We start from the raw sequence: 72,089 nt of genomic DNA, 5'->3' as shown, positions 1-72,089 counted from the left end.
CACAAGAAGCATTTTGCTATTTTCCTGGTGGGTGAGATACTGTACACCAATCACCCAGTAACACAAGACCTTCCCCAGCTACAGTATGGCTTTTATATTCCCATGTAATAGGGCAATTTAGCTAATTTTGTCAGAAGGTATAAATGTAGAGTATTAAGTTCTGCAAGGGCAAGACCTATGTCCTTTTGTATTTTACATCTCCAATACTTGGCATCTAGTAAGTGATTAATAAATGATCTTAGTCCAGATCGTGCCTGCTAACAATGAACTGTCCTGGCCTCTCTTCTCTTTTCCCTTTACTATTTTGCTTCGTGATCCCGTTAATTTACATGGATTCTATGGTAATCATTCTCAGATGCCACTTCTTTCCTGACTTCCAGTCTTGCATCTCTGACTGCCTATTGGGTATCTCGTTGGAGTTTCCATAGACCATTTTAACTCAACATTTCCCAAACTAAACTTGTTATCTTTCCTTCTCTTCTTAGAGGAAGCCAGTAGCGTAAGTAGAGTGCTGGATCTGGAGTCAAGAGGACCTGAGTTCAAAATTGGTCTCAGATACTCGCTAGTTTTGTGACCTTGGACAAGTAACTTAGTTTCTGTTTACCTCAATTTCCTCATTTGTAAAATGGGGGTAATAGTAGCACCTACCTCCCTGAGCTGTTATAAGAGTCAAAGGAGATAATCTTGCAAAATGCTTAGCATAGGGCTTGATACAAAGTTGGTACTATGTAAATGCTAGCTATTATTATTATTTATTATTGTTAATAATATATCTTCACATAAAATCTTTTCCTTGTTCAAGATTCCTATAAATGTTACTTCAAATCATTGTGGGGTAGAAAGTCATGTTGGAGGGCATGGGGGATAGTGACAGTTTGGATATCTGTCTCTTAAAGCTGTCAATGTCTTGGATACTGATTAATGCTAAAGCCAATAGTATTGCTTCTGGCAGACTTGAGCCTAAATTGCAGAGTACCTTATTAGTATAAATTTTTTCCCAACAAGGGGCATAATGTGGATGATAAGCCAGAAAAGGAGACATTATCTTCCTTGAATATTTAAAAGACTTTCATCTGGAGGAGGGATTAGACATTCTGTGCAAGAAACAAGAGGAACTCTCATAGTCAAACAGAAGCCTATCCAGAAATCTATTTAGTCACCAAGGTGCCATGGCTGCTAAAAAAAGAAAAAAAGAAAAAGAAAAACACAGCAAGTAAGAGTTTATGAAGAAAGATTTGTAGGTTTGTGAACGTGGAAGCTGAGACAGAGGATCTGTTTCAAGGATACTTTCCTCAGAGTCAGCAAGTTTATCTTTCCAAAACTTTTCCAAGTTTTATCTAACCATTCATCACCTGTGAAGCAGTAAGTGATGGGATATGTGTGAGTATCTGTGTGTGAATTTATATTTCTTCTAAATGTGTGGATGGAGCCTTCCTATGGTGTTTTATAAATCCTTAAACCTCTCAGTAATCTAGTGCTGGTTTTCACCACTCTATTAAAATTCCATTCTTGAAGGTCACCAATTTCCAGATTCAAATACCTTTTCTTAGATCATTCCTCTTGATCTCTCTGTTATTAAAAGCAATATTCTCTATAAAACTCAATACTTTGCATGGAGGGAATGGAAGAGAAGGGGAGAGACAGGGAAGGGAGGGAAAGGAAAGGAAGCTAAGGGGAAGGAGAAGTGGAAAGAGGGAAGGGAGGAGGAGGGAAGAGTTAAAGGGAAGAGAGGGGAGAAGAGAAGGAAAGGGAAAGGAGAGGGGAAATGGAAAATTACAAAATTAACATAAAATATAATATATAAAATTATAAGGGGAAAATTATACAATTTGTTAAACTTTCAAATTTATAAAAGCCCTACACATTTGAGATTAGTAGACTTTCACCAGGAAAAACATCGGGACACCTCCATTGCTCTTGTTCAATGTTTTTCTCAACGTACTTCTCTACACTCCTTTTTGCTTCCTTCTTCGCCTTCTACTCCTTACTCTACTCCTTACATTTTTATTAGACTTAGTCCTTTGCATTCCTTTCCTTTCTCCACCCAATCTCTTCTTTAGAAGAATCATCCATTCTCCTAACTTCATAACTTGATAGATATTATATTTCTAACTTTAACTTCTCCAGGTATCTCCACTTGGAACCTGATATCTTATCTCAACTCCTCTTTTCTTGTCCTATTCTCTACCATTGACCTTGTGATCATGAGCAAGTCTTTGACTCTCTAGATTCGATGATTCCTTGAGTCCCTCACCAATATAACATTTTTGGGTGGTTCCCCTAATACCAAATATACTGTATTTTCCTTCTTATCAGCTCACTCTATTGACTTCCTTATTATTGTCAGGGTACTGTTATTATCCCCAATCTTTGAGGTACAAACTCAGAGTCATTGTTGATTCCTCTTTATTCCCTATACCCCATACTCAATTAGTCAACTCTTTCTTTCTAAAGAAGAGAGGTAATATGATGTATAGGTAGATGGCCTTGAAATCAGAAAGACCTGTTTTCAAGACTCACTCTGACACATCTGACTACGTGAATCTGGGCCAGTCACTTACTTTTTCAATGTTCTAGATCAGGGCTGTCCCAAACACGGGCCGTGTGCCCCCATGTGGTCCCTTGTGTCCACCACAAGCATAGCAATCGACACAAATGCTTTAGTTAAAGCATGTATGACAATTTCCACGCCATAGTAAACACAGGTAGGCTGCATAAAATGGACAGCCCTGTTCTAGACAATTTGCTAAGACTATAAGTTGCAGAGCAGATGCTGATCTGGAGGAGAAGAAGGGAAAAGAATAAGCATTTATTAAGCACTTATATGCCCGAAACTGTACTAAGCACTTTACAAATATTATCTCATTACTAAAGTGAATTTCTGACCCAGAAGTTTCCTACACCAATGAAATCACAGATTTGGCTTAGAAAAAAATGCTTCTACCCTTCCCTTTCCGTGTCCACTCTCATCACACTAATTGGTGCAAGGAGCATAAAGGACAATCAGTTATAAAGTCCAGAATTTAGGGGTTTTTTTTAATGTCATGGTACAGAACCCATTGGATCCCAGCAATTATATATGCCTAAAAATCCATTTGATACTCCTCCTACCAATGTGGCCAATTTTAAAACACTTAGATTTGCAGTAGTACCTCCATTCCCACTATTTTCTTTTTTAAATATTTTTAATATTATTTTTCTTTAATATTTATTACTTGCAGCTAAGTATTTTTATTGCATTTGACTATGTGCCATCATGGGACCTTTTTGTAGCCATAAGCCATCTCTTGCTGAGCCCACCCCCTCCTGTTTTCTTCAGTATCCTTCCTTGGTATTCTCATACTTCTCCAGATCAGCTGCTGTTTTTGCTAGGAACAGACCTCTTCTCCTAATTCTCCCGCTTCCACAGCAGCTAACAGGCAGGAGCTCTCTTCCTCTTACTACACAAAGATATGCTTGCTATAGTGTCAGCTGGGGGGGAAAAACCTGGCTAGTGACTGGATTTTTACATAATTTTTGGAATCCTGGAAGATAAGCCGAATTATTCAATGCTGATTCAATTGTGTGAAGTTTTAATATTTCATGTCCTTATTACTTCTGATATTCTGGGAATAGAAAAGCCCAAGTATATCAACTAGATTAGAGCTATCCAAGGTGTTTGCCAAAGTGCTTCTCTCTGTAAAGAAGGCAATGAACCTTAGGAAAACAATCTGGGAAGTTTAAGTCAAATGGGATACCTGCCTCCAACATAATAACAATTATTTATGTGGTGCTTAAGGTCTGCAGAGCCCTTTGGGCACACCATTTCTTTTGGGATTCATAACAATCCTATTACAAGCACATCCATTTTGCAGATGACAAAACTGAGTTTCTGAGAGCTTAAGTGACTTAATTCTCACTTTCACACCCAGTTAGTATCAGAAACTCTATTCCAACCCAGATCTCTGCAGACTCCACAGCCAGCATTTGATCTATTGCACCAAACTGCCTTTCACATGTGTTCATGTTGTTTTTCTGATGGAATATAAACTCCACGAGGTCAAGGACTGTTTCATTGTTTGTCTTTCTCTTCCCATGCCTAGCACAATGGCTGGCACAAAGAATGCATTTAATTAAGGGTCGTAGAGTGAGTGACTGTCCCCATCCTTCCATAAATCCTTCCCCAAACCTCCACTAACCATGCCTGGGGCCTTCTTCTGGTTTTCTTGACATTTCTTGGATATCAATGGAGAGCAAGCAGGCAGATCTCAGACTCTCGTCGCATCAATCAATGACGAGTTATCCATGGGCTTTTCTAGTAACGTGCATCCTGATGACATCCTTTTCTTCCATTTCTCTTGCAAAAGTCTTGACTGGAGTAAGTTGCAGCCTATTCACATCCCCATGTTTTTCTCTCCATTGCTTCTTGTGTGAGCCTTAACCAACTATTGGTCATCTTGAACTGGATGTCTCACAGACATCTTAAACTAAACATGTTCAAAGCTGAACTCATTATCTTTTCCCCAAGATTCTTTTACTAATTTCCTTATTATCGTTGAAGGTACTATCAACCGCCCAACAGGCTCATAACCTAGGTGTCATTCTACTCCTCACTCTCACCTCCATATCGAATCTGTTGCCAAGTCCTGTTGATTCTACCTTTATAACATCTCTTATCTGTGTCACTGCTCTCTGCTAATGCTGCCACCACCCCGGTATGAGCCCTTATCCCCTTACACTTAGTTCATTACAATAATCTTCTGGTTGGTCTCTGCCTCAAATCTTATCTCTCTCCCCTCCAGTCTATCCTTCTTCCTAAAGGGCAGATCTGACCCCTTGTCCCCTCCTCCCCACTCAATAAGTGACAGTGGCTCCCTATCACCTCTGGAATCAAATATAACTGTTCGTTTGTCTTTTAAAACCCTTTATAACCTGTTTGCTTCCCACCTTTCCACTCTACTTATAGGTTATTCTCTCCCTGTACTCTGGGGTCCAATGACACTAGTTTTCTTGCTATTCCTCTTGGCATTTTCACTGGCTGTCTACTATGCCTCAAACTCTCTCCCTTATCATCTCCAACTACTGCCTTCCTTGGCTTGCTTCAAGTTTCAGCTGAAGTCCTCCTGCAAAAAGCCTTTCACAGACCTAAATCTTAACGCCTTCCCTCTGAGAGCATCTATATTTTATCCTCTCTAAATCTTCTTTGTACATAGTCATTTGCATGTTGTTTCCTCCCTTTAGACTGTGAGTCCCTTGAGAACAGGACTTTTTTTGCCTTTCTTTGTATCCCGGGTTTTTGGCACGGCGCCTAACACAGAGTAGCTGCTTAGGAAAGTGAAAAATACAGGGAAGATGCGAAACTTCAGAGACTGACAAGAGACACAAGACATGAGTTAACCATTTTACTTCTGCTTCAACACTGTCATACCAGATCTTCTGACAGTGCTAGGAGAAAAGTGTAGTATCTGTTCTCCTTTGCCACTTAATCCGTGAAGATTATTTTGCTCATATTAACACTGGGAAATCTCCAGACCACTTGGTGTTTGTTGACTTGACTGTGGTATTCCATTACTGGCAGCCATATAGCATCACTAGAACAATACTGCTGTTTAAAAAAAAAAGAGGCATGCTTTTGCCTTAAGAAGTTTGAGTTCATTGAACAATTTTCTAAAGGAAAGTCTGATCTCCTCCTAATGATGGTAGTTGCTTGATGGACTAATTACAAGTCATGCATGGTAGAAAAACAATTCAAACATTCTCATCATCATTGTTATTTTTTGTTTAGGAAAAATGAATCTGAAATATAATGTACCATTTTTCAATATAGACTTAAAGGTATGTGTCATATATACATCAGACAAAAAAAAAGATAAAAAAAAAACCTCTAAATAGCTACAATGTAATGCAAAGCCCACAAAGCTTCTTGGTAAATAGACTATACATTTGAGAAACCCATCTTTATCATTTAAATGAAAGATACCCTTCTCAAGACCTATTCCTATTCATCCAAAAACTCTTTCTAACCATACTTTTTTTTAAAATAAGGATGCATTTCCAAGATAAGTTTAGTTACGCAGAAATGTTCCTTTTGATCTGGTTTGCAGCTGTTTTATAAAATCTATGAGGTCTTTCTAAAAAGAAGCATCATTCTGTAAAAATTAGCAATGGTAATACATTACTACACACCCAGGGCTAAGAATAATTTTCCAAATTCTAACTTTGCCTTTCCTGACTGAATTTCTTCTTGCCCTTCCTTTCCTTGTCTTCATACCTTCTTATCAGTAGCGACAGTGAAATATGGTATTATATCTTAATGGAGCGACTAGGGGGTAGAGTGGATAGAATGCCAGGCGTGGAGTCAGGAAGACCTGAGTTCAAATTTGGCCTCAGACTTGCACTACGTGTGTGACTCTGAGCAAGTCACTTAACCTGTTTTCTGTATCTATTTCTACATCTTTAAAATAGTGATAATAATAGTACCTACCTCCCAGAGATGTCGTGAGGATCAAGGGAGATTTTTGTAAAGTGCTTACTAAACTGCTTGGCACATAGTAAGAGCTATGTAAATGCTGGCTATTATTATTAGCTTTATTTTCTTCCTATAACTCCTTTACATTGCAATTCTGCTACAGATTTATGCAGACTCTTCAGTTGGGGGGTGGGGTGATAGCAAGGTAAGAGACAAGGAGAATAACAATAGCAACAAAGGCACAGTTGATGGAAATTTGGTGGGCCAAACAGTTTTTCCTCAGACTTCTGTAAGAGTAAGTTAATTCTCTGAAATATAGATTTTATTTATTATTCAGTCTTCAAAGAATTCAAATTTAGAACACCCAAAGGGCAAAGGAGTCAAGCACCTAGGGGAAGGAGAAAGGATTTAAAAGATATCAGCAGGGAAAGATGTAAATGAAAAAAGAAGATGGGCTGATTATGAGATTAGATCAAAGCCACCAGACAGTAACCAGTGGCAACCTAGTGTCCCATTAATATCCTTGCAAAGTCAAGGGAAAGAGAAGAAGACCCTTGGAAAGTTGGATTGGCTCCTTGGGGCAAACTGATGAGAGGCCATGGATAAGAGTCATGCAGGATGAGTTTTGATCTGTGTTGTTGAAAGGAGTACCTTCATTGATGAGATCCATTCGGGCATGTATTCTAGTGAGTAGTAAGTACATTTTGACCAGCCTCTTCTCATTCATTTTCTTTGTATCAACTGTACAAATGATCTGAAAAGCACTCATTTTATTACTTAAATGTAAGCTGTAATGTACATATGACCTAACACTATTTTGTGTTGAAATAATTAATGTTCATTGTTGAAAAAAACAAAGTTAAAATGGTAAAAAGAATCCTCTGCTTTGTTATCTGTGGGCAAAAAAACCTAAAGGGTGGATTTGATTTAAATTTTACAATACAACAGGAAACTGCATAATAACTTGGTTATTTTATTTACCAAAACTATCAACCTGTGAATCACTGGGTGATAAAACATTTACCATTCATTCAATCTTGTAGGTTCACTAATGGGAAATTTTTTTTGCTTCATTGTATTAAGAGAAAACAAAGATCAGCAGAGATGATGTATTCAATTTTTAAAACAATAATTTTGTTTTAATTATGAGCTTAAGAAACATGAACGAGTAAACCAATAGGGCATTCCTCTCACTTCAGAGGATTTTGAATCCTGGCTCTTTCACTTACTACTTGTGTGACCTTGAGCTAGTCATGACCTCCCTGGGCAAATAGATACTTCATCTATAAAAAGAGAGGGTTGGTCTCTATAGCTTCTAAGGTCTCTTTAAATATGTTATCCTTTTTATCTATGGCCCTATATATTTCAAACAGAATTTAAATATTTCAAACTCTTCAATTTACAGATGAAGAACTTTCATGACTCTTCCTAGGTTACATAGCTGATAGTAGCAAAACCAGATTATTTCAGCTCTGATTGAAGTCATCACCTTCAAAGCCACTTAGTTATACTCTGTCTATTCCACTTATCCTTGTCTTACCCAGCAATGAATGTTTGCTGTATATTCTCAAATAAAGTCTCTTTGTCTGCTGTCATGATTTTTCCTCAGTAGCTTGAAAATCAGTCATAACTTTATCCCTTAATTGTCAGAAAATAAACTTCCCAACAATTAGAGCTATTTAAAAGTAGGATGGGTTGCCCCAAAGATTGTGAATTCTTTATTACTTCATGTCATCATATGATCATTTGTAAGGGATTCCTATTCAGACATGAATTGTACTAGATAACCAATGAGGTTCCTTCCAACTCTGAGATTCTGTGATTCTCCTTTGGTATTTAATATTTGTAATTCATGGGGCCCCTTTCCTAATACCCTTGGGTGATATATCTCAAGTGCTGTTTTTCTGAATCTTAGAAAAAGGCTGCATGTCACTATATTAATTACCTATTGAAGGAGTATACTGTCTGAGTTGCCTGGGTGCTCTTTTGCCAATGGTGGTGATACTTCACTTGAGACACCAACCTCAAAGTCTGTGATCAAGGTATAGCCTTCCTGAAAGTCTGCATCATCTCAACTAGTCACCAGAGGTGCTCAGCCTGCAGACACCCAGACTGCTGCTTTCCACCTCTAACTATGAGACAGCAACTTCCTTCAGACCACGTCGAGAATTAATCTGGGGGTAAAATGGAATATTACTCAAAGTACTAAAATATATCTATCTTCTATACACAGCTCTAGAGCCAATAAGTCTGTGTTTTCTCTTGGGTTACAACTCTCTCCAACACACATAGGACTCAAATACTTATTCTCTAATCAGGTAGTTTATTGAACATAATGAAAAAAAAATGAAAAGGAAATAAAAGGGTCAGACATTTTTGTACAGAATCATCCACATCCAGCCATTTCAAAAGCCTCTTCCTAATTGTTCTTCCAGAACTTAAGGGGGATTGAGTAAGAATTTCCAAATCATTGGCACCCAAAGTTCATGGACAGAGTGTGTATGTCTCCAGAATTCTATCTCTAGATCAGGTAACATGAGAGATAACATGAGAAAGCAGGGGAAGAACAAAGAAAGAATCACCATAGTATCACAGATTTAAAGTTTGGAAGAGACCTCATTGACCATGTACTCCAACCTTTCATTTTACAGATGAGAAACTCAGGCCAAGAGAGATTGTTACTTGCCCCAAGTCACACGGGGAATAAAGGGCAGAGATTGGATTTGAACTCTGGTCCTCTTACTCCAAGTGCAGTACATTTTAAACTCCACCATCCTACCTCAAATCGGTTTCTCTTTCGTTGCTCACCAGCCCACTAGGATATACGGTAGCTGGTAGTCTTCACATTCAAGTTCCTCTTTTGTCATAGCTCTCATCTCTATTCCTGACCCAGATCAGAAACTCTCCCGTACAACTGGTCTCTGGCAGTCTCATTCACCAGACAACTGAGTCTCATTAGGTTCCCTCCTCAGAAGCAGCAGCCATCATGGGCACAATTTCTAGCAGAAATGCAGCAGAATCAGTCCAACAGCAGTTGTTCTCTAGGTGTGAAGGAAGCCTGGGTTGGGGAAGAAAGGGTTGGGGAAGAAAGCACCAGTTAACCCTGAATGTTGCAGCATTCTGAGTGTGACACTCTTCAGCAACAAAGTGAATGAGTTTAGGGTAAAACAGCTTCTCTTTCCTCTCACCATCCTGGAGGAAATGAGGGCAGTCTCATTTCCCTAGTGTCTCACAATTTATCTTTCATCGGCCTCCCTCTGTGGAAACTTCAAAGGGCTTTGGGTCCCCAAAGAGACGAAAAGGCGAGGTAGAAGCACCAGTTATAAGGATAAGGGTATTTTTCACAGTTGTTTCAAAGTTGTGATTCAATTTTTACATGTATAAAAAGGAAATTATAATCATAGAACTATGCCTCTTAAAGAAAATATCCAAGTGAACTGTTATCTTCTATAGCTGGTGGGAGGGAAGGAGAAGAGAAGATAGACAATGTATTGTTTCCCTCTTTGTAATAGTATTATTAATGTGCTATTTCTAGCCTGGAATTTTCCTCAGAATATTATGCATTGGACATTTATTCCATGATGTTTTATGACACATGCTTCTCCACTCAATGGCATAAGTTTAAATAATAGACTTCAAAGCAAAATTTGCAAAGGTCTCCTACTGTGCTTTCTTCCTGCCTGCTGCCCCTTTGAAATGAAGTATGGCATTGGGGGAATAGAAGTGTCCTGGGAAGACAGGAGACTTGGGTTCTGGTCAGCATTGTGCTGATAAATAACTAGTTCTCCAGGAAAAAAATGTGTATGCACAACACACTTTAAAGTTTATCCAGCATTATTAACATTCTCTCCACACTCTCTTAAGTCTATACAATTACCAAAACAATAAATTAAGATCTGATTTGTAGCCCTTGACAATTTCTGGTGTGTAAATATGCTGAAAATTTAACAATTGGCTCTAGCAAGCCCTTGCAACCTTACTCCAGCACACCACTAGTCCCAGTTCTGTTGTTGTGATTTGTCCTTTGTTCTCCAAAAGGAACATGACATCAGGAAGGTGATGCCATGAGTTGCAAGAGAATTGGACTTAAGTGAGGCAGGGCTGTGCAAAGTCACCAGCCTCACTTTCTCTTCCAGAGCCATCTGGGTTCAGGTGTTGTATCAGAAGTGAGCGAGACACACCACAGGGTATAAGTTTTAAGTGGAGAATTTATTAGCTGGCGGCCATTGGGGTACTGCACCACATATCAATGGCAATGTGTTGGGATGACAGCTTGGCTTATATAGGATATGTGGAGGTACAGGGTGGGGGGGAACAGGAACAAAGGTCCTGGCTGATCAAAAGATTCAGTCAGGTTATCTTACTAGTGGGATAATCTCATTTACATTCCTTGGTGGAGTCACGGAGCCCCAGGGATATCTGCTAGAAAGGGTCTGCCAGGTTATCCTTCAGTGGGATGGTCCTATCTATTGACATTCCTTGGTGGAGTCATGGAGTCCCAGGGGGTTTGCTAAATGCCAAAGATATCTGAGTCCATTCTTTCTGGGGGTGCTTGTCAGTAGCTGGGGTTTCTCAGGGGTTCCTAATTTTCCCTGTATTACACAGAGGCGAGATATAGATCAGGACTGAAAATGCCACCCCACCCCCAGCTCTATTGGTGTCCATCATACAAGGTTCTTCTTCCAACCCTAGCATAGTATTCACACTTCCCCCTGCAGCCCAGTGTCCTCCCCACCTAGTCACCTTGGAACTGCTTTTACCTTCCCCCTTGTACGATGAGTTTCCGACTTGGACTGGTTTCAACTCCGCCTTGGAAATCCCCCTGTTGCCTAGTGATTCGAATAAAAGTAATCTAATGTGGGCTTAGATATGGCTTCTGGGTACTCCACAGGCACTATTTATTCTACAGCTGCTGTTATGCCTGCCCTTCTTCCCAGGAAGGGCAACTACAATGCCACAAACCAGACCTGCCTCTCCCTTTTTAGACTCTTTCTTACTGACGACTCTAATCTTCCAATCTGTGCATGGTGGCGTGACCTGAGTGACTAAACTTTCTATGTAGTTCCTACTCACTTCTCTTTAACTATTCATTCACTTCTCCTCCTGGCTAGTATCTAACTTACATGATACATAACTTCTTATAAGATTGTTTATCTTATTTTTATTGATACCTCTTTTTATATGACCTTAAATTCCAAATGCATATCCGTCTCCTCCCTTGCCACTGAGTCATTCCTTTCAGTAAAGTGCATTTATCTTCTTTTTTTCCATACTTTTTTTTAACTAGACCAGTGATTTCACTGGCTTAAGAAACTGCCAATAAAACAACTCCCTCTCTCAATTCAGATCAGCAACTCTTTACAATCTTAGAGAGTTGCTTGAGGAAACTAAGAGAATAACTTGCCTAGGATCACTTAGCTTGTAGTTGTTAGAGGCAGGATTTGAACTCAGCTTTTTCCTCACCCTGAGGCTACCGCCCTCTATCCACTACTCCATGCTTCCTTTCCATAAAACTTCTTAATGAAGCCAGAAACTTTCAGCTTTAAACCTATGCTTAAAGGAATTTTCCTTTTCTCCCCTTTTTCTTTGCAAATTATTTTAAGCAGACAGAAGAAAATGACTTTACAACACAGTTATACTGTAGTTTTCTTTAAAGTTTCTCTTTAAAGATGTAGCTGGAAGCAGCTAGGTAATACAGTGGATAAAACACCAGCCCTGGAGTCAGGAGGACCTGAATTCATCCAATCTCAGAAAAACAGCTGGTGACCTCAAGCAAGCCTCCCCAGAAAAGCAAAAAAATAAAAAATAAAATAAAAAAAGAGGTAGGTGGTCTCACATAAAGGGAGTAGACACACAAAACTGCTAGACAAGCAGGTTGACATGGATTATATGAAAAATGGCGGGGGGGGAGGGAGGCGGGCAGGAAGCACACAGGTATTATCTTAAAATCCATGCCTTATAGACATGAAATACATATAGTAGGTAATGAGATGTTTGTTTTTGAAATTTTATTGTTATTCAGTCATTTTAGTCACATCTGACTCTGTGACTCCATTTGAGGTTTTCTTGGCAAAGCTACTAGAATAGTTTGGGATTTACTTCTCTAAGTCATTTTACAGATGAGGAAACAGAGTTAAACAGGGTCAATCAACTTGTGTAGGGTCTCACAGCTAGGAAGTATCAGGCCAGATTTGAACTCATGAAGATAAGTCCTTTTTTTTTTTGAAATGTTCTTTTGTGAAACCGTACAGGATCTCCAAAGCAGGAGTCAATAACTGTAATTCTAGGTAAACTTGATGACTGAGAACTCCCTAGCAGACTAGACCAATTCTACCAGTGAAGAAATAGTTTAAAAGGATAGCCAGTCGTATGTTCCCTGACAAACGACTGTGTTCCTTACCCATCACTACATCTAAAACACAATTGATACTATGCTGACAGATGGGACTTGTATTTGGCTCTATGATCATATGCATATTAAATCACTGTGCAGAGTGGAGAGAGAGGAGGGAACAAATAATATGTAAACCGGCGGAAATTTCCTTTCACACTCTACTGACCTGTTCTACATTGATTAAAGCAAATTATACAAAATGAACATGGAATTAAAATGGAAGTGATTAGATGAGCATACATTATGTATGGGAAATTATAGTAAAATGTAATAGCTTGAAAAAATTTTATAATTATCTAATGCATTGATATCACTACATAAAGCATAATTAATATGCTAGTAACCCCAGGAGTATCTTTTTTTTTTTACTAGGGAGACAGAGCAGTATGGTTTAAAGGGCACTGAACTGGCAGTCTGGAGGCCTCAATTCTAATCCAAGCTTTGTCACTGCCCAGCTATGTGACCTTGAATGCTGTGTGACCTTGAACAAGTATTTAACTTCTCTGTAAAGTGAGGGGGAGGAGTTGAACCATGTGATTTCTAAGGTCTCGTTTAGCATTAATAGTCTATGATTACAATTTTGAGTGCCTGAATGTTGTTGTTCATCCTTCTTTCTCAAAGACCAGCGGCATCAGAGGATAATGGCGTGACTTGTGTGTGAACTGGATTTAAGGGAGGCAGAGCTGGACCAAGTCATCAGCCTCACTCTCCCCTCCAGAATCATTGGGGTCCAGTGGCAAGACAAGAGTCAAGACAACTGGCAATGACCCAGGTGGCAGTGGGAGATCTTTGCGTTTCTAAAATAACATCTTTCCCAGGTCTCAGTTTGTCTGAGGCAGCACCCATTCAATGCCTAAGGGCTAGGTAAAAATTGGGACAAAAGATGTCTTCAATTTGACATCACTAAGATATCAATCTGGGAGAAGAAGACCCTTAGAGCTTCAGACCAGAACAGAAAACAATTGCTATTTATACTCATTCTAAGCCAAATTGACCTAAACAATGAGCCACAAGGCTCTGGGGCCTATTATTGGGCATTCTGTGAAAGCAGAGTGATTTGAGTTTAAAGCTAGTCAAGTATCTCCATTTGAAAAACAAAGGGTTTTTAAAAATTTTTTCAGAGCTATATTTCAATAAATCATAAATCAAAACTACACAGCACAAAAATAAATTGTCCCAGGTTTTTAAAAATAATAATAATAAAGTGGTGGGAAAGGAGGAGGAAGAGGAGGAGAAATAGCAGCATTTTCTAACTTCTGCTCAAATTGTCAAGGTGGGTCCTCTGAGAGCAGCTACTCCTATTCTCAAATAACATGTTAAAGACAGTCATAAAAACCTCATTCACTCCTTCCCACAAATACAAACAGCATCCTTGGGAGGAGTAATCTCAAACTTGGACCCCAATAGTAGTGAGTCACACATGTAAGAAATATGTGTGACAAAGGTTTAACCTACAACACCCACACTGGAAGTCCTTCTCCCTGTGTCAGTTGCCATTATAGGCATTGAAGAAGACATGATTGTTTCCCAAAGAGTTTTACCACTTAGATCAACATGTAGAATATATGTATATACATACATATATATAACACATGTATATATACACATACATACATACATGCACACAGAGCACAGTTCTAAGCATATTCTAAATCAAATCATATAAAAAAATTTACCAAGTGCTTGCCATATTCCAGGCTCTGTGTTAAGCACAAGGAATACAAATTTAAGCAAAAAAAAACCAAACCCTGCCCTAAATCAGCTTCAATTTAATGGGAGAAAACAACACATAAAAAGAAGTTGAAAAGCTCTGGGAGGGAATCAGAGGGTGGGGAGGAGGCAAGTTGATCTGGGCACTTTCTTTAAAATGGACATTGGGGAGAAACTGACCAATCAAAGGAAAGAGTCGCAGGTGAAGAGTGATCCTCCCAGGTGAGAAAGCTAATGTGTTATGTGGGAGAAAGAAGTCTGAAGAGTTAGGAGCGGGGCTCCTGCAGGAATATTGATTGAGTTTTAATTCTATTTGACTATTAAATATGAAACATATAGCATATCATGTATGCACTTCCTGTCTTATAAGAGTCAGAACTGGAAGAGACCTCAGACATCAACTGGTACAATGCCCTCATTTTATAGAGGAGATTGAGGCCTGAGAAGTCAGGTCTGACATCTCCCTCAACATACCATGATGGGAGAGAGTTATGGCTGCAGGATATAACCAGAATGTGATGCTCAAGGAGTCTGTGGCAGAGGATTCAAAAGACAGATAGGAATAAATATGAAGAAAACTTAGGGAATGGCACCCTGGGCACTCTTCCTCTCTAGCTGTCTGGTTCTGACTGTGACAGCTTGGTCTCTCTTCCTTATTGGGGTCAAGATTCAGACTGGATGAGGGAAGAGAATAAGTACTTATATAGCACCTTCTATGTGCCAGGCACTGTGCTAAGTGCTTTTTATACAAAAATTATCTTAAATGGTACTCCAAACAACCCTGTGACATAGGTACTATTACTATTCTCATTTAAAGGAAACTGAGGCAAACAGAGGTCAAGTGACTTGCCCAGGATCATACAACTAGGGTTTGAGGCCACATTTGAACTTGGGTCTTCCTGACCGCAGGTAGCATGCTCTGTCCACTCCAATGAGTAAATGTGAAAAGTGCTAGACATGAATTAAGGCTGCCTGAATGGAAAATAAATTGACACATGCAGACTGCCTATTATAACTATACCATTCTTCCAAACATTCACAGGGCCGTAGGATTATAGCCTGAAAGTTGGAAAGGACCTTGGTAGTTGGCTTGTCCAACCATTCATTTTATAGATGAAGAATGGAGGGCAAGAGTCCCATTACTAGTGTCAGAGGTAGGATTTGGATCTAAGTCTTCCTGATTCCAAGCTCAGACCTTTATTCAATATGCCATTCTTTCTGAGTCGCTGTAAAAGGCTGGACACTGGCCTCCTGGGAGTTTCTGCCTTGTATGGAAGAGCCCTGGGTGATGGCCCTGGCCAGTTTCCATGTTGGGGAGAACTAATTGTCCATTGATTTTATCCAGTCTGCCAATAGGGGATTATAAGGAAGATTATACTGATTGGATGCATTGATGTTAAATTATTTAACTTCTACTACTTTGAGTAAAGTTTTACTAATTGTAACAGCTAATGATAATAGCTAACATTTATACAGAGCTTACCATGTTTCAGGCATCGTGCTAAGTGCTTTACAAATATCTCATTTGATCCTCACATAATAATAATATCAAATAATAATAATAAATAATAAGCTGGCCCCGAAATCAAATAATTAAATAATGGTGTGGTAAATAAATAATACAAATAACAATTCTATTATTATCCCTACTTTACAGATGACAAAAATGAAACAGACAGAGGTTAAGTGACTTGCCCAGGGTCACACAGCTAGTAAGTGTCTGAGGGCAAATTCGAACTCAGGTTTTTTGACTTCAGGTCCAGCTCTCTATCCAGTACACCACCTAACTGCCTATTTTCTAAGTGACTTAACAACACTCATCGGGAAAAGGGCTGAGGGGAGGTTTTCCTAGTAGGATGGGGGTTGACAATAATAATCTGATTAGATAATCTATGCCTGTCTCTAAGATCAACATGAAGATGTGCACTGACCACAAAAGGTCAGAGCTAAAGGGAGAATGGCAGTTAATTCTCAGAAAGATTGAGAGAGGCAAAAAGATTAGGGATGGTAACCCATGGCAGCCTCATGTGTTGGAAGATGTATGTCAATGTTTGCTTGATAACATGTGCCTTGGCTTTCACTTCTGAAGAGGATTACATACAGTGCCCCGTGGCAGCACAGGAATGAGTTGCCCAAAGTCACACAGTAAATAGTAGAGTCTAACGTCTTCTGATAGTAAATTCAGTGTTCTTACAATGAGAGTACATTTCATAAAATGTGTGTATGTCACTGAGTTCTCACATGGACGATTAGGAATCAGACAGACAGAGAGAATCACAGATGTTATAGCTTGAGGGATATATACATATACGTATACATATATGTATACATATATTTAATGTGTATATATATAATGTATATATATCACATATATGTTATAGCTTAGAGAACATTTAGTCTGCCCTCCCTTCCCATTTTACAGATGTAGAAACTGAGGCAAGAGAGATGAAGTGACCTGGCCAAACCTACACAAATAGTAAATAGCCATGATTGAATCCTAAGTCCTCTGGCTTTAAATCCAACATCATTCCATTAGATATTCTGGGATATTTTAAAGATCGATGACTTCATCAGTGTGGGTACTTACTTCACTAACAGAGATTCAACTCCTCTATGACTTGGTTAATCGTCTTTGAAAGACCATCTAGCTGAAAAATTCGTCATTATACAGGCTGACCTGGTGATAAGCTTCTGAACTCAGCCAGGTTCTTGAAAAACAGATAATTATCCAACACCTGGCCTATACTCAAAGCCTTTCTGGCTTGGTTGGCTCTCTCAGAGTTTGTACTCTTTCGGCAAAATCTTTGAGAATCAAAGGTCATCTCCTCACCCTGATGAGGCATCAGAATTGGACTTTAGATGAGGTGCCCTATTGCACAAAAGTGAAATTCCATTTTAACAGAAAAATGCTGATTCTACAGGAAAAGTCATGTGATTGGGAACTGTGACAGTTCTGGCCTGAGTTGAACAGAAAACAGTGAAAACTGATAAAGGATGTGTATGGAACTCTGAACTTCAGAAATCCAGGACTAGATATTGGGTACTTTCTGTGGTTTCTTGGGGGTTAACGTGCATTTTCCACACTTTTTTGGAAGGAGGAAGAAAGATAGGGAGCAGTCACCTTTAGAAATTCAGCCAAAGGTTTGGTATCATGGGGATTTTCCAGTTAATATATAGTCCCGCTCTCTTAGAGATCAACTAGGTATATGTCTTAGACTCTCTGACAATCAGAGTAAAGAGTAAAATAGCCAGAATGAAAGAATCATAAAGTAAGGGAATAAACTGTATCTTAAGCAGCATATTAGAACTAAAGGAAATGTTACATTTACATAGTACCTTTCCTCTATAAGCACTCCTGTCTTTTTATGTAATGGGAGGTGGTGGTGAAAGCTTTTATATTATATGGCCAATTGATCTACAGAAAAAAGTTAACAAAGGTCACATAAATAAAAAGCAATAGATTAAATTAGTTTTTTGTGCAGGAGGGAGGGAGTGGGGAAAGAAAAACCAAATGTTTAACTTGTCTACTTTTTAAAAAATTCAATTTCATTTTATTTTTGGCTCTGAATTCTCTCCCTCTCACCTCCTCTTCTTGACCCATTGAGAAAGAAAGAAAAACAAAACCCATTACAGAATGTATAGTCAAGAAAAACAAATTCCCACATTAGTCATGACCAAAAAAAAAATGCCTCTATCTACACTCTAAGTCACATCACTTCTCCATCTAGCCTTGGGTAGAGTATCTCATCATGAGTCCTTTACAATTGTCCATTTAGATTGGACATTATGCTGATCAGAATTTCTATATTTTTCGAAATTGTCTTTATAATAGTGTTGCTATTTTATATAAACTGTTCTTCTGGTTCTGTTCATTTCTTTTTGCATCAGTTCATGCAAGTCTTTCCAGGTTTCTCTGAAACTATCCTTCATCATTTCTTTCAGCACAACAGAATTTCACCACATTTACATACACAACTTGTTTAACCATTCTCCAATTGAAGGGAACCCCTTCAGTTTCCAATTCTTTGCCACTAAGAAAACAATGCTCTAAATATTTTTTTTGAACATATAGGTCCTTTTCCTCTTTCTCTGATCTCTTTGGGGTATAGACCCAACAAAGGTATTGATGGATCAAACAGTATACACAAACAGTTCAATAATTCTTTTTTTGGCATAGTTTCAAATTGCTTTCCAGAATAGAAATAGTTCATTAGTGAGCCTGTTTTCCCACAGCCTTGACATTTTCCTTCTTGTCAACTTTGTCAATCTGATGAGAATGAGGTAGAAATTCAGAATTATTTTAATCTCAATCTCTCCAATTATTAGTAATTTAGATCATTTTTTTCATATGGCTATTGATAGCTTAGATTTCTTCCTTGAAACTGTCTATTCATATCTTTGATCATTAATCAGTTGGGGGATGCCTCTTATTCTTATAAATTTGAATCAATTCCATATACATCTTGGAAATAAGACTTATCAGAGAAATTTTCTGCAAAGATTTTTTTTTCCAGTTCCCTGATTCTCTTCTAATTCTAGCCGTATTAGCTTTGTTTGTGTAAAAACTTTTTAATTTTAAAATGGATAGTCAACCTCCAGTGAACCTCTCTTTATCTTATTTAGTCATGAACTCTTCCCTAATCCATAGATTTGACAGGTAATTTCTTCAATATTCCCCTGATTTGTTTAGGTTGTCTCATCCTTTATGCCTAAATACTTTTAACATTAAGAAGAGGAAGAGATGGTATGGTAGAATGGATGCAGAGCTGATCTCAGAGTCAGGAGAGGCAATTCTTTCTCTGATACAGACACAGGCTGAGTGACCTTCTTAGTTAGGAAATTCTGAGATTTGTAAGTTTCAGAGCAAGGGCTGTTTTGCATAATTGGAGGGAGTTTTCTAATCAGGATTTTTTTTATACCAGTAAAATCAGATGTCTGTTACCCTCCCTACTCCTCACAAATAGCACTGAAATATTCTTATGTATAAATATAGCAAATAAAATAGGTACTTTAATTCTACAGGGACCTAAGGAACTAAAAGGGAAGAGGTATGAGGAGGGTGATTGAGAAATTGAAGCATAAGAGATCAAAATGGAAACTCAATGTTCCATTATAGTTGAAGATCTTCCCTGGACTGGATTCTTTAAAGGATAAGCTTTTTCAGAACTTGTTACAAAGGGGTTTAATTGCTACCAAAAGTTCAGGGAAACAAGTATCATCAACATCTTTCTTTTACTCATTTTCAATGGGAAAAAACTCTAGTATGAAAGTGAGGAATGTCACATCTCATTTTATCAAGAAAAAAAAGTTTGCTTTTATAGTCAGACGACAAATATTTATCAAGAGCCTATTATGTGCCAGGCATTATGCTAAGCACTGGAGATAAAAAAAAAACCCAACAACAATCAAAAACAAAACAAAATGTCCCTGCACTCAAAGAGCTCTGGATGTAATGTTGCTCGTTGCTATTATTTGTCCTTCATTCTCAAAAAGAACCATGACATCAGGGAGGTGATGCCATGACTTGCAAGTGAACTAGATTTAAGTGAGGGAGGTCTGTGCAAGGTCACCAGTCTCACTTTCTCCTCCAGAGCCATCTTGGCCCAGTGGCAAGATATAGATCAGGATTCTTGGAGATAACCCCCATAAACAAGATATAGGCAGGATAAAGTAGAGAAAATCAACAGAAGGAAGAAACTAGTATTAAGGAAAATATGATAAGTTACAGAGGGTTTATGTAAGTAGTCAGCATGTCAGACCACCATCTACAGAATAAAGAGTCAATACTCTGGGTATTGAGATATTTAAGTTTATTGCTACTAAAGGTTTTTAAGGTGTATTTTTACAATTATAGATATAAACAAAACACAATAATTTATCACTATATTGACCAAGCTTGGCCCCAAAGAAAAGAAGAGAAAATTCATCTCCTCCCTTTCATTGCAGAAGTAGGGGACTATGAATATAGAGAATTGTCACACATACACACACACACATATCATCCGATAATCAGATATATTTGATTTATTTTTTGCTTTTTCCTCATTCTTTTAAAATACATGTTACATGAGATGGTTCATGGAAGGGAAATATATTCAGAAATGAATTAATATAATAGCAAAATACATTAATAATAATTTTAAAATATTTTTGAAATACTTAGAGCAGACACACAGAAACAAATCAACAAACCCTAACTACAGATATAAATGGAACAATTTCTTTAAAACAAGAAGTTCCTCAACTTTGTTATAGGTAAGTGGAGAGAGGTAGAGCATCATTGTATCAGTTGTGAAAATAATAAAACTGAATGACCATTAAACAATAAACATTTATTGAGCATCGGCATCTACTATGTACCAGGCACTGTGCTAAGTGCTACAGAATGAGTGATCTCCAAATATATGTAGCTAGGAAATAGACCAGAACAGAAATTCACATGCACTGACCTCATCAAACTCATGCTGCCCTTCATGAGCTATTGATCAGTTGAAGCAGGCATTCAAAAGGCCACCTATCCCAATGTAATAGGCCACCTATGATGGATGCCATATTAGTAATAAGTAATATTGGTTTTATTTGGCTCTCTATGGTGGTTGGCACATGGAATCCTCACCATCACATGCAACATAATTTGTGTAGAAATAGAAGTTAATTAAAAACAGATGTGCTTACATGTAAACCACACCATAATACACTATTATTGTTGTTCAGTTATATCTGACTCTTTGTAACCCCATTTTTCGGGTTTTCTTGGAAAAGATACTGGAGTGGTTTGCCATGTCCTTTTCCAACTCATTTTACAGATGAGGAATTGAGGCACATGGTTAAGTGACTTGCCCAGGGTCACACTGCTAGAAGGGAGGCCACATTTGAACTCATAAAGATAAGTCTTCCTGATTCCAAGCTCAGTGCTCTATCCATAGCCGCCCAGCTGTGCCTAATACATGCTTAGCCTCAGCTCTATAGATTTGACATATGTAAAAGACATAAGCATTTCATCAGCTAGTTGGAATGAGGAAGACCTGAGTTCAACCTCTACTTCAGACGCTAATTTCCTAGCTGGGTGACTCTGGGCAAATCATTAAATTCTCTCTGCCTCAGTTTCCTCATCTGCAAAGTGGAGGTAATAGCACCTACTTCGCAAGGTTATTGTGAAGATCTAATGAGATAATACATATATATATAGCACTTTGCAAACCTCAAATCACTATGAAAATATCAGTTATTGTTATTATTATGGACTAATTTTTAGGCTTTGAACCTAAATGTAAAATGAATTCAAATTACTTAAAAATGTATTTTGGCTACTTTATGTTAGGAAGGCATCTCACTGAGAACATTCTTATTCTATTCCTGTTCTGTGAAAACTCAGTCATAGAGGAAAGCAATGGGAAAAATAGCTTGAAATGGAATGTCCAGAGACCCATAATTATAGCGTTGCACCAGACACAGATGAACTGAAAAATAAACATTCATTTAAAATATGTTGTAGCCCTTTTTTAATGTCTGAGAAGTATTATTTAGTCTTTGGCTAGTGACCACACCCTCTTTTCTCATCTTCCCTCATGAGATTGTTGATGGGGAAATCTCTTCTTGAAATTTTAATGGAAATGGACACATCTTAGCCTTTTCTGCTGGAACACTCATCTGATTTTTCTCCTAATCCTCTTACCAAATTCTCTCCTTATGAAAACATGTTCTATTTAAGATAGTTGATGACATAGGATAGAATGGGATAAGCTCCTTAAAAATTATTATAATACAAACACCTTTGAGATATAGTTTGTTGGAAAGATGCAATTTGCATTTATTGCATTACCTCTCATTCAGGAGGGCTTTTGCTAAGAATACCTTGATCTCCATTACAGGTTAAGGCAAGAAGGGACGCTTTACTTCAACAATAATCAACCCAATTTAGACTTATCTTTTTGCCTGAACATGTAGCTTTCACCCTGTCTGTCTTGTCAATGATCATTTAACTTGAATGTAAAAAAAGGATGTATATCAAGTGGGGTGGGGAAAAGGAGGAAGGGAGAAGGGGAAAAATTGTTGAATAATCAGAATCTCCACTCTGGGACTGTATATGAAGGATAGGGAGATAGGGATTCAACTTGAGATTTATTGCTATAGAAAATTTCTGGTGGAGAAGATAACTCTATCAATGCAGATCAATACCTTCCCTGCAACTTAAGGCTATCAGAGATTTTTCTAGGTTATTTAAGAACATAGGTGACTGCTCAAGGTACCACAATTCATATGTATCAAGGGTAGGATTTCAATCCAGTTCTTTGACTCTGAGGCCAGCTCTCGATCCGTTGTATCACACAGCCTCATGACATATGAAGGAAAGTCAATAAATAAGGCCAATTTTCATTCTCCCAGGCATTAGTTAACCATGATTACTTTTTATATATTTTATTTTTCCCAACTGCATGTACAAGCAATTTTTGACATGAATTTTTTTTTAAATTTTGAGTTCCAGATTCTCTCTTCTTCCTCCTCTCCTCCCACATGGTAAAAATGTATGGTATACATGTGCAACATGATGTATACTTATTCATTGATTTTATCATTATTATATTGTCAGAAGATATGATATGCATTATTTCTGGAAACAATTGGCATCATTTTGGGTCATGTTTCTGAAATAAAGCATATAGAAGATATACTTATATCTATCTTGATTATTAGTTACTCTGCATCTCTTAAGTGGGGGGCAGTTAGGTGACACAGTGGATAGAGTGCAGGGCCTAGAGTCAGGAAGACTTATCTTCATGGGTTCAAATCTAGCTTCAGATACTTACTTGCTGTGTGACCCTGGGCAAGTCACTTAACCTCGTTTGTCTTAGTTCCTCATCTGCAACATGAGTTAGAGAAAGAAATGGCAAACCACTCCAGTATCTCTGCCAAGAAAACCCCAAATGAGGTTACAGACAGTCAGACATGACTGAAAAACAATTTAGCAACTAATCTCTTAAGTGCTCTTCAATCCAACAAACATTTATTAAGTAGCTACTGGACTCACAACTTTGTTCTGTGGACTGGTAAAACAAAAATAAAAACACAAATGTCTCTGCCTTGAAGGAACATAAACTCCTCTAGGTAGGATATGACATGTACAGAAATTATGATACGAGGTAGAATGTGAAAGGTACAAAGAATAAATCTAGCCAACATGCTCTAGGAACGTGTAAGGCAGGAAGGAATCTAGTTAGAAGGATCAGAGAAGCCGCAGAGAGAAGGCAATACCTGAGCTGAGCCTTGAAGGAAAGAAGGATTTCAACATCTGGAAATGGGGAATGAATGTATTCTAGAACTGGGGGAAAGCCTGTAGGAGTACACAGAGATGAGAAGAGATAGAGAAAAAGCTAGTAGGCCAATTAGGCCAAAAGGTAGAGTGTGTGATGGGAGGTAATATAAACTAGGGCTTTCAGAAAGGTAGGCTGGAGTCAAATTGGAGAAGACCTTCAAGGCTAAGCTGAGTTTTCATTTGTCTGTGGGTTTTTAGTTTATGGGCATTAAGGAACCTGGGAAGGTTTTGAGTAGGGGAGTGATGTGGACAGACCTATGTCTTAGGTATTTTGGTAGTCAGTCCCTCAATAAGCATTTATTAAGCACCTACTATGTGCATCCTAGGCCATCTCTAGTCATCCTGATTCATGTCTGCCCACTGGACCCAGATGGCTCTGGAGGAGAAAGTGAGTCTGGTGACTTTGCATAGCCCTCCCCCACTCAAATCAAAGTCACTTGCAAGACATGTCGTCATCTCCCTGATGTCATGGTCGTCTTAGAGAACAGACAAACCACAACACAACCACAACCACAAATATGTGCCAGGAACTGTGTTAAGTCACTGGTAGCTGTATTAAAAATAGACTGACAAGAACAGAGACTGGAGACAGGGTCATCTATTGGGAGGAAATTATCACAGTCAAGGGAGATAGGGAATGGATTTGAGATTTTATTGGTATGGTGAGGAAACTCCATCTTCCAATACAGAGTAGCACCTTCTATGCAACTTATAGAGTTAGTTGCCTAGAAAACTGAGAGGTCAAATAACTTGCCCAAATTGACCTAGCTGGTGAATGTCTGAGGTGAGAGGGGTTCCTGGCTTTGAGACCACATCAGTTTTTTTTTTTCTACTATACTATGGTATCTCTCATAGTGAAGGCAAAAAATAATGTGGGCCTGGACTAAGAGATGGTGGGGCTTGAAGAGAAGAGGGTAACCACAGAAGGTGGTATTCTGGGAGAAACTACACACATTCAGTATTATCTTTAGAAAAACAAAATCATACAGACTCATACACAAAAATATACACATACACAAAATCATACAAACATACTCATATGGATAAATAAATACTGTTCTCTTCAAAGTTGTTACTTGAGGAAATTCTATGTTTATTTAAAAAATTATTGCATTCATTAAAATGAGTTGGTTCATCTGCCATAATAGAAAAATCACTCCTGTTCATACTTCTATGATTTAACCAACCAACACAACATTATCAAATTTGATAACCTGCCTCTAGCAACAGACTTGACCCTGAATGGCTTTTGGCTGTTTAAAAAAACAGAACAAAAAAACTCAAATCTTATTTTCAAGGATGAAGTTAGTCCTTTTCCTGCCACTGAGGCATTCAAAATAATCTACTATAGGTTTTAAAAGCAGTTTCAGAAGAGGAGTCCTCAAAACGGTCTCCTCCATGGCAGGATCTTTGAACTCAATGGACAGAGGGCAGTCCTCCTGGAAAACCTGAAGAAGGCCTGAGGGAACAGAAGTTGTTCTAGATGCTACCTTGTTAGAGAGTTCTCGACTACTTGGAAGACACAGGTATGTTGGTTTTAGCGATACATAGTCCTAGGGTATTTAAATCTCATACTGAGTAAATTTTTGTTTTTAAATCTCTTTAAGGACATAGAATCCTAGTTCTGACAGCTTTATACAGTGCATGATTTTAGCATTAGACATGAGCATTCCTGAGGGCAGGGGGATGGAGTTGACCACAGCTATCATGTATTGGTAAAAGGTCTGGATTGAGCTCACAGTTTTCTTATTTACTATATGTGACTAAGGCCGGTTAACCCTTTTGACCCTCAATCCTTATAAAAAAAAATCAACCATTTCCTTTCCTTAAGATCCCCCCAGGCATTTTCTGCTTATATTCCAGGAGCTCTTTGCTCCAAGTAAGGTCCTAGGGGCAGGTAGGTGGCACAGTGGATAGAGCACCAGGCCCGGAGTCAAGAAGACCTCAGTTCAAATCCAAGCTGTGTGATCCAGGCAAGTCACTTTGCCCTGTTTGCTTCAGTTTTCTCATCTGTAAAATGATCTGGAGAAGGAAAAGACAAACCACTCCAGTATCTTTGCCAAGAAAACCTCAGATGGGGTCATGAAGAGTGGAACATGACAGAAAGAACAACTTAACAACTGAACAACAAGGCTTTGTTAAAACTAGTGATCTCAGTCTCCTCTGTCCTTTGTCCTCCCTCTTAAAACAGCTGCTAGGATCAGTTTATCAGAGGTTGCACTGGCCTACTGGGGCTATCTTAGCTGGCTTGTGCCCAGAGCTCCCCAGGAAATTTCTGGAGACTCCAGGAACATGGTCACTCAGAGATGATAAACTCTCCAGCTGCTTTCTAGGCATGTGGAGGCTCAGTGGGTAAAGGACTTGGAGGTTTGATACCACGAAGTCATCCCTTGCTTGGATGCTGAGCTGGAGTGGCTGATGATTCAATGGTCCTTTTAAAAAGAGAGATAAGTTTGTGCTTTCCTGAGGCCTTACAGGCAGCATCATGTATTCACTTAGAGTGAGGTAGCACCCATTCAGTGAATAGGCCTCTAAAGAAGTGAGTCAAGGGATGGCCCCTTTAATGAGGAAAAAAAGATTTTAAAAAAAATCTAGCTGGGAGAAGACCCTCAGGGTTGCTGTTCCAAAGAGAAACAATTACCATTGACTTTCGCTCTCAGGCAGGAGGGTCCAAAATACTGTCATCAGCTTGGACAGGGCTTTTTTTTTTAGTGGTCCAATCTGTGAATCTGAAAGCCCCAGAGTCCCCCATTGCATCCTGGGTCATCTCCAGTCATCCTGATGCATATCTGGTCACTGGATCCAGATGGCTCTGGAGGAGAAAGTAAGGTAGGTGACCTTGCACAGCCTTCTCTCACTCAAATCAAAGTCAACTGCAAGTCCTGGCATCACCTCCCTGATGTCATGGTCCTCTTAGGAAATGAAGGACAAACACAACTACAACAACATAACTCAGAGATTTCTTCCAGTAAGGGAAGGTTACAGATAGGCAGGCTGGCCCTTCTCTACTCCAGAACCATGGCTACCTTTCCTTGTAACAATTCCCTTAAGAAGGCTCCATTAAGGGGGCTTGCATCTAGGCCTTTGGCTGCCTCTGTGCACTGTGTGATTAATAAATAAATGTTAGTTGACTGATAATGTTTCCTTTCACTCAAGTAGTTGACTGAGCATCAAGATGGACATATCTAGGCTGGGAGGCAGAGAGAGAGGTCCCAGGTCCAGTAAAAGAAGCTGACTGGACGGCAGGGAATTTCTGTGCTGAAGAGAATGATCATGATAAGGGGAGACCAAGGGCCTGACTTGGCTTGCCAGAGGACTTGAACTTTGGAAGCAGGGTAGAGCTGAGAGGAAATGGAAAATGCTTAATGAGCAGTTCGGCAAACTTTTAAGTTCAGATGAGGTTATGATCCGCTTCCCAGCGGATCATAACAATAGTTAGAAGCTGTTGCTGAATTCTGTTTTTAAGTTGTTCAGCACAGGTTTTCTATGACCGCATCTGTGCTTAGCATTTCTTTTGCCAGGAGGAATAAAATGCCTGTCTCATACACAAATCATCTTGTAAACTAAGTGCTTTTATACTCCACCCTTTGGGGATTACCTAAACTTCAGTTCCAAACCCAATCTAAATTTCTCCCTGGGCTGTCCTGGAGGGGGACTACGGAGCTGGCGAGTACCAGAGACAACCCAACTCTTCTCTCATTAGATACGAGGCTCCTCCCGGGGCCTGAACCCCACCCGCACCAAATATCTGAGACCAGGGTTGAAAGGTGATGAGGTCAGTCCTAGAATCTGAAACCAGCATCGGTTCCTTAATGTTGGATTAGGAGCAGAGAGTGTTACTTAATTTCTCTGTGGGCAGAGAGGCAGGGACCCTTTCCTCTACATGTTGCTCCCCGTGGTGGCTCTAAGCAACCCTAGGGACCAAATGCAACTCCCCTACGGCTTGGAGCTCGGTCTGCTCGTGGCCGGGATCAGTCTAGCCCTAGTCAGCCTGAGTGCGCAACAAGTAGGAAGTGAGCTTGCCTACAGCGAGAACCAGCTGGCCTGTTTTGCCGATTCACTCCTAATTTCTGCCCAGCCCAGGAGAGGGGGTGGGGTGCGGGGCGTTTGCGGGGTAGGGCGCAGTGTCAATGTCTCCAAATGAGCTCAGTGCTTTACTTAGCACCAAAGGGAAGAGAGACGGGAGCAGAGGAAAGAAACCGCAGCAGACCGAGTCTGTCCTTGCGCGGACCCGGGCCGGGACAGGGAGGGAGTGGCCAGGGGGCCGTCTCCTCCCCCGACCAGCCCCTTCCCCGCCCCGTAGGAGGGGGCTTTTATAAGGCGGAAGGTTCCGGGTCCTGTGACTCGAGTCAGGTGATGTGTAGACAGCTGGGGAGGGAGTGGAAAGTTGCCCCAACAAAGTTGAGAGCCGCTTAGGAGAAAGTTCTGCGCTCTCCGAGAGCTGTGCGCCCGGAGGAGGAGCCGGGTGCGCTCTCGTCTGGGTCGGGAAACGGGAGGCTCCCGGCGGGCACCCTGGGCTAGGGACTCCGAGCGGCGGCGGGGATGGCTGGCGGGGCGTCTGGGGAGCCCGGCCCGGGGGCGGCCGCGGGCACCGCGGTGCCCGAGACCCAGGAGCACCTCTTCAAAGTGCTGGTCATCGGCGAGCTTGGGGTGGGCAAGACGAGCATCATCAAGAGATACGTGCATCAGCTCTTTTCTCAGCACTATCGGGCCACCATCGGCGTGGACTTCGCCCTCAAAGTCCTCAACTGGGATAGCAAGACCCTGGTCCGTCTGCAGCTCTGGGATATTGCAGGTAAGGGATGGGGGACTCTACCAGGGTCCTCCCTCCCCTACCCCCCACCTACTGACCTCCCCGGCTTCCTTTAAGACCCAGCTAAAATCCCACCTCCTACAGGAAGCCTTCCCCAGCCCCTCTTAATTCCAGTGCCTCCCCTCTGTTAATCATTTCTTATTTATCCTGTATATAGCTTTCTTTGTATATATTTATTTGCGTGTCGTCTTCTTCATTGGATCGTGAGCTTCATGAGGGCAAGCACTGTCTTTTACCTGTATTTGTATTCCTAGCGTTTAGCGATGTGCCCGGCACATGGCAGGTGCCTAATAAATGTTTATTGATTGATTATGGATTGATTGGTCGCCCTCAGCGCTTCCCCATCTGGCTTGGAGGCAGCTTCGGGGCGTCAGCTGTTTATTGACTGATGGTTGTCAGTGCTACCCCACCGGAGGAAGGCAGCTTGGTTGGGGGCATCCACTGCGCACTTACCCAGAAGGGAGTTGTCAGCAGACAACTTTCTAACAACTTTCTAAGTTTTGAAATTAAAAGACCTTAGTGAATACCTGCCAGAATGTATAGAGATCGGTCCTGGGGTCAGGAAGACCTGGGTTCAAATTCGAAACTGGGCGCATACCGGCTGTGTGATCCTGGGCACTTAAAATCACTTAAGATACTTAAACTTAGTGCCTAAGTCAGTTCTCTTTAAGACAAAAGTTGCAGCGCTGGTGCTGAAATGCCTTGATAAGAGTTTTCTCGCTGGGCGTTCCCAGTGCCAAGGAAATCATAGGGACAGTACAACTTCCCTCCTCCCTTCCTTCCAGTAAATAAATAAAAATTCGGTGCTGAGTTTTGGCCCTCCTGGGAGCCTTCCTTCCGTTCGGAAAGCTCATGGGGAAACACAACAACGAAAACCACAATAATACAACAATAATAGCAAGATTGATAGGGAAGCATAACCCTTTTGGGATGGTACTAAAACTTCTTTTTTTTAAAATCTGAATCCTCAAATCGCCATGCAGAGTGTACCCATCCCCCTGCCGGGTGTGGGATAGGAGAGGGAAACTGTTAGAGTAAGGTATCTACTGGCAGGAAAGTGACCAATGTAGGACCAGCAGCAAATGGGTAGTCGTCTGGCTCTTTTAAATAGCAATTCTTCACTGACTTAGGAAAAAAAAATGAGGTGATGACAAACAAGCATTTAATGAGATTTTAAAATGTGCCAGACAGGAACCATTGCTGGAGAGAGGGGAATGCAGGCTTCCTTGGGGTGACTGTCTTTGGTTTTCTGCCAGCACATTGCCCATAGTAGGACAGTAGGCCCTTACACTTTCTTTAAGTGTCTACTTTGTGCCAGGCTTGGTACCAAGCACTGGGGATATAAAAGAAGGCAAAAGACAGGCCCTGCCCTCTAGGATCTCGCTTGTTTGAATTTGTTCAGAGACCCTTAGTAGGATAGGTTGGTTGGAATTTTTTTTTTAAGGAGCAGGAGGCAAGAACAAATAACTTTAAGCTAGCTGTAAGTCACACAATTTGAATTTAATAGAGTGCTCTAAAGTTTACAGTGAGCCTTTGGGGATTGAAGTGGTCCAGGAATTCTTTCCAGAAGTTATCTTTTTTTTTTTTTTTGGTAAACATTTTATATGTGTTCTAACACTTAATAAAAACAAAAGAAGGGAACAGGAGATTTCTACAGCTGAGTGGGTCCTTAATCAGTCAATTGATCCTCCATCTTACTTATAGAACTAAGGAAACTGAGACCCTTAGAGGTAATTTCGTCAAAGTTACACAGCTAACTACTGTTAGAACCCCAGGCTCCTGCCCTATATGGTTTAGGAATCCACGACTAAAGATACTTTTGTTGAGAAAATATTTTCCCCTTTTTTAATCTCAGTTATGGAAATGTTCATATAAATTGTGCTTTGCTTAGAGTCAGTCAGTGATTAATGTGAAATGAGGTTTCCAGACCTTGGCTTAACCTTTCTGCCAGTGGCTTTCCTGAAGCCATCCGTTGAAAAGTCTTCTTTGTAAGCCCATATTTCTCTTTTGAAACACTTCCTGTGATTGCACAGAACACTGATGCACAGAACTCAATAAACTGCCTCGCTTCCTAACAAAATCTGTCCTTTTAAATGGTGCTTCAGCATGTGATGATCATCATTCTTTTTGAGGTCTATTTTCAGTTGTGGTCTTCTCTCTAAATGGAATTTAAACATGGTGATTGACTCTTTTTTATTTTTTTGAGGCAATTGGGGTTAAGTAACTTGGCCAGGGTCACACAGCTAGTGTCAAATGTCTTGAGATCCTATTTGAACTCAGATCCTCCTGACCCCAGAACCAGTACTCTATCTACTAAGCCACCTAACAGCCCGTTGACTCTTTTTTAGAAGTAAAATCGGGAAGCCTTCATTACCACTATTGGGTGGTAACTTTAGCATACATAACTAGATTTAAAAAAAAAAAAAGTGATATAGTGCTGGACTCAGATTGCAGAACGCTTGAGTTTGATTGCTGAGTTTGAGCCTGGGCAAGGCACTTAGTATCTCAGTTTCCCCAAATGTAAAATTCGGATAATAATAGCACCTACCTCCCAGGATTGTTGTGGGAATCAAGTGAAATCAAGTGAAAAATACTATACAAATGTTAGCTGTTATTAATTTTCAGAGTATATTGCTCATCTTTGAAAAGAGATGCATAGTAGGCCTTCAGTAAGCTAAATTTTAATCAGACTCGAAAGAGAATCTTCCCTACTGTTCTTAAAAATCAATAAGCCCGAACCTTGTTGGGAAGGAAAGCAGTTTTCAACTGTACTGATGTGTAAGTGGGAAAACAGAAATAGCAGATGATAACAGCTGTGACATATTGGCTACCGTTAGCGTGGGGCATTCTTGCTTCAACTTAGCTTTGTTCTTACACAAATTAATGAAAAAGCAATTATTAAAGGCTTTCTATGGGCCAGACACTGGGGTAGAGATACAAATGAGAAAGTGAAACAGCCCCTGCCCTTGAAGTACTTGGATCCGTTGAGACTGATGGTGGGTGTGGGTTTGTGTGTGTGTATGTGTATGTGCATGTACACACGTGTACTTTAAAATGAAGGAGACATGCAGTTGTTTGCAAGGTGATGGAGTAACTAGTGTTAATGGGACCTAACACTTTTTATTTTAAATGACTTAACTACAGCACACTTGAATGGAGTAGTAATAATGGCTCCCATTTATGTAGTTCTTTAGAATCCCAAAGCTGTTGTTGTTTGTCCTTGGTTCTCAAAGAGGACCATGACATGCATGTGAATTGGATTTAAGTGAGGGAGCGCTGTGCAGAGTTACCAGCCTCACTTTCTCCTCCAGAGCCATCTGAGTCCAGTGGCAAGATATAGATCAGGATAACTGGAAATACTTTTTACACAAAGGACCATCCAGTAGCTTGTGAAAGTACTTTTTCCATTGTGCAGATGGGCAGTGACTTACAAAGTTAAGTGACTTCCCTACTCATTGAGTATCAGAGGAAGGGTTTGCACCCAGTCTTCAAATAACCAAGTCCAGAACTCTTTCTACTAAACCAGATTGTACCTATAGAGATCTAGAGACTCTTGTTTTGAATTTATAGGCCCTGTGGCACATAAAGCTGAGGCCTGATTAATTCCCCCCAAAATAGAAGGTAGGTGGAGTCTGCCACTAAGACAATGACTAAGCTACAGCATGGGGCTGTGGTACTAGTTGCAGAGTTTTCTACAATTTGTGTTTGGGGAAAAGGGAAGAAGGGGATTCTTTAACGAAGTCAAGCGGCAAGAAATGGTTTTTGCCTCTGAAAGCTTTAATGCTGAGTGGCAGGGCTTCAATATTTAATATTTTCTGTAAACTATCAGAGATGATTAATCTGAAATTCCTGTGAAATAAGGCAGGAAAGAATTTGGGTAAATGGAGTTATGAGTCATTCTGATATGAGACCTGTAAATGGCTTCTCACTGAATACAAAAGAGCCCAGATTTATAATGTAAATTTAAAATCCCGTTTCAGTGTTAGGCTGTTGCTGGACCTTCAGTTGTACTTGAGTTCTTCATTCCCCAGATCTTCATAAAGGTAAGGGCTTCCCACTCCATAGCATATAGAGAGGTTCTTAGGCCTGAAGTACTTTATCTTGAAGGGGGTTGAGCTTATAGAGATGCCTGCTAAATCAAGATGGAGTCGTCTATATGGGCTTTATAGACCAAAATGCCTGATTAATCTTTTCTTGCTGCTTCCTCATTTATAAGAAATAGTTTTTAGCTTACTGTTCAATCAACCAACAAGTATTTATTAAACACTTGCTTATGTATGAGGTGCTGACTGTGCAGAGACACTCAATGAAACTGTATTGGGAGAGAACACATGTATATCTAAATATATGCAGAATAAATAGAAAACTTTGTACAAGGGAGAGAGGGCAGGCACTGGCAGTTGGGCAGAGGGCAGATCAGGAAGGGCTTGGTGTAGATGCATGCCTGGGCTGAGTCTTGAAGGAAGTAAGGGATTCTTGATAGAAGGGTGAGGAGGGAAGTACATTCTAGGCAAGGGCAACACCAGTATGGCATGGATATGACAGAGGGAAGGTCTCCTGGGAGGAGAGGAGAAGAGGCCACTTTGGCTGGACAATGGGAGTAATCAATAGTGAGACTGGAAAGAGAAGTTGGGACCAAATTGTGGTGAACTTCCATAGCAAAACAGAACATTTTGTAGTTGAACCTGGCATTAATAGCATTTGTTGAATAGGGGTGTAACCTGGTCAGATCTGTGCATAAGGAAGATCACTTTGATAGCTGAATGGAGAGTGGATTGAAGGGAGGACTTGAGAGAGACTGCTTAGGAAATCATTGCAGTGTTGTTGTTTGTCCTTCATCCTGAAAGAGGGCCATGACGTCAGGAAGGTGACATGCTGTGACATGCAAGTGAATTGGATTTAAGTGAGGAAGGGCTGTGCAAAGTCACCAGCTTCACTCTCTGCTCCAGAGCTGTCTGGGTCCAGTGGCCAGATATCGACTGGGATGACTGGAGAGATGGCCCTCCTTTGTAGTAGTCCAGGCAGGAAGTGTCATTACCCAAGTAGAGAGAAGGGCTTAGATGGGAAAAATATTTTAAAAGGTCAAAATGGCAAGATTTAGTAAGTGATTTGAGTTACAGGATGAGGAAGAATGAGGAGTTGAGAACACAAAAGTTAGAAACTTGGGAGACTGGAAGGATGGTGGTCCCCTCTACAGAAATAATAAAGTAGGGGTTAGGGCTCCCTCACTCAAATCAAAGTCAACTGCAAGTCATGTCATCCTTTCCCTGATGCCATGGTCCTCTTCAAGAACGAAGGACAAACACAACAACTTTTGTGAGATAAACTTTGGATATGTTAATGGTATGGAAAAATTACATATATCTCAATTACTTTGGGGTGACTAACAGGACCTTTTTTCCTAGCAATTTCCTCACTATTTATCTAACAACATATCTTATTCTTTGCCAAGTTTCTTTACCAGGTCTTCTTTGTCATTGAGTCTTAACACTAGGGATTTTTCAGTATGGATTAGATATATTCAATAATTAAGGCAGTGTCATCTAATAGAAAGAGTAATAGACTTATTTTAAATGGCTTGCAAAAATTTACGCACTTAACTACATGTTTGAACGTGGGCAAATTACTTAATCTGTGACCCTCAGTTTGTGCATTTGTAAAATGGGGATGTTTATGTTTTTTTTTACCTTGCAGGGTTGTTATGAGGAAAACTCAGATGTAAATTAATATTGAACAGCCGATACATATATATATATATATACACACACATATATATATGTATATGTGTGTATGTGTGTATATATCTATGTGTATATGTGGATATACACATATTTGGCTACCTCAGTCTGATAAGTTTAATAACATTTAATATTGATCCCTTTTCTCATCCCCCATATGCTTTCTCTTCACCTAGGGCCAAATTTGTGGTAGACAATCACTTTTTGGAGAAATTTCCTCGATTTTTGCAATAGACAGGATGCAAAAGTGAGGTAATGTGTCCAAGTGCCCATGTATGATTGGGCTCATCTTTGAAAAGTACTGACTTGTGACACCAGTCCTAAATAACCATCAAAACTCAAGGGCATTAATGGGAGAATATTAATATGGCTGCCCTAGAGGGAGTTTATCAATTTCAAGCCCTCTTGTAGTAGGTGGCAGTTTAGTTTGAAGAAATTGGCAGGGATCAGAAGTCACAAAATTCACCTTCCTAGCCAACTAGCCACATAAATGAATTTTCTACCCAGCTTCAATGTTAGACTTGAAAAATGAATATAAAATATCACCTCCTAACTTTTGAATTGTTGTCTTAGTGGTTAGATTGGGACATAGTCTTATGTGTTTGTTTCTGGATAGTTGTTATACCTATGAATCTTCTAAGAAAGAAGCCTTTGTGGCATAAAGCAAATAGAAGGTTATGGTGTCCAGCATATCACCTTTCATCTCTTTATGGTATAATGCAACTAACTGAACTCTGGCCATCATTCCAGTATATTGAGCCAACACCTATTGGCCAAATACTGGAATGTTTTCATAGAAACTGGTTTTTGTATTTGTAAAGAAAAAGGGACTTGGAGTCAGATGACCTGGTTTAAAGTTCTCACTCTGCCATTGGTTAGATGTATATGCTTGGGCAAGTCACTTAACCTCTGTGAGTTCCAGTCTTCTCATGTATAAAACAGAAATGATAATACCTGCACCCATAGTTTAACTCACAGGAAGTGAAGAAAGGATTATGTAGATGAGTCATTATATTTTTCTCTAACCCTTCCATGCTCCCTGATCTCAGCCACTACCACATTATCAGAATATCTTAGAGCTGGAAGGGGCCTTCGAGTTCCAATTCCCACATTTTACAGATGTGAAAACTGAGGACAAACGATTCGCCCAGTCATACAGCTAAATCTAGATCCCACATCTTCTGACTTCCAGCCCTACAAAGGGCAAGAATAAGAGTTTTAATGCACACAAATTGGCCAATGCATGTCTTAGTGGCTGCATTTATAGGCTCTCCAAGCTGTTGATTCTGCTTTACACTCCATCCATCTAACTGGTTTCATGTTTGTCTTTCCATTAACAAACATTTATTACCTTCCAGCTGTTTATCTAGTATGATATAATTAAGAGATTATAAACCAATCACGGGGAGAATTACCTGCTTACCTAAAGTTAACTGAGATAGTAATTTGCTAGTCAATTGTTGTTAGAGACCGTCTTAAGATTATACCTTATGGACTAATCTGTAGACTGGGGTTGTTCCTAATAAGAACCAGATTCTACCTTCATAGCTCACATTTATATATTATATATTAAGGAGAGACCCCATGAGCAAGGTATGAGAATACTTTATATCTTCAAACAATTTTGGGTTTAAATTTTAACATTCCTTGGTGCCTAGCATTCTTTTAAAGAAGGGGTTCTTGAACTGGGGTCTATGATCTTTCTTTTTTAATATTTTGATGACTGTTTCAATATGAACATTTTTTAAACCTATTACGTATTTTATGCCTTTAAAAACATTCCTAGAAAGATCCCATAGGCTTCAGCTGACTCCTGGAAGGGTCTGTGACTCAGAAAAGGTTAACAACCCCTCCTCCAAAGGCAGAATATTCAGGAGCACTTAGAGGAAGTTGTGGTCTTTGGAGCTATGTTTGCAGAACTCTTCTGATGTGGAGGAGAATTTGAAAGCTTTACATTGTGTGATTCCTAGCCCTCCTCCCGAAAGTGGCAAAGAATACGCCTTCACATCCAATCAATAAACTTAGGGAAGGTGGGAGAGAGTGGGTTGAAGCTGACAACTGAGTTGAAGTGTTACAATGCTACTAATATAGAAATTCTATGTTGAGTTATGAAAAGCTAAGGTACAGACAGGGATGATCCCGGGGAAAGGGTTTTTTTGTTTGTTTTTAAGTAGAAGGTTATACAGGCAGTTTTAAGATGGTTGTTTTGGCCTTTGATTAAATAATTAATTTTGCAGAAAGGAACCCACATTATATTGCCTAGAAGGCTACGCAACTATATCCTCTTTATGTGACTTTTCTGGAAAACAAGTAAATGATCATCAAGAAATTTATTGAATATTCATTTAAAAGAGGAGAAACCTTCTTTTCTGCTCCCTGTATCAATAGTCTAAGACTATGTTGAATGATGAGGCTGTGAAACTTTTTTCCCCCTCAGGACTATAAAATGCTGAAACTCCTGCTGTGGTATTACCCAGGTTCAAATCATAGCACTGATACGCAATAGCTGTGGGAGCTTGGGCAAGTCACTTAACCTCTAGCATCAGTTTCTTTATCTGTAAAATAGATAATATTTTCGCCATCTACTGACAGGGTTACTGTGAGGATAAAATGAGCAGAAAGGTCAAGTGTCTGTCAAAACTCTTAAAGTAATATGAGAATCTGGTCTACATGAGTAAAGATAACTTCCTGCAGTGATTCAGATTCTGCCTGTTGGGATGGGGGCAGTGGGATCTTCCTTAGTAAATGCCTCTGTTGGTCATTGTTTGGGTTTTGATGGCTCAGAATGAGTGTAAATAGCAATTGTTTCTGTTCTGGCCAGAAATCCTGAAGGTCTTCCTTTCCTAGATTGATTTTGTTTTTTTGAGTAGGTAAAAGAGGCTGTCTTTTGCTTCATTTCTTACCTAGCTTTAATCACTGAGGTGTTGGTTGCCTCAGACAAACTGAGACCTGGGAAAGACTTTAGCTTAAAAAACCCAAGGTCTCCCATGAATCCAGGGCCATCTCTAGTCCTCCTGATCTTTCTCTTGCCACTGGACCCAGGCGGCTTCGGAGGAGAGAGGAAGGCTGGTGACTTTGCACAGCCCTGCCTCACTTAAATCCAGTTCACCTGCAAGTTATGACGTCACCTTCCTCATGTCACTGGTCTTCTTCAAGAATGAAGGACAGAAACAACAAAGTAATATATAAATGTGAGCTATGAAGATAGAATTTGGTAATTTGCCAGAAGGGTATTTGATATGTTTTTATGATCACATATCACTTTAGGGAGCCCCAAAAGAGGCCTCGTGGGACTCTAAAGTTTATAGTTTAAAAGCTAACATTAATAGAGTACATGTATTTCACTGTTATTGAAAAACAGGTTTAAAAAACAATTTTTTAAAAAAGTTGGATTGTTATGCCCAATAGGCCATTTATGACAGAATCAATGACTTTTTTTGCAAATGATGAAAAGAGAAAAGACTAATTTTACTGGACTGAAGAATGCCAGAAGGGGAAAAATGTATGATGAGGTTGAGATCCAATTTGTGAAGGACTTCCATAGCTAAACAGGAGATTTAGTATTTTATTCTAGTAGTAGGAGTCGTGTCCTTTGTTGTATGGGGGTGTGACCGGCCAATCTGGGCTCCAGGGAAATCACTTTGGTAGGATCTGACAGGTTTTAAAATGACATCCCTAGATCTATTCAACAAACTCTTATTCAATGTCAGCTTTACAGGAGACCTATGGAGAAAACTCCATGGTAGCCAGACGTTAGTAAGACATATGCCTCCTGCCCTCAAGGAGCTTATAGTCTAACAGGAGAGAAGATGGGTGCAAATAGCCAGTTCTGCCAGGTATTGGCAGGTGCTCTGAAAAGTCTAAGGAGAGGACATAACTGTCTTGAGGAAATCATGAAAAGGTCTCCATCGAGTATTATTCTAGTCCTGAATTTCTTAGTGTGTGTAAAGTCTAGCACCTAAAACTGGGAGCCCATTGTAAAATCTTTCCCTTTTCTTGACATGCCCTATTATTGTCAACCAGGTTTTTGTCTTCCCTTTCTTTCAACCGTTTGTTCAGTTGTTTTTTTTTGTTTTTTTTTTAGTCCTGTCCCACTCTCTATGACTCTGTTTGGGGTTTTCTTGGCAGAGATACTGTAGGGTTTTGCCATTTTCTTCTCCAGCTCACTTTACAGATGAGTAAACTGAAGCAAAAAGGGTAAAGTGACTTGCCCAGAAGCATAGCTAGGAAGTGTCTGAGGCTGGATTTGAACTCAAGATTTCCTGACTGCAGACATAGCACTCTATCCACTACACCTAGAGGTGGCTAAATAAATTTTAGTGAGAGTACTGAATGATGAGTCAGAAAATCTGCATACTCCATCATAGTTCTAGAATTTTCTTAATATGTGATCTTTGGCAAGCAATTCTATGTCACTGGACCTCCTTTTCCAAGGCTGTAAACATGAAGGGGTTGGACTAGATCATCTCTAAGGCCCTTTCCAGCTCTGAAAGCAAATGATCTATTAGTCATTGGATTTCTGACTCTTAATTCTTTTTTTTTTCTTTCTTTTGGAAGATTTAAATTCAATTTTTTCATTTAATAAAATCCACTTTCTTTTTCTCCCACTTCTCCCTGTTCTGCCCAATATGGAGAAAGAAAAGAAAAGAAAGGAGAGAAGGAAAGGAAGAAGTTCTTACAATAAATATGCATAGTCAAGTAAAACATTTTTTGCATTGGCCATGATCATAATACATATGTCTCAGTCTATATCCTGTGTCTTTCACCTCTCTTTTGGGCGATGGGCTGCCTGTTTTATCATGAGTCCTCTAGAGTTGCTGCGCTCCAATTCTCCCATCATATTCTCATATCTACACTTGTATCTCTATTTTCTACAAGCCTGCAAAAGTTATAATATCCTTAAGTCTACAAAATTATAATACCCTGTGCCTTCCTCTTTCTAATTTCTGTTCCTCCCCAAGTCTTTCCTGCCCTTCCCCCAAATAATTTGTTGTTGTTGAGTCATGTTTGATTCCTTGTGACAGTTATTTTCTTGGCAAAGCTACTGGAGTGGTTTACCATTTCAGTGACTTGCCCAGAGTCACACAGTTAGTGTCTGAGGCTGGATTTGAACTCAGGAAGATGAGTCTTCCCAATTCCAACTCCTCAGTGCCACCTAGTTACCCCCTCCCCTCTATACATATTCAGGAATCTTTTCTTCTGAAATTCAAGGAGAATACGATTTTAGTATTTAAAAACTGGTGCTTCTTCAACCAAAGTAAAGTCTTTAGTTATCTACTGTAACTTTTAGCCCTTTAACTGAACAAACCCCTGTTCTCCCACAAGTTCCTGTTTCCAAGTCTTTACACATATCACTCACCAACAGTACTAATTGTTCCTTCCTTGTATTTGTGGTTATCTCAGTGCTCTACTTTGTGAGCATGGCTTGTGGATATACCTGGTGTGTTTGGCTTCCCAGTATGAGAAGGCCGCCGTGCCACCGTTACTCATGGGGTGTGGGAAGCACTCTTGTCAGCTTTTATTTGCAGTCTTCAACAGGTAAATCCCTTTGAAGACTGTGACTTTGGACACACTAACCAAGGCAGTAACTCAATTTCTTTCCCCTCTCTAATCATGTTCATCAAATCCAGTTTTCCTTCCACATTCAGCCTGAAAGACATGAACGGTTGAATATAGTGGAATTGAGGCCATGGAAATATAGGGGAAAGGCCATAAAATCTGACTCTCAAGTCAACAAGGAACAATCCAGAATGGGTTGACCTGAATAAGACTGTAATTGTATAATGTTGAGGTCTACCTTGATGAGGGAATAGTGATAATAGCTAACCTTTAGATACCACTGATAAGAAGTCTTAGCTTTACAAATATCTCAGTTGAGCCTCACAACAACCCTGTGAGATAGGTGCTATCATTATTCCCATTTTACAGTTGGGGAGACTGAGGCAAACAAAGGTTAAGTGACTTCCCCAAGTCACACAGCTAATAAGTGTCCGAGACTAGATTTGAACTCATCTTCCCGACTCTAGGTCCTGCACTTTATCCATTGTGCCATCTAGCTTCCTAACTCTTTAGGCCTTGGTTTAGAATTCAGGTGACATAGCTGCTTGGCCCTGGGAAAGTCACTTAACCTCTGTCTGCCTCAGTTTCCTTCAACTGTCACATGGGGATAATAATAGCAACTGCTTTCCGGGGTTATCTGAAAGATAGAATGAGGTAATATTTGTTGAGCACTTAGCACAGTGCCTGGTACGTAATGAGCACTTAATAAATCGTTGTTCCCTTCCCATTTCATTGCATTTGTAATTGAACTATTAAATTTGTTCATCTCTAACCTGAACTGCTTCAGTGCACATAGATGGTATTTAATAAATTTGTAGGAGGCAAGTTAAAATAGAACATGGTGCTGATGCAGGCATTATCTTTTAAATGTTCATGGTAGAAAATGAATCCCTTTCAAGAAAAAAAAATATTCTTTGGCGGGACTTGTTTTTCTATCCTGTGAGATAATGGCTTGCTGTCTGCTTGGTGAGAGGAACGTGGAAGGCAGTCTATTGGATGGATGCCTGTAAGAATTTGGACTTTATGAGAAAGGCGTGGCCAGGATCAGATGTGTCCCAATAGCAGGAGCACATCCTCATTGATGAGATCTCAGACCCATTGAAATGCCACAGGACCTTAAAGCTTTAGACACTTGTTTTCACTCTGACAACCTGTATAATTTTGGCACTCTAAATATTGAAGTGTGCTGCCAAATTTAAGGTAACACTAGCTTCAGAAAACAGCACTATAATACCCTTTTTTAAAATGAGTTTTTATTTATGTCTTCTGTTTCTATCCCCAGTATCCACTATATTGTGGAATATAGTGTAAAGTATTGGTCTATCGTTTGCCAGCCTGCTTTGCAGTTTTCTCAGCCATTTTTATGAAATAAGTAGGTTTTTTCATAAATAGTTTATGTTTTCCATTTTATCAAATACTGGGTTATTTATTGAGTTCCGTTGTTTCTGATTTTTCCTTGTCTGGTCTGTTCCATTGATCTATAGATCTCTCTGTTTTTTAATTAATATCAAATGGTTTCAGTAACTGTTTCCATAAAGGCAGCTGGTGATGCAGTGGATAGACCTCTGGGGCTAGAGTCCTGAATACTAGGAATTCAAATCCGGGCTCAGGCGCTTAGTAACTGTGTGACCCTGGGCAAGTCACTTAACCAATGTTTGCTTCAGTTTCCTTAACTATGAAATGGAGATAATAAATAATGCCTATTTCACAGGGTTGTTGTGAGGATGACGTGAGAAACTATTTGTAAAAAGCACTTAGCACAGTACTTGTTACTTAGCAGGTGTTACTATGTAAATACTTATTCCTTCATTCCTTCATTCCTGTCTTCCTTTCTTCCTTTATAATATAGTTTGAGGCCTCGAAGTGCTATTCTTCCTTCAGCTCTATTTCTTTTTTTCATCATTTCCCTTGCTGTTCTAGATGTGATGTCTTATTAGCTTGGTACTTTAAAAGTAGCAACACCCTTGGAAGGGGAACTTTTCAGTGTAATCTTTAGTATGAGCCCCATGGTCTCTTTTGACGTAACATTTTATTTCTCAGTGTGAACCAAAAATATCTGTCTTAGTAAATGAGTACTGTCCCCTTAGAATGTCTGACTGCTTAGCTTTTTAATTTAGAAAATACTCATGATGTGTAGTTGCTAATTATTTTTGTACTGACCATAGACTATATTAAACTAGTAGAAGATACTTCTACCCATGGAGTTTAAAGCAATATTTAAATGCTTTAAAATATTTGTATCCTAGTTATGAAATGCTTTGTAATAGTCTGATCAGCTGAGATTAGGATAATTTTATCAAATTACCTATATTTATATTTGTTATATATAATTTGATCAAAGTATATGTGATATGCTTTGATCAAATTATATCTATAAAATATTATGAAATGATTTATAGTGGTCTGATCAGCCTGGATTAGAAAATTTGATCAAATTATATCTGTAACAATGTTACACATTTATATTTATATATAATTGTGTCAAATTATACATAATATACTTTGACCAAGTTATATATATGTATGTATACATATATATATATATAATGCTGTGAAATGAGTTATGTATGTGTTCAAATAACCTTTTTAAATTATAGATCCTAGTACCTTAGTAGGGAGATGTGACTTGCTAGGATATAGTTCTCAGAGTCTCTTCTGAAACACTCAAAGTGAGAGTAAGGTTATATCAGTCTGCATCCAGCATTGATCAGGGGACAGGATGCTTTTATTCTACATGATATGTTTTTTAAAAATTTTTCTTTATTTCTAATTTATGGAATAAAACAAGCATTTCCATAACATAGTATAATAAAAAAGATAATTGCACATAAAACTGCAAATTATATACAACTGCTATTCCTTTTAAATATATGATAAAGTTATCATGTAGATTTTTCCCCCTTTTTTTCTTGCCACCCCCCACCAAGATGGCTACCATTAGATACAAATGTGTGTGTGTGTGTGTGTGTGTGTGTGCGCGTGCGCATATGTAAAATCACTCTATACATCCATTTATCAGTTCTTTGGATGCAGATATCATCTTCCTTTATATGTCCTTTGTAGTTAATTTGGGTATTTATAATAGTCAAAATGACTTAGTCACTTCTTGAAATTGAAGGTGTTACTATTAAAAACAAAGTAGGAAAAAGGAGACTTGACTTATAGTGATTTGATCAGCCCGGATTAGAGTAATTCCATCAAATTAATGCATAACAAATTTACACAGGTAATTTGATCAAATTATTTCTGATCCAAGCTGTTCAGACCAGTATAAGTCATTTCATAATTGGGATGTAAACACTTTAAAGTATTTAAATATTGGTTTAAACTCTATGGGTAGAAGTATCTTCTACTAGTTTAATGGTCTGTGGCTAGCACATTTATTTAGCACTTGCTCTCCTCTCTCTCTCCCTCACTCCCTCCCTACCCCCCTCCCCAGTCAGTACCATGTTGTTTAGTACAGTGTTTTGGCCTTTATTTAATAGTTCTAGTTTGGGCATAGTAAGATGCTCTGCTAATTTGGAGGAGAGGGAGGTGCTATTTTAAGTAGCCACTGGGGAGTATTGAACTGTCAATCCAAATTTCTGGCATGTGCTTTTGATGCTAGCTAACTTACTGTCTTTAATTTAACTATATGCCCTTGTTTCTAAAATGTTTGTTAAGCAAATTTCCATCTTTCCCTCTGACCTTCAAGTATCACTGCCCATTTTAGAATACACAGCTAACATAGATGACATGTGGACTTGGTATTTTATATTGTATTTCTTAAGCAATGACAGTGTTCCAAACATAAAAATTAGGACAGAAGGCCCCAGGCTTCTGAAGATCAAAGGTTTCTCTCCATTTTGTTACACTGAATGGCTCTTCCTCCTGGAGACATGATTAGCAGCTCTGGTTTGTCTGAGCTAGTTCAGCCAGCCAAATCTTCCATATCGAGGTCAAGTTTCAATTCTACATGCATTTATGCTATTGTGATTTCTATCCAAACTAAGCATAACATTTAATGTATTTGTAAACCAAATTAAATTAATTTCTCCTTTGATCTTTTTTCCCTTTACATAATCAGAGGGGATAGGAATACAGCTAACTTGGGATTTCATTTTTCTTTAAAGAACTGGGGTAATCAATTGACAAGCAATTTTTTTAAAAAAAAATTTCCTTTTATTAATTAATTTTTAGTTTTCACAAGAATTTCTTAAGGACCTGCCCTGTGCTAGTCACTGGTTATACAAAGACCCAAAATGAATTGATCCCTTTCACTAGTCTATACAAGACAACTTACAACTGGGTGATTGGGACAGTTCTCATTTAGGGATTATTTTTGAAGAGAGCTTTGGAGACAAGCAAGGAGGTATAAGGAAGAAGGAAGTATACTCAGACTTGGTAGGATAGCACCCATAATAGGAATATACTATGAATGGATACACCTTATTTAAAAAAAAAACAGTAGGTAAAAGGTAAGGTAGCATAGCATAAATCCAGAAACCAGAGGGAGACAGCAGATGGGTGAAGGTCTATGCAAGGAGAGACATCAGTGATTTTTACAGTGGCATATATTTTAAACCACTTAGAAAGAGGAAATGGAATTTGAGAAACAGATTACAAGTCAGGTGTAATAGTATAAAATAATATTATTGGGACGGGGGTCCTTCAGTTATTTGGGCATCTTTTGGAGCTTAATTCTTACTTTGCTCTTCTCTGCAAAGGAGGATGCCCTTTGTATTAAGTATAATGGAACAAAAATGTGACGGGGAATTGTTACCCAGGAAAAGGGAAGCGATAATATGTGAATACCTGGCAGCCATTGTTGAAGTCACGATAACTGGATCAGATGTTTACTAAAAGAACAGGTCAATGTGATAAACCACTGAAAACCAGTGAAAAATCCTGGAAAATGGGAGAGGTGCCGCAAGATTAGAGAAAGGAAATGTCCTTTTTCAAAACAGGAAAGATAACCAATTCTGCAAATTATAGGCCAGTGAACTTGACTTTTATTTCCTAGGGGAAATCTTGACCACATCATTAAAAAAGATAGTTGATGAATAGATAGAAAAGGAAACGGTGATTAAAGAGAGCCCCCATGGCTTCATTTAGAATAGGTCATGCCAGACTAACTTCATTTCCTTCTTTGTTTTCCCCATCTGGATTATTAAACTAGTACGTGAGAATAATATCAATATAGCTTACCTACACTTCAGTAAAGCTTTCCATAAAGTAGTTCATACAATTCTTATGGAAAAGGTGGAGAGAGAAGGATTGGTGATGATAATTAGGTGGATTCAGCATTGGATTGGAAGGCCTGACTCAACCAATGGCTGTTCATAGTTCTTTATTGTTGTGGCAGAAGGTATCCAGTGAAGTACCCCAGGGATCTATGCTCAGCTCTGTGATTTAGCACTTTTAACAATTACTTGGGTAAAGGCCTTGATGTGACTTGCAAATCTAATGGGCTGAGAGAGATAGCTAAAAATGGATGATGAGATAAGACTTTGATGGATTAGAACATTGGGCTGAATCTAAAAAAAAAATTATTAGGCATGAATGTAAAGTCTTAGAAATAGGTATAAAAAACATCTTTATAAGTAAAAGATAGGAAAGGCATAGTTAGATGACAGTTTGACTGAAAACAGATCTGGCACACAGTTGACAAGCTCAGTGTGAGTCAGCAGTAATATATGGAAGCCAAAAAAGCTAATCTTGGACTACATTAAGATTTTAAAAAAAAAATAATAATAGCTAATATTTATATATTTTATATATTTACAATATTTAAGTATTTTTGTACTAATACAAATATTCTAATATTTGTTTATGCAAATATTGTTAATGTTTATATGTTCACATAAATATTTCAATATTTATACATAGGCATCGCGAAAGTGCTTTACAATTATCATATCATTTCATCCTCACAACAGCCCTGGGAAGTAGGTGCTATTATTACCTCCATTTTACAGATTGGAAAACCTAGGCAAAGGTTAAGTGACTTACCCAGGATCACACAGCTAGTAAGTGTCTGAGGCTGGATTTGAACTTACCTTCCGGACTCCAGACCCAGCACCACCTAGCAGCCTCTGAGCTAGAGTAGCATTGCTTTTAGAAATAATGAGACGACGGTCTCCCTGTATTCTGCCCTCTCCGTTTTTTGTCTAGAGTATTTGTGTTCAGTTCTGGACGCCACAGTTTATGAAGGACATTGATAAGCTGGACAATGTCCAGAGGAGGGGTTTGCAGGATGGTGAAGGTCCATGGTATATGAGGTTCTCTTGCTTGAAGGAAGTGGGCCTGTTTAGCCTGGAGAAGGGTGTGGAGGAGAGGGGCTCACTATCTTCACTTCTTTGAGAGGCTGTCATGTCCAAGTTTGGATATGTTCTGTTTGGCCCCAACAGCAGAACCGGGAGCAATGAGTAGAAGTTACAAAAAGACAAATTTACGCTTGATATTGGGGAAAACTTCCTAACAATTAGAGATTTTGAAACGATGAAATGGAGCTGTCACTGGAGGTTATGGGTTCCTCTTCCTTGGAAGTCTTCCAACAGAGTCTGGACTACCACCTGTCAGATGTTAAATTAGAGATTCATTTTCTGTATATGTGGATGGCTGCTGGGGTCCATTCCAGCTATGGTTATGTGATTGTATGATTCATAGACTGTGAGTGCCAAGAGACTCCAGAAATCATCCAGTCCAGCACATCAGATTTTACAGATGAGGAAACTAAGGCCCAGAGAGGTCAAATGATATGTCTAACATTGCAAAATGTCAAAGCAGGGATTTGAAGCCAGATCCTCAGACTCGACTCAGTAGTCTTTCCGTTGTACCTACCCCAGACTGAAAGGTCTGCCATATCACTACCATATCTGTTGGAGGACCTTGCAAATTTAATTCTAATAACTACTGTGAAATTGTTAGCAGGTGTGGGGATGTCTTTACATGTGTACCTATAAAACCTAAAGAATGAACGTTGGATAATTTTTATTTTTTTCAAATAAACATACTGCTCCTTTGAAAGCTCTTTTTGCCTAATTGTAACCTTTTTAGGCGTGACACAATAGTTATCAGGGACAGAATTTCAGCAAATAATTGGTTGTAAATTTAAAAGCAAATGCTAGAAAGCCACATCTTCCTGTATAGGGCCCCCTTAAGAGGGCTGAAAGTATTCAGATAGTGCCTCAAACCATCATACTTTCCCATGGTCATGCAGCCTGCATCTGTGGCAGGAAGTCTAGTATTCCATTTATAATGCCATATTGTCTCTGCAATTGGCATGTAGACCACAGAAATCCGCATCCTTGCTTGCATAACCTTGCTGATGTTTGGGAATCTTCACTCTTGTTTCCTGTACCTACGGAAGAGGAAATGTCATAGCTGTCTATAGTATTCCTTTTTCAACACAATATCTTGCTTTCTGTTCATAGTTGGTTACCATTCATAAATCTAAAAATTGCTCACATTAAAAATTGTTCACATAAGGATAGTAGTCAAATGAAATAATATTTATAAAGATTTAACACCATGCCTGGCACATAGTAGGGGCTTAATAAATGCTTATTCACTTCCCAACCCTATCTCAGTACATAAATATTAAGATAAATCACTATCATTGTCATTGAGAACTTGTAACTCCAATTCTAAATTGACAAATTAAAATGCCTTGCTAATTAGAAGATCTTAAAGTGCTTTAATATTTGGTAGGATTGGTTCAAAGCTATCTCATATTTCTTCCCCCAAAAAGAGCAAGTAAAATTTTAAGCAGCAGTAACTTCATCTGCTTTTTGAGTGGCACAGAATTTCATGGCACTGTGGAAGGAGCACTGGATTTGGAATTGAAAGAACTAATTTAAAATCCTGGCTCTGCCACTTAAAACCTGTATGACCCTGAGCAATCGCTTAATCACTTTGGGCCTCAAGCATAAAATTGAGTGGGAGGTTGGACTGGATGACCTCCGCCCCCCCCAACCCAATCTCTCAGTATCTTCCCTGATCCTGGTAGTTTCTTTATATGTTACCGTGATCACGTTTTACGCCCCTCCTTCAAGGAACTTTTGGTGGATCCTCTCTGATTTCCATCAAGCATAAATTCCTTATCTTATCATTCAAGACTCACCTTTCATGTTTTCTCAAACTACTTTCCTCCTATGTATTCAGTGTTCCAGCCCAACTGACTAACTCTCCATCTGTATTTCTTATTCCAAAAATAATAATAGCAAACATTTCAAGCTTTATGGTTTCTAAATTTTTATTTTCCTCATTTACTCTTCACAATATCCCTGAAAGGTTGAGGAAGTTGGTGATGCAGTGGATTGGATGCTAGGCCTGGAGTCTGGAAGGCCCAAGTTATACAGACACTTACTAGCTATATAGCCTTGGGCAAGCCACTTGAGCTCTCCATTTGCTTCAGTTTCCTCAACTCAGATGGGGTAATACCAGTATCTATCTCCCAGGATTGTTAAGAGGATCAAATGAGAAAGTATTTGTTTGAGGCTCTTAAGATCATGGATCTAAGGGTGGAAAACAATCCTGAGGATATAGCTAGTCTTCTCTTTGTAAATGAATAAACTGACCCCTTGGGAATTAGGTGACTTGTTCAAGATCACAGGAGAGAAAGCATGCAAGGCAGGATTTAAAACCGGGTCCTTTAACTCAGGAGTTTGCTCTTTCTCCTATAGCATGCTGGGTTGGGGATTGTTCCTTGTAGCATCGTAGCCAAAGATCCCATTTGAAAATTATTTGATGCCTCCCTCCCCTTTTCAGCGAGGTGAGGGACAATTGCTTACACTTTCAGACTCTATTGATGTATGAATTAGTTTCACAGAATTCTTTTTCTTTTTTTTAATCTTTGTGGCAAGGGATGGTTCACTGGAGGTGGAGAAGAATATATTTGGAAATAAAGGTCGATCTACGCTGGAGGACTTCAGTCCTCCCAGGGATCTTGGATCTCATCAAGTTTGGAAAGCTCCAGTGATACGGATGATAATTTTTCCCTGTGTGGCAGTCCCGTATGACTCCCGTCTGCACCTTCCTATCAATTTTCCATCAGGCACATTGTTCGTAGTTGTTTCTTATTGTGTGGATCCTGGGGAGCATGCAGGCTTGACCACTTCGTTGTCCTTTACTCTCCTGTGTAACCAGCCCATTTTTTTGCTGGTCCTACATTTCTTTGGCCTCCTTTACACTTTCCTGCACAATCCCTGTAATTTTTGCAGCCTGCTCACACTTGCATTTTGGATGACCTCTAGGATGACCAAAGATTTTCCAGCATAATAAGTGGCACTCTAGTTGCTACAGTGAATCTCTTAGGATCTTTTTTGATCCTTTTTGATTATTTTTCTCTGATACTCTTATCTGTTTCCTGTCTTAGTCTCTACAAATAACTGGTCCCTGTCTTTTCCTCTCTCTTGTAGTCCCCAGCTGTAACCCTTGACCCCCACACTCACAGCAGATAATTTGATGCTTTCATCTCCCCTCCCTGGGCTTTAAAACTTCTCAACATCATCATTTCTTCTTGTGTCATTTTGGTCATGTTCCACTCTTCATGACCCTGATTGGGGTTTTCTTGGCAGAGGTACTGGAATGGTTTGCCATTTCCTTCTCCAGCTCATTTTATAGATGAGAAAACTAAAGCAAACAGGGTTAAGTGACTTGTCCTGGGTCACATACCTAGTAAGTGTCTGAGGCCAGGTTTGAACTCTGGAAGGATGAGTCTTCCTGGTTCCAAGCCCAGTGCTCTATCCACTGCACTCCCTAGCTGCTCCCCCAACATCTTCACTACTTTATCTAAAGTTCCTTTTGTCTGTGCCATTGATTTCCTGTCTTCCTGCCTCATTCTGTTAGTCACCTCATTTTTATCCACTGGTTCCTTTTCCATCTGTCTGTCAGCATGTGTAGTTCTCTCAAATCCTGTTTTAAAAAGTCCTTTGGCCTCTTTTCCTGTCCAGTTACAACCTTGTCTCCCTCTTCTCTCATTGGCAATTTTTGAGGGGAAAAGTTGTCTGACTGTACTTCCTCATCATCTCTTATCTTTTCAGCACCTTTCGTGATAGCTTTTTCTCTCTCTCTCTAAATCAGCCAACATGGCAGAGCTCACCAAACAACTTCTAATCTATCAAATCTAATGGCCTTCCCTCCTCCCCTCACCAGTCCTCATCGTCCTTACATTAATCAACCACCCCTTTTTTTTAGATATTCTTTCTTCTCTTGTGAAATAATAACTTTTTTTAGTCATTTTCAGTTGTGTCTGACTCTTCACAACCCCATTTAGAGTTTTTTTTTGGCAATGATGATAGAGTGGTTTGCCATTTCCTTCTCCAGCACTCATTTTACAGATGAGGAAACTGAAGCAGACAAGGTTATTGCCCAAGGTCACACAGCTAGTAAGTGTCTGAGACTAGATTTGAACTGAGAAAGATGAATCTTCCCAGCTATCTCTTGTTCCCATTTGCAGATGAGGAAATTGAGACTGATAAAAGTGAAGTGATGTGTCCAGGGTCACCAAGCATCTGATGCAGGATTTGAACTAGATTCTCCCATTCTCTTATCACTTGAACTATTGTTCCTCTTTCCTTTGGTCCCCCACCTCCATCCTTTTTGACTCTTTAGCACCATTCTTTTCTCTTGGCACCATCAATTTCACTCTGATGGCTTTGTATATCACCTCTACCCAGATATTACCAAATCTGTATGCCTTTAGCTTATCTCCGACACTTTCCTATCTCTTACCTATGATATCCAATAATTAACAGTTTCTGCTGATGACATTTCTGTAGTATCTTTCACATGCATCCTTGGCCGCCTTGATTCCCACTGCCATTCGCTTTATGGAGTCTATCTCATTAGGGTTTCCTTTTTCTATCCCATCCTAACCTTTCTCAGACTAATCCTCTTTCTGCATAGATTTGGCCATGGTTGCCTCCCTATTGCCTAATAAATACAAACTCCTTTATCAAATCGTCACTGCCCTCTATAATTTAGTATCAGCTTAACTTTCTAGCTTTCTCTTAAAAAAAAAAAAGAATTTTGTTGCTGTTTTTATATGGCCTCTGTTTCCCAAGTACATCTCTTTCCCTTCTCCCCAAGAGAGTCATCCTTAATAATAAAGAATAGAAACAAAGAAAAGAAAAAAAAACTAACCAAAAAGTCTGCTGTTTATATCTTGTTTTATTTCTGATTATTCACTTTTGTGTTCTGTATACCCTATTTTTGTCTCAGTTCTTATCTAGTCCTTTGTCATTGAATGGGCATTGCTTCAGACAGATTGAGAATTGGGAAAGACCTTAATTTTAAAAGGCCAGGGTCACCCACTACATCCTGGACCATCACTAGTGTTCTTGACTTTTGTCTTGCCACTCAACTCTGATGACTTGAAAGAGCGAAGCTGATGACTTTGCTTAGCTCTGCCTCACTTAAATCCAGTTCACGTGCAAATCTAGACATCACCCTTGTAATGCCTTTGGTCCACTTTGAGAATGAAGGACCAACGACAACAACTCATCTGTAAAATGGGGATAATAATAGCAACTTTACCTTCTCAGGTTGGTATAAGGATTAAGTGAGATAGCATTTATAAAGTGTTTAGCACAGTGCCCAACAGATGGTAGTAGGAGCTTAATAAAAGCATGTTTCCTTCCTCCTCGCCTACCTCCTTGCCTTTTCTCATGTTATTCCGTATAGTTGAAATGTTTTCCTTACCCCAGTTTGGCCTGTTGAATTCCTTCTACCCAGCTCAAATGCTGCCTCTTTTCAGAATCTCTCTGATTTTCCATCTTCCCCCATTCCCCTTAGATTGGAAATGGCCTTTATACCCCACTCATTAGCTCCCCTTTTTTGTACCTATAGTGTAATGTTGTATATCATGGTTAACTACATGTGTCACATTCTCCTGCCTGATGGATTGTAAGTTCTATATGGTCAGGGAGCACGTATTAACTAAATATTTGCACACAGTGCTCAACACCCAATAGGTATCTGCCCTTGGCATAATAGGTCTTTCTTCTACTGATGTAGATTCAGTTAAGCAAAAACCCCTTCTTCTCATCCAACTTCAGTGTGAGATAAGTCATTTGTTCATGAGCTTGACCCCTTGGGAATATGAGACACTAAAAAAAAAAATCTTTGCTCCCCTGCTTCTGGGGATAAAAATATCTTTCTTTGGGATGTATTGCCCAGCTCAAGCTATTGAAACTGGCAGGTTATTAACCTTCAGAAAAAGCTAGATTTTATTCTTTTTCCCCCCTACATCTGCCTTTCTCCAGATCTCATAATAAGATTAAAACTATCACTCTAGTGATATACTGATGATTTGTGTAGCACCGTGATAGCTGGTTATAACTTTGTAATCATTTAGATTAAAAATTACTTAATAACTGAATTGTTTGAGACCTACTTAACACATGACCTACTTCTCATTTGGGTTAAATGAGTTGAAATCAAAAGTACTTGAAAGTTGGAGCAGAAGTAGGTTCTTTTTGTCACATGGCTGTTAAATATAATGAGTACATATTCACTGGAAGACAAACTGTCAAAATTCATTGGGCATTCATTCTGTCTCGGTGATCTCCAACCTGTCTTGCTTGTGCTCAAAGACGCTGGAGTTGACTTGAATTGGTCATCTCTATGGATTTGGGGGTCTGTCCGGTGCCCCTTTCCTTTTCATTATGAGTAATTATAGTTCTGCTAGCACATCTATCCGGTTTCTCAGACTATGTCCATGTTTGACTCAAATTGATACAGTAACTTAGCTAGGTACTGTGAGCCAGGGCTCTCCTAGAGCGGTCTGGCTTTGGAGATTTCAGTTCTTTTTTATGTATGAGGGCCACAGGAGGAAGAAACAAATAACAAAACCACGAGTTATCCTTTTGCTTATCCCTGTTCCCAAAATTACTTAAGGAGAAAGAACTTTACTGTACTCAGTGGTGTTAACAAAATATTGGCTCAGCTTTGGCTTCATGGTGTGCACTATAAGTCATGTGAATTTGAAACATAAAGGTAGCCGCCTCCATCGTCTTGCCCCTACCTTTGCAGAAGTCTCTTTATTCAGATAGTATTTACTCAGAGTTGTTGTTGTTTGTCCTTCATTTTAGAAGAGGGCTAATGACCTCATAGGGTGGTGTCTTGACTCATGCATGAGTTGGATTTAAGTGAGGCCCTTCTCCAACAACAGTATACTGTACACTTGAAATGATATCTTTACAGTTGAAGTTACTGTGTGTCAGATTAAGGGTTAGCAAACTGTAGGCCCAGAATATGGCCTGCCACCTATTTTTGTTTAATATGCCTATGGGCTAAGAATGGTTTTTACAATGCAATAGAATTCAGTACGTTTTATTTTAAAATGTTCAAAAACAGGTGGTGGGCCATATTTTGGACCGTGGACCATAGTTTGCCAACTTCTATGTTAGACTTGAAAGATGATATGTATTTTTTTCCAGCAATACATAGAACTGTGGGAGATAGTTAAAAAAAAAAAACAACAAAAAACCAATACATCGTCACTCCTTCTGTCCTTCGTGTTTATCCTTCTCAGTTCTTACAGTGAGCGAAGTATGGGGAGGCTTTCATTACCTTGTACCTAAAATAGCCTCCTTAACTGGTCTCCTTTCCTCCAGCCTTCTGATTCAGCTTGTACTGCCATTACAACTGAATCGTGGCTTACTCTGTCCCTTCCTGCCCTGGCATTTTACTGTAATCAGTGTTATTAACAAAATATTGGCCCAGCTTTGGCTTCATGGTGTGCAAATGTAAGTCATGTGAATTTGAAACACACAGGTAGCCTCCTCCATTGTCTTGCCCCCCCCTTTGCAAATGGAGAGAAAACTTAAACCTATTTTCATATTTTGTGCCAATATTTTCCAAAGCAACCTCCGTTCTCCTCCCTTCTACTCCCCCCCTCCCCAGTTCCCTTTTAGACTTAGAGTAATTCTCTAGGTTTCCAACATTTTGTTTAAAGCCCCAGAATGTTTTATGGCTAAATTGAGCTTGGGAAAGGTTAACCTAGACAAAGTGCACGCTCAAAGTAACAGAGTCAGAACTCAGGTGTTCTTATGCATAGCTAATTATATTTCAGTACTTAGTACTTACACAATAATAGTGCATATAGTGCTTTAAGGTTTGCAAAATGCTTTACAGATGTAATTTCATTTGATCCTCACAACAATTCTGTGAGGTAGGTGCTATGATTATCCCCATTTTGCAGGTGAGAAAACAGACTGTAACTTGCCCAAAGTGACTGTCTGAGACAGGATTTGAACTCTGGTCATCCTGATTCCAAAGCTAGCCTTTACCACCTGTCTATCTTGTGAGGAGTGAAACTAGACTGGACTAGACGTGAAACAATGCAACGCCCTCTTATGTCCTATTTCCATACCACTTCATGGAGGAGAGGAGAGGAAGGACACTGGCTGCCATGATCAGTGGGAGGCTTTGGAGAAGATGTTAGACTTGAGTTGGGCCTTAGAAGATTGGTAGTACTTGGTTGGAGAGGAGTAGGTAGGCATTCTTGAATAGAAGACTAAACTGAAACAGTGCAGTAGTACCTTAAGGTCTTATTTCCATACCTTTTCATGGAATGAGGTGGCCCTGGGTTCATCAAGGTTATGGCTCATAACATTAACTCTGGCCAGTTCTACCAAGCACAAAGGGTTAGTAAGAGTAGGCTTGGTGTGATACAGTGTGTGTTTGAGGATCAGCCTACCCAAGTTTGGAGAGGACTGTTGTCAAATGTTTTATGAGTGACTTATTTATGGACCTTTGCAACTCTCCAAGACCGTCTATGAAGTTGGAAGAGACTATGATCACTGAACCTTGACGAAATACACATCTAGATAGTAAACTTTTTGAGGGTGAGTCCCATGCCACATTCTTCGTTGTATTCTTTATGGCACCTAGCTCACACTGTTGCACAGAGTACAGTACCAGAAAATCTGAATTAGGAGTTAGGATCTGCCACTTAACCAGCTCTCTGACCTTGGGTAAATCACTTAGCAATTATGAGGCTGTTTCCAAATTTATAAAATAAGAGTGTTTGGACTAGAATTTGAAGGTCAATTACAACTATCTATGCTTATGCTTCTGCAAAAATAGACCCTGAGTATCTGTTATGACATCTGACATTCGTACAGCACTGTTTTGGCTACATGCATTCTCAATCAACTTTTATTCATTGCCTACTATGTGCCAGGCCCTGTGCTAAGTACTGGGGTTATTAAAGGAGGCAAAAGACAATCCATGCCAGGCCTTTAAGCTACTCACACTCTAATTGGGCAGACCACAAGCAAACAAACACGGACAATCTATATACAAGATAAATAGGAAATAACTAGAGATGGAAAGGTACTTAAATTAAGAAGAGTTGGGGAAGGCTTTCTGTAGAAGGTGGGGTTTTAGTTGGGACTTAAAGGAAGCCAGGAAAGTCAGTAGTTGGAATGGAAGAGGGAGAGCATTCCAGGCATTGGGGACAGCCAGTGAAAATGCCAGCAGTTGGGAGATGGAGGGGAGTGTTTGTGAGACAGCAAGGAGTCCAGATTGTAAAATATAACAAGGCTGGAAAGGAAGGGGAGAACTAGGTTATGAAGGGCTTTGAATGCCAAACAGAGCATTTTGTATTTTATCCTAGAGACAAAAGGGAACCATTGGAGTTTACTGAGTAGGGGAATGACATGGTTGGACCTGTGCTTTAGGAAAATCATTTTGGTGGCTGAATGGAGAATGGATTGCAGTAGGGAGAGACTTGAGGCAAGCAGACCCACAAGCTGGTACTGACATAATTTGAAGTGATGAGGGTGTGCACCAGAGTGTCAGAGGAGAGAAGGGAGCATAGTCAAGAGATATTGCCAAGATAATATTGGCAGGCCTTGGCAATGGCTTGGATATGGAGGGTGAGAAATAATGAGGAGTTGAGGTTGTGGGCCTGAGGGCCTCAGAGGATGGGGTTGCCCTCTACAATAATAGAGAAAGTAGGAAGGGGGGTAAAATTTAAAGGGAAGGATGATGAGTTTCATTTTGGACATAACCAAGTTTAAGATGTCTGCTGGACTTCCAGTTGGAGATGTCTGAAAGGCAGTTGGAGATGTGAGATTGGAGTCCAGCAGAGAGGTTAAGGCAAGATAAGTAGATCTGAAAATCATCAGAGTAGAGGTGGTCATTACATCAGTGGGAGCAGATGAGATCGCCAAGTGGAATAATATAGAGAGAGAAGAGAAAAGAGGGCCCAGGACAGAACCCTGAGGGACACCTACAGTTAGAGCAATTTCTTGCTTGATTCTTACAGATTTTGTCAGAATAGATAGTATGAGTATAAATCTGTCTTACAGAAGAGAAAACAAAAGACCAGGATGATTAAGAGGCTGGACCATTCCACCGAACTCATAAGCAAGCCAGCATTCAAGTCGTCTTTTGTTTCCAGCCTTATACCCTTCTTTTATGATGCTATATTGCTCTGCCTTATGAGTAAGAAGTTAAATAATATGAGATTTTTTGAAATGTTCTCAGAAACAGCTAAATGAGGCCTAGTGAGCATGTGCAACTGTTTGTTTCTAGCAAACTATATCACCCTCATTTTGAAATTTTGGTGATTATTAGGTAGTAAAAAATGAGTAAAGTGGCAAAACCAAAAATGAAGAACAGCAGGTGTGCTGTATAGAGGAGAGGAAGAACACTGGACACCAAGATCAGTGGGAGGCTTTGGGGAAGCTGTTAGACTTGAATTGGGCCTTAGAAGATTGGTAGTACCTTGTTGGAGAGGAGTAGGAAGGCATTCTTGGATGGAAGGCTAGAAGTGAAACAATGCATGGGGACTTGGAGGTGTGAGTCCGCTAAAGATAACAAATGACTAGGCCTGCCAAGCTAGAACCAAAGGCTCTTTTGAGTAACGAAGAAGTAGTATGGATCAGGATCTAGAGACCCTTTAGGTAATAGGAAGCCATTCAAGGCTTTCAAGCAGGAGACTGATTATAATGAAAGCAGTTTTGGGGAAGCTAATCCCCATGCTATATATAAGTAGGACAGTTTGGAAAAGAGACTGAGGCTGGTTAGGAAGCCATTGAAAAGTAAATCTGGGTATGATGTAAAGATGGGGAAAATGGACTAGCAGCAATAGAAAGAAAGGAGTGGATGAAAAAGTCATCGTAAAGAGAGAATTGGTGACTAGATATGGAGGGAGAAATAAAGATGAATCAGACTTCAAGACAGAACATTAGTCGTGGACAGTAATACTGTGAGTACCTTCTGTTGTAACACTGGCTCTCCTGATGTGTCCCCTCACTCCCACGCAGATCTGTAGCTCTTACTCAAACCATCTCCATACCAGGTTGCCATGAAACTGCCATCTTTTCTCCCCTTCACCCTGTCCCTTCCCCTTGCTGTGGTCACGGATTGATCAACCTGGGAACAGAATCAGATCAGCACTGCCCTTTCTTCTGCATCATTTGATTGCACTGTGACTTCACCCTTTCCTAGCAAATACTTGGACAGCTAGATGGCGGAGTGGATAGAATGTCAGACCTGGAGTTATGAAGAATCATCGTCCTGAGTTCAGATCTGGCCTCAGACACTTACTGTGACCCTGAGTAAGTCACTTAGCCCTGTTTGTCTCAGTTTCCTCATCTGTAAAATGAGCCTGGAGAAGGAAATTTTAAAAAGTATCTTTGCCAAGAAAACCCTAAAAGGGGTCCTGAAAAATGACTGAACCACAACAAAGCAGTTTCCTCTTTGCACTTTCCTCTTTGTGTGGTCTCCCTTTAGTAGAATGTAGGTTCCCAGAAGAGAAGGACTGTCTTTTATGTCTTATCCTAAGCATACTTCTTTCATAAGTAGAGAGGGGAGGGAGGGTAGATTGCTGTTTCTATTGCGTTAATTTTGAGCTGATGAGACATTTGATATCCTCTTGGCATTTGGAGGTTCAGGACTAGGCTTCATGGACGTGGAGAGATTGGAAAGTTGTCCACAGAATAGTTGATGCTGTGAAAGTAGATTTGTTGGTCGTGACCCTGTGCTGTTCTGGTGGCATCCAAACAAGTTTCATTTGGCAGTGGCCTGTAACCTAGGCAGAAGCTCTAAGTTTACAAAAATAGGCTTCGTAATTAAAGTCTGAAATAGAAAATTTAGGGGTTTCCTGCTGTGGATAGCATTTGGTTCCTTGGCCTGCTTAGCTATGGAACAAGCATGTGTACAGCTTACATCATCTCTCCACCTGCCAGTCCTCCATTAGGCAGGCAGTTTTTCCTATGACCTTGGGAAAATCACTTCTCTTCTGGGCCTCAGTTTACTTATCTGTGAAATAAGCAAGGTAGACTAGATCTAGCTCTAAATCATATGGTCCAATAGAACTGAATCACAATAAAAGTATTTAAGTTCAAACACTAGTCAACCTGCCTCTAAGAATGCATAATGAAGTATAAGGGTCTTTGGGTGAGTTACTTATTTTTCTGTCCAGTGACACCAGCCTCCTTACTTTTAACATAAGACAGTCTATCTTTCCACTCTAGGCATTTTCACCTGCCATGTCTGGAAAGCTCTCACCTTCCTCATCTCTATCTTTTGGCTTCCCTGACTTCCTTCAGATCCCAGCTAAAATCTTACCTTCTATATACAGGAAACCTTTCCCAACCTCCCTTGATTCTGGGGCCTTCCCTCCAGTGATTATTTCCTGTTTATCCTATTTGTAGCTTGTTTGTATGTGGTTATTTGCATGTTGCCTTCCCGTTGGACTGTGAGCATCTTGAGAGCAGGGACTATCTTTTTACCTTTCTTTGTGTCCCCAGCACTTAGCATGTTGCCTGGTACATAGTAGGTGCTTAATAAATGTTTTTTTTAAACTGGCTAGATAATCTGAATTTAGTACAAATACCTCTTTCCTCCTTTCCTTTGACTTTTTTTCTTTTAAACTATAGCTCTTAGCCTGTTTTGATGAAATAGAGCATAGCAGATGCGTTACTGTTAGCTTTTGTTTAGAAAAGTCAGTCTTTCTTGCGCCATAAGCCTCCCCCCTCCCTCCACCTTTGGAGAGAAACTATTTGGCACTTGAGTTGGAAGTAGGACTACAAGTTCTTGATTCCTGGCTCAGGTACTCCCAATTCTGCTCAAGTGCCTTCCTTTTCTAGGTGGCACAGTAGATATAAATTGGGCCCGTTTTTAGGAAGACATGAGTTCAAATCCAACTTCAGACACTTACTACCTGGGTGATCCGGGCAAGTCAGATTATCTCTGTTAGTCTCAGTTTCCTCACCTGTAAAATGAGGCTCATAATAGCATCTACCTCCCAAGGTGGTTGTAAGGATCAATGTGATATGTGATAATCTTTGTGAAGCACTTAGCCCAGTGCCCAGCACACAGTAGGTGGTACATAAATGTTAGCTATTATCATTTTTTATTAAAGCCTCTTGATTACTGACTTAGAAACTCCTGGGTCTGCCTAAGTGCATTCCTTTTCTAGGTAGTACAGTAGTTAGAATGCTGGGCCTGCGATCAGGAAGACTTAAATTCAAATGTGGCCTCAGGTATGTAGTAGTTGTGTGACCCTGGGCAAGTCACTTAACCACTGTCTCAGTTTCCTCAGCTATAAGATGGGAATCGTAACAGCACCCACCTTACAGAGTTGTGAGAATCATTGTAAGGCACCGTAGCACAATGCCTGGCACATAGTAGGCTCTGTATTAATGCTTATTTCTTCCCTTTCCTCTCCTCCCCCTGCCCCCAATTTGATCTTTACAATAACCCTGCGAGTCCAGTGCTATAATTTATCTGCCTTTTACAGATGAAGAACCTGAGACTGGAATAGTGTCTGAAGCAGAATCCAAATTCTGGTCTTCTGACTCAAGTCCACCGCTCTCTATTTCTGTATTCTAAGGGGATTACCACTGAAAACAAACAATCAGCATCTATAATTCATGGTGAAAATTGCTCTACTTCAAACATAATCCATATTAAAAGATTACTTTTTGCCAGTTGACTCTACCATCCTCTTCTCAACAAGGCATTAGTTATCAAATCTGTACCATATTAGCTGTTTGCTGTACGGTTCTAACCTTCAACTTCTCTGACACCTTGTGCAGTACATATGTGCATTTCACACACACACACACCACCCCCCCACACACAATGCCTTTATGGCAGAGTTTATAAATTCTATTTGTATAAATGTCATCTTGGACTTAATTGAAATAAGTTCGTAGGCCTGGAAGGGATCTTGGTGGTTTAGTCCAAACCTTTCATTTCATAGATGAGGAAACTCACCCAAAAAGATTAAGGCCGCAGGTAATAGCACAGCCAGGATGGGAATCCCACTCCAGGAAACAGTAGCTCCCTCCCTCCCTTTTCCCCAGACTCACAGAGGTTGGGACATTTTATGCCCACCATCTTTTACCTGGTGCTGCTGTCAGTCAGAGTGCCCTGCTTAACTCAGTGGAATTTTTTAAGCATTACGTACAAGGACTGTGCTATGCCCTGATGGATTACAAGGAAAGGCAAAATACAGTCTGTGCTTTCAAAGTTTATAGTCTAATAGGGGAGTAGGGATCCATACACCAGTAATCGATCCCAGGGAGAGCAACGTACAGAAGATGGGTCCAGGCAAAGTGCTGGGAAATTTGAGGGGAGAAAGCACCCCTTTGTTTTGAGATGGAGAAGAAATAATGTTAAGGAAATGTGTTCCAGAGGACACATGCTGAAATGTGCTATACACATTGTAATGAGTTTTATTTTTCTTGCTGCCTCAGTGAATGGGGGAGGGAAAGAATTCAGAACGGAAAATAAAATTGAATCACAAATTTAAAAAAAGATCATGGAGAATCGGACAAATACCATAGGACTAGACAATGACAAATGTCCCCATGTGCCTAAAATGGAATGGAATTCCTGAAATGGAATCAAACTATAAACCAGTGAGCTAGACTTCAATCCCTGGCAGTATTCTACAACATTATTAAAGAGATAGTGAATTTTTTAAATGTAAAGATGTGTTTAATTAGGTGGGATCCAATCTGAGTTTTAAAGCAAAGAAGGGACTTCAACAGCCCCAGGTCAGTAGTATTCTAGTTATTAATGGTCTATTCTAGCTGTGGGGAATGACTTGAGCAGAGATTAGGAGATGTTTGGTTGAGACTCAGGACAGAAAGTAGTCCAGGCTGGGGGGAATACAGAATGTATGAAGGGGAGTAGCATTGGTCAAGGTTGGATAGATGGGTTGGAGCAGGATTCTGGAGGTCTAAAATTAGGAGTTTACTCTTTATTCATTAGGCAATAGGGAGCTATCAGAGGTTAATGATTAGAGGAATAAATGATTAGAGGAAACACTAGGAAAATTACTCTCAATGGTTGCCTATTTTTACTAAATATACTAAGCAATATCTACCAGACTCAAAATCATCCTTTAATGAAAACACCAACCGTATCAATGAAACCATTTGCTTTCACTTGTGAACTGTTCTAAAGTAACTGATTTGCTAATGATCGGTGGATATTTTTAAAGAACTGAGGAAAGTAGAGTCTAGAAAAGAGAATTGGGGAGCAGGGGGAGGCAGAGTGGTGGTGACAGCCATTGATAGTTACGTAAAGACTTTTTTATCTAACCCCCAAGTGCAGACTGAGGAGCTATAGGTATATAGGGTATTTTATTGTCAGGAAAGCTGAGCTTGGACTCAGAGGACAAAGTATAAATCCTGGCTCTGCTACTGACCATGGTATAACTTATTCTCTCTCTGCCTTGGCTATCTCACCTCTAAAATATCAAAAGAAAGTGTAGCAATTTAATTTTAAGAAGGCATATTTTTGAAGACATACATTTAGAAAAATTATTGCCACTTATTAAACTGGTAACCAGTTGCTGACTCTAATGTTAATCATTCATAACTGATAATAAAGTTGCATTCTCTATAACCACTTTGCCAGTGAATATGAGAGTATCAAGTATAAACGTTTCTAAATTCTCTTCCATTCCACCTCCCAGTATCTCAGCTTTTCAATCCCAACTGCCACCACCCTAGTAGAGTCTCTCATTACCACCCATTTTACAGATGAGGAAACTGAGGCACATGGAGATTAAGTGACTTCCATAAGAGTCACACAGTTAGTACCTACCTGTCTGAGGCAAGATTTGAACTCAGTTCTTCCTAACACTAGGTCCACATGCCACCTAGATTTTTCAAATTTCTCTCACTAACCACTTCTATATGGGCTTTACTCTCCAACTAAAAATCTAACCTTTTCTCCCATACTGTCAACTGTTTATAGGTTTTCCCCCCTTCATGCTGTTCCAAATCCTACCCATCCTTCAAAGCTGAATTTAACTCCTACATCCTTCAGGAACCAATTTATAATCTCAGTCCAAAATCTTCTTCCCATCCTCTTACTTTTCGTGGTGTTTCGTGCCTACCATGTCATCTTTTTTTAACCGTGCATGACATAACCAGTAAGCTCAATGAAGGCAGGACCTATATCATAATTATCTTTCTTTCTCTGCCATTACCTAAAACAGTATTTTACCCTTATTAGGTGATGGTTGTATGGCTTCGATAATCTGTTTAAAAGCCTCTGTATGAAGGCTGATTATGTGATTTACTAAAGGTATGAGAGGGTAGTCAATGAATATAGCCTTAATAGCTTTGGATACCTTCTGTGCTCCATGTTTATCCCTTTTCCCTAGATTCTTTTATCGTGTCTCTCTCAAATTAAATGGCTAAACCAAAGGTGAATCTTTTGTATAGCTAATATTTTTACATGGTGTCTCAGCGAGGCAAGTTTAAGTCTCATTCTTTTCTTTGATAGAGGTTCCAAAATAAAGCCCAATAATGAAGCTAGTAGGGAGGGCCTTTTCAAAAGAGAATGGAAGTGAATACCAACAAGACCATCTTTGCGAAGCAGTCAAGTTGCTTTTGATCTGAGGGCTGTGTTCTGTGTCAAGCTCCGCATACACTGTGGGTGCATATTAAATGTTAATGGAAAATGGAATGATGCCACCGTTTTTAAATGTCAGCATATGTAGAGAAATCACACACTAAACAGTTGGTTGCCCAGATTTAAGTTAGTAATAAAATATGAACATGAAAATGAGACCATACTCATGTATCGGGATTAGACATATTTGACCAGTTACTGTAATAGGTTTGGCTCTGACTGTGGCAAGCAGAGCTTCAAATGATCCTGGAAGGAGGGACTTGTCAAGGTAATCAGCCATCTTAGCTTGATCGGTATTTTCCCCCTTTTCTCCTATTGCACTATGAAATACTTTTAAGAGTATTAAAGTTATGTAGAGGTTTATAAATTTGGAGCATTTATGAATTTTGAAATTGCTAACAGCCCAGGGTCAAGCTTTATTATCCTTTTGCTTTGTTTTGTTTTAAGGCAGTCAGGGTTAAGTGATTTGCCTAGGGTCACACAACTAATCTGTAATTTGGTCTGAGGCTGAATTTGAACTCAGATCCTCCTGATGATAGGGCCAGTGCTCTGTTCATTTCACCACCCAGCTGCCCCTTTATTCACATCTTAATTTTGCATTGGTCTTGCTCTTCCATCATCTTCAACACCTGTTTATTGTCCTAGCCTGCTTAATTTATAAAATGTGTGGCACTGAGATCCAGATGTTCAGTTAAAGATGTAACGCTTGATAGCCAGTTCGCCTGGATGATTGTTAAGGAATCTGAGCTGCTTTGATACTTTTAAGTTTTTGAAGGCAATATTTTCCTAAGGCCCTGTGGACAGTGTGTTTTAGACCAGTGGTTCTTACCTTTTTTTGTATCATGGACCCTTTTGGCAGTCTGAAGTCTGTGGACTTCTTCTGAGAATAATTGTAAGTGCATAAATACATAGGATTACAGTTCTTAAATAAGTAGGATCACAAAGGAAACCAATTATAATAAATGCAGTTATGAAAATATTTTTTAAAAACAAGGTCATAGACCCCAGGTTAAGGACCCCAGATTTAGACCATGCACAGTATTGGCATTAAGTTTAAATCCATAAGATAACATTCTCTAATAGAGAAGGAAGAAAACAAACATTTATTGACAGCCTACTTTGTGCCAGGCCCTGAGCTTACAAATTTCATCTCATTTGAGAGACAGGGGTTCTTATTTGCATTTTACAGTTGAGAAAACTGAGGCATGCAAATGTTAAGAGACTTGACCAGGGTAACTAATACAGCTAGTAATGTCTGAGGCAAGATTTGAATTTACATTTTCCAGATTCCAGGTCCCAGAACTCTTGGCACTGCCACTAGAGAAATCACTTGGTTGAGAGTTACCCTGGGCTCAAACTATGATCTTACTACCAGTTAAGTGACTTGGGTAACTTAACTTTCCTTTCCTCTAAAAGAAGACCACTCTTTATCTCAGAGTAAAGATCATGTGAGGTAATTGATAGGAAAGATATTCAAAGCACTGTTTAAAAAAATCGAGGTCTTTGTTTATTATGCTGTAGGTGCTACAGAACTTTTGCCCCTCTGGGTAATGCTTTTTTTTTTACTGTATGACAGACTCTTACTGCTTAAAGAGACTCTGCAGTGAATCACTTTGAAATGCAAATATAGCTCCCTAATATATGCTTTTCACCTCAACTTCTACAGTAAAAGAGCAGCTATGCCATAAGAAAACCAAATACACAAAACCTCAGGAGGCCTGGGCCGAGATGAGAAGGGACGATGACTAAAGAATATGGGGTAGAAGGGGAGAAATCTTATCTTTTTTTTCCTTTCACAATTTCCTTCTCTAATCTTCTGGCAAGCTTTATCATTCTCTTACTTTTATCATCTTTCTGAAACATCCATTCGGTGCTGTTATTGGAGCTCCTGGTCCTCTTGCCTCTTAATCTCAGAAAAGGCAGTTCTCCTTTGCAGTCGTCCCCAGCATTGTGTAGGGCGTGTATGATTTGAATCTTCTGGTTCCATGTGCTCAGATTAGATTAGATAGCTAGAAGGGATTAGGGATGGCACCTACAGCACCTAACATTTATTTTATATTTGTGTATGTGTACATATGCATATATGCTTTTATCCTCACAACAAACCTAGGAGGTAAGGGTTGTTATTTTAATTCCCATTTTACATTTAAGGAAACTGAGGCATGCAGCAGTTAAGTGACTTATCATATGGTTAGTAAGTGTCTGAGGCAGGATTCAAACTCGGGTCTTCCTGACTTAAGGCCCAATGTTCTATCTGCTGTACCACCAGTGCTTATGGAATCACAAATATATATTTAAGTACAGTATGTGGTATGGTAGGTCTGAGTTGTTATTCAGTTGTTTTTCAGTCGTGTCCCACTCCTCATGACCCCATTTGGGGTTTTCTTGGCAGATATTGGAGTGGTTTGCCATTTCCTTCTCCAGCTCATTTTACAGATGAGGAAACTGAGGCAAACAGGGTTGAGTGACTTGCCCAGGGTCACAGAGCTAGTAAGTGTCTGAGCCCAGATTTGAACTCAGAAAGATGAGTCTTCCTGACTCTAGGCCTAGCATTCTGTGCTATCTAGCTTCCCTAGGCTTCTTTAAAATCCTGTCTTCTACATGAAACCTTCCCCAACCCCTCTTAATTCCAGTGCCTTCCCTCTATTAATTATTTCCTATTTCTCCTATTTACAGCTTGCTTTGAATACACTGTTTGCATGTTTTTCTCCCCCATTAGATTGTAAACCCCTTGAGGGTAGGGATTGTCTTTAGCCTCTTTTTGTTTTGCCCTCACTTAGCACAGGGTCAGGCTCTTATAGGTGCTTGATAAATCTGATTCATTGATTGATACTATGTGGTAGGCACTGTGCAGGAGATACAGAGACACAACTGAATTCATCCCTGACCCTGAGAAGCTTATGTTCCAATGGGGGAAATCTTTTTAATGGCTATCTAGTATAAAATATCAACTCAGCCTATCATCCAAAAGTGTCATCAATCTGGCTTTTACCTACCTTTGCAAACTTATTTTGTATTATTCCCCTTTACTTACTGAGGCAACCAGCTGGTTCAGTAGATAGAATGCTGGGCCTGAATTAAATTTTGATGTCAGACACTTACTAGTTGTATGACCCTGGACAAGTCATTTAACCTTTAACCTATAAAATAAGAATAATGATAGCACCTACTTTGCAGGGTTGTTGTGAGGATCAGATGAGATATCTGTAAAGTGTTTAGCACGGTGTCAGGCACACAGTAGGCATTATCTGTTTCCCCTACTGTACATTCTAGCCTGACTAGTCTGCTGTTGCCTACTCCTGGCATCCTTATTTCCCACCTCCATCTAACTCTTTGCTTCACGGACAGTTTCCCATGACTAGAATGAGTCCCATGCCTCTTAGAATCCGTAGGAATTCAGGGCCCAGGTGCTGCCTCCTGTGGAAGTCTTTGCTCAATTTTCTTCCCAGCCTTCCTGAGCTCCACATTCTATCACCACCCACCCTTCCATTCCCCGGCAGTTATTACTGCTCTCTTCCTTTTCAGAGTACCTAGCATTTCTTATCTATGTACATGTTTTTATCCTCCCAGGAGAATATAGGCTTCTTAAAAGGCAAGGATTGTTTCAATTTTTATTTTGATGTGCCTAGAACAAAGCCTTGGGTATATGAGATACTCCATAAATGTTTGTTTGATTTGAATATCTTAAAAAAAAAAACAGACATTTGATTCGTGGATTTATTTTTTGTTCATCCTGAAGAGTCTTTCTTGTAAATGTATTTTCAGGTCAAGAACGGTTTGGCAACATGACAAGAGTATACTACAAAGAAGCCGTGGGCGCTTTTGTGGTCTTTGATATCTCAAGAGGGTCTACGTTTGAGGCAGTCCTCAAATGGAAAAATGATTTGGACAGTAAGGTACAGCTTCCAAATGGTGTCCCGATCCCTACGGTTCTCCTAGCCAATAAATGTGATCAGAACAAGGACAGTGGCCATAGCCCTTCTCAGATGGACCAGTTCTGCAAAGAAAATGGCTTTACAGGATGGTTTGAAACGTCTGCAAAGGTGAGAGCCTGGACCTTCATGGGGCTGTCAAGGAAAGAGAACTGATGAACTCTGAGTGCAGATTGAAGCCTACTTTTTCCACTTTCTTTATGTTTCTTGCTTTTTATTTTCATCTTTTTGCAGTAGGGCTATTATCGAAAAATATTTTGCATGACTTCACATGTCTAACCGATATTGTATTGCTTGTCTTCTCAATGGGTGGGGGTGGGAGGAAGAGAGAATTTAGAACTCAAATTTTTTTTGAAAATGAATATTAAAAATAAAATTTTAGAAACTATTAGAGCTATTCAGAAGCAGAAGCCAGATGGCTTGTAGAGAGAATACTTTTTTAGGTATAGATTTGCCTAGATAGCCTTTGGGGTCCCTTTGCTTTCTGAGATTCTGTAAACTCACAAATATGTATGATGCTTTCATAAAACCCACTGTTCTAACAAGTGGAGTAAAGGAGATCTATTCTGCTCAGCACGTGCTGCAGAATGGTTTTATTGACCAATTTTAGGTGGTAAGGCTATAATAAAATAATTCATCTCCATAGATTTCAGTTCCTTTTCTGAATAGAGACTTGATTAATAGAATCACTGGGCCCAAACATAAGTGTGAGGAATTTAGTCTTCATTTCTCCTGAAACTTCAGTGGTGGAAAACATAGAAAAGAGGAGTATCCATTGTCCATCTTGGAAGCTAGTTAAAAGGATATTATTACATCGGTTGTAGAAATTCATTATCGATGAATGATTTCTTTAGGATGGGAAGTTCGCGAATAATTGCCTTTAGAAATTCGTTTTTACTCTGTGAAGGTAATAGGTGTTTGAAATTCCAGATTTAATATGAGGTATATGTTATTGCAGAGGCAACACATGATTGCATTGAATTAAACATTTTGAAAGCATGTTTTCCAAGCATATTACCTAAGTCAAAACTATCCACTTCCTTGAAACTGAAGGAATGAGTAAAAATTGGTGCTGATGCTGTGAGAGGTGCCTCAGGATGAAAAGCATCACGACTGTTCTATACTACCCATTGTGTATCTAATGACAACTTATAAATCACGGAGGAGAATGTTGTGATAGCTGCTGGTTCCTTAGGATGTTTTTTAACAAAGCTCCACAGGTATCATCCTGTTCAAAATTAACTAATTTGTGCATGATACCGCAAAACAACAATCAGTACTAAGGGGAAAAAATAAGCGACTGTGTGTAGAACTCATTATGTGCTTCAGTGAAGAGACCATTGGAAATATTATCACCACCGGCTCACATCATATACTCAATGTTTGGGGCAAAAGGGGCCTGCCTCACAATCAAACATTTGTCTGAACTCTCTTAGGGGAGTGGGCAGCCAAGTGGTGCAGTGGCTAGAGAGGGTGCCAGGCCTGGAGTCAGGAAGACTCATCTTGCTGCGTTCAAATCTGACCTCAGACGCTTACTAGCTGTATGACTTTAACCTTGTTTGTCTCAGTCTCCTCAACCGTCAAATGAGCTGGAGAAGGAAATGGCAAACCTCTCCAGTATCTTTGCCAAGAAAACCTCCGAAATAGGGTCACAGACAGTTGGACACGACTGAAACAAGACTAGTAAGAGTGTGATGTTGATTTCTTTCAGATCATAGAGTTTAAGAGCTACAGTAGTGTGTGAATTTAATTGGGACAGACTATAGTTTGACATGGTTTCATTTTGTGATATCAACACTCATTCATATTCATGAGCTCCTACCAATGACTTGGAACATCTGATCTTGACCAGATGAAACCAGACTGGGCTTGTTTGCTCAATCTTTAGTTAGTCTTCTGTTAATTCATTGCTAAATTTTGTTTAGGGCTTTTTTTTTGTTATGTTTTTACCATAAGAATAGCTGTTATTCCAAAGACGTCAAAGTTTTAGCTCTTTAAAAAGTACATTTCAATGAATATTAGAGTATTTGTGGAGAACTCAAGAATTTCAGCCATCATTCAAGCCCACCATGAAGCAAGAGTCAGGGGCACAGAAGTACTAAGGAAAATAAGAGGGTTGGGGGGCCCGGGAAGGTCAAGAATTTACAAACTATTGTTGCAAAACAGAGTAAACCTCAGAAAACAAGATCTCCAGAGGTACCTGGTATGGTAGGGTTGTTAATGATTGATCTACAATGCAGCAGAGGCTTCTTGAAATGGGAAGTATTTCTTTTCTGGTTGCAAACTGAGAGTTAAAAGTAATTTATTAAGTTATGCAAAGAGGAAGCAGAAGATGTAAGATATGAATGCAAGCTTTGTCTCTATGTCACATGCCTTTCTTCCATACCACATTGCCTCTCTCAAGGACTTCAAGACACATAGGTAATATTTGAACTGGGAAAGCTGGAAAAAGGAAGATTGTCCTAAAGGTCCCAGAATAACATGAATGGGAAAATGTAATGAGTGTTTGGGGCCAGTGATAAAATGCATTTTACTATTAAAGGAGTATATATGTGTTTATATATATATATATATACATATATATATATATATACATATATAGTGTGTGTGTATATACATATATATGTATAGTATGTGTGTATGTGTGTGTGTGTTTTATTCTTCTTTTAAACTGTAAATTCCATGATGGCAGGATCATGTCTTAATAAAACTTGGTTTCTTCCTTAAGGGAACAGAGCTAGGTATTCTCTGTAGTAATCAGGTACTTAAGAAATGTTTAAAACAAGGAAAATTTCCTAGGATGCATCAAATCCTGTTCTTAAAATCATTTCTCTGAGTCTCCTGAAGAGCTTTAGTACTCTTTGGAAGATACAACATTGATTTTATTTTTCTTCATTTCAGGATAATATCAATATAGATGAAGCAGTTCGATTCTTGGTGGAGAATATTCTTGCAAACCATAAAAATTTTCCTAATGAAGATGACGTGGACAAAATAAAGCTGGACCAGGACACTTTGAGGGCAGAGAGTAAATCCCAGTGCTGTTAATGTTTCCCGTACTGCTTTTTTTGGTGTAAAATGATGGCTGACTTTATACCTTTCAAGACTTAAACTGAGACTGGATTCCAGATGAACTGCTGTATTGGAACTTTTCCTATGGATGGTTCTTTGAAATGGTGGTATCCTTGGGTGCCTGAATTTCTTGGTTGGAAATGGAACTTATATAAATTGTTCCATGCCTTGGGTCTAGAACATGTGTTCAAAGCTTGTCTTCTTTAAACAGTGTCAAAATGTTTATGCTTGGTTTTTTATTCCTTTTTTTTTTTTTAAATAAGAAGACAGTTCTTTCATGTTTGGAAAGACTTCCAGGTTGAATTATTTTATTAAGATTACTACTACAGAAGAAAACTTTACAGCCCTGACTTTGCTAACAGTTTTTATGTATAGCCTTTTTTTTCTTGAAGGATATTCTGGTAGTTTATTCCATTGATTTAGGCATTATAACTACCATTATTCACAGAAGGGGCCACTTTCCTTGTTTGACAGTGTTTGGGTTTTTTAAATGTATATATTCAAAAGTTTTGCATTCCATATTAAACCTTTTTAAGGTCTATAATTTTAACTTTGTGCTGGTGATTCTGTATTCAAGCTTCTTCTAATGTATTTAAGTATTCATTAATCCTTTAATCTGGGCTTGATCAGGAGAGACTTCCTAGGGATCTAGTCCTTTCCGGGGGATAACAACTTTGATAGTTAAGTTAGGCAGCCTTTTCTTCTTTACTCTCCTACATCGTGTGTGTGTGTGTGTGTGTGTGTGTGTGTGTGTGTGTGTGTGTGTGTGTGTGTGTAAAGCATCTAGAATTGAAAAGCCTCAAACTACTGTGGTTTTTGTTCTGTGTGTGTGTGTGTGTGTGTGTGTGTGTGTGTGTGTGTGTAAAGCATCTAGAATTGAAAAGCCTCAAACTACTGTGGTTTTTGTTCTGTGTATGTGAATAATTAGGAACAGAAGAAAAAAATGGCTTCTGCATTGTCTCAGTTTTCATGGGAAAAAGATTCAATTGTCAGAGGCCATGAAATGCCTTATAAATGTCTTATAGCTTTTGTCTGTCATTAGTACAACCTTAAGGTTCTTATTTAAGAAAATGAGCACAAACCAAAGACATTGAACTTTTTTAGGCCTGTGTCCATGATATACATTGATTCTCAAGTTAGCAGAATAGAAAAGAATACATTTGTACTTTCTGTCTACACTAGACAAGAAATGTGTTAGGAAGAGCTCTGAAGTGGGTATTAGCCAGTTTGAAATGTTGATAGTTACCTGAATAACTAAATGGCTTTAATCATTTATTAGATACAGTCACCCTGTATATTTATTGCTTCATGTGTGTATGTGTCCATCTGTCTAAGAAAGATTCGGCTTGACTACAGTAATGATACCAGCTTGGGAATCAAGTGACCTGTGATCTTTCTAGATCCTTACTTTATTCTTATCAATTTGAGCATTCTACTTTCCCTGTGCCTCAGTTTACCCTATATGAAAATGGCAGCAATCCTCCCAGAGTTTGAGGTTGGATTCACTTAATACTTGCTTTATAGTGTTTTTGTATGGTAGGCGAATACAGCAGAGTGTGTGGTAGGGTCCTTTCGGTCCTACAGCATTTAGAAATGTCTATGGTTTTTGAGTGTTTTCATTCTTTGAGGACTTCTTTTATGCAGGACCTTCTGGAGAGTATAGTGAATAAGATAAGGCCTTGTTCTTGCAGTGCCTAGTGTAAGTAGGGGAAGTAAGGCATGTAGGCACCTGGTTGGTGGAGTGGATAAAGTGCTGGACTTGGAACCAGGCTATACCTGAGTTCAAATCCTATATCAGATACTTACTGTGTGACCCCAGACAATTCATTTAACCTACATCTGCCTCAGTTTTTTTCCTTTGTAAAAAGATGATGATAGTAATAGCCCCTACTTACCATAGGTAAAGCACTTTGAAAACGTTAAAAAATTTTGTGTCACCGCTACCTGGGCAGCTAGATATCTCGACTCATCGGATAGAGCACTGGACCTGGAGTCAGGAAGATCTGGAGTTCAAATCCAACTTCAGACACTAGCTGTGTGACCTTTGGGTAAGTCACTGTAACCTCTGATCGCCTTCATCCGCTGGAGGAAGAAATGGCAAACCACTCCAGTATCTTTACCAAGAAAACCCCCATGGACAGTATGGTCTACGGGATCATGAAAAGTCAGACATGACTCAACGACTGAACAACAAATGCTAGCTATTAACTGTTATCATGGGCTATGCTA

General features: G+C 39.4%; 1 protein-coding gene across 1 annotated transcript; it reads left to right on the top strand.

Annotated features, from left to right (window-relative positions):
* Positions 1-28,230: 28,230 nt before the first annotated feature.
* Positions 28,231-70,401, top strand: RAB32 (RAB32, member RAS oncogene family). Its single transcript, XM_036765841.1, has 3 exons — positions 28,231-28,660; positions 66,622-66,899; positions 69,690-70,401. The coding sequence occupies exons 1-3, from the start codon at positions 28,408-28,410 to the stop codon at positions 69,834-69,836; spliced, it is 678 nt and encodes a 225-aa protein (XP_036621736.1). The 5' UTR covers positions 28,231-28,407; the 3' UTR covers positions 69,837-70,401.
* Positions 70,402-72,089: the final 1,688 nt, after the last annotated feature.

This window comes from Trichosurus vulpecula, chromosome 7, assembly GCF_011100635.1.
Source record: "Trichosurus vulpecula isolate mTriVul1 chromosome 7, mTriVul1.pri, whole genome shotgun sequence".
NCBI lineage: Eukaryota > Metazoa > Chordata > Mammalia > Diprotodontia > Phalangeridae > Trichosurus > Trichosurus vulpecula.
The sequence above is the reverse complement of the archived record's forward strand: the minus strand, read 5'-3'. Positions and strand labels throughout refer to the sequence as shown.

What these genes read in the sequence shown, in the direction of transcription:
- RAB32 (XM_036765841.1), top strand. Translation starts at nt 28,408, where the DNA reads ATGGCTGGCGGGGCGTCTGGGGAGCCCGGCCCGGGGGCGGCCGCGGGC. An exon ending in GCAGCTCTGGGATATTGCAG is followed by an intron (nt 28,661 to 66,621) that starts GTAAGGGATGGG and finishes ATGTATTTTCAG; the next exon opens with GTCAAGAACGGTTTGGCAAC. An exon ending in GGTTTGAAACGTCTGCAAAG is followed by an intron (nt 66,900 to 69,689) that starts GTGAGAGCCTGG and finishes TCTTCATTTCAG; the next exon opens with GATAATATCAATATAGATGA.